Raw genomic sequence first — 67,129 nt, forward strand, 5'->3', positions numbered from 1 at the left:
AACCTGAAATTCCTCTTCTTCAGTTTGAGCTGACGAAGGCTGATGAAGCTAACAGGCTGCTGCTGTTTTCAGCTTCATGTTAATTTCCTTTGGTCCAAGTTTCTGGATAGCAGGGAATCATTCAGCGTCAGAAACCACAGAATCAAGATCACAAGGTTAAATGCAGAGGTGGAATTTCCTTAACAAAAATATTGTCAAACAATTCCGCTTACTAAAATGACTCAAAAAAAAGTGAAAAATGTCTGTAAATAAGGCAAATCTAATAATCCACTCTCAGAACCATCTCTGGGGCGGTTCCCCTCTCATCACTGGGGTGGGACCCTCAAGGCTCCGTCTCAGTCCCTTTAGTCAGGGAACATAACTGAACCATAATCCACTGAGATGATCTGTTCTAAGCTGGACTGACTCCACACACCCCGCCTCGCCTCGCCTCCAGGCTTTTACTCTCCTGCTCTGTTTTAAAACATTCGGTTATGAAAAGGAACAAATACCAACTTTTCACCTGGAGGAACTGATTTAAGCTCCACAATCAGACCTTAGAACCACTGTAGAACCTTTGAGGGAACATCTACACTGTTTGTACCTCGATGAAGGAGAAGCGTTCCTTTATTTCTGACAGTGAAGCTTACAACAGTCTCAAAACTTTAAGCTTGTCTGACCATTGTCTGCGGTGCATTCATTCAGGTCTGAGATGTTGGTTTGACGCAGCTCATTTAACCCGATCTCTGTTGTGTTTCCTCTCTGTCTTGCAGGACAAGCACGCTGAGGAGGTGAGGAAAAATAAGGAGCAGATGGAGCTGGACTGGCAGTAGAGTGTGGTGCAGGACAGAGCTTGTGTTGTCATTTTATTACATGGAGAACATGCCGCAAATTCAGGCCCTCCGGGTCTCTGTTCCGATGTAAAAATGGCACACGGTGTCTGTGGAAGAGGAAGTGTGGTTCTGCAGCGTTGGCTTCACCGCCCTCCACAGTGACCTACACTAAAAAACTGCTGGGGCTCCACTTTGACGTTTTCAGGCTCCAGAAAGACCCCAGAAATAATGGATTATTGTGATAACGAGCAAACAGCCCCGTTTTTATTTACCAGTCAAACAAGCCCATTCATTACCCAGAATAGTTTAGACGCCCCCTAAACGCCACCCGTAGCTCGTAGCCCTGAGCAGCTTTGCATGTTTTGACGGAGAGGCAAACGAAGCTGGACTGGACTTGATGTGACGTGTATTTGTGATTTGTGAAGACTGGCCCTAGATGTTTGTGTACCCCTGTTTTGTGTACTGATCTGATGGGTGCTGTGAGCTTTTGTGTATCTGTGCTTTTGTTTTTGCCACCCGGCTGCTTCAGAGGATGTACAGTGTACGCTGTGTATAACTTTAAAGGACCCCTTCAGCCTTTTTCAACCCAATCCCTGCCCGTATTACTTGAAAAGAGGAGAAAACCTGTCGGATCAATACGCACCTATGATAGAAAAGTCAGTGGGCAGTAATTTTGTGAATTAACATTTGAAACATGTGAATATGCTTCACTTGCATCTGCTTAAAACGGCAGGTGTCAGTCCTGCTTTAGCCGCACAGATGTGATGCGACAGATTTCATTTCTTATCAAAGCGGTTTGGTGCAATTTCCCAACACTGGGGCAGCACTGGTAAAAAGTAGTTCCGGTTACTTTCCCTTTTGTACCAAGCTGTTAAAAATTCCTCCCTCTGGGAAACTAATCCCACTTCTAAAAGGACCCTTTACTGATTCACAGCTTACTTTACAAACAGCTTTGGCTGAAGAATTAGTTAAAGAGTTTAGACTCTATTCAACAACTGCCCATTGACTTCCATTCATTCCTAAGCAAATTCTGAGTCGACACATTTTCTTTCCCAAAATTAGGAAAACATTTTTAAAGCTTATGGTTTGTGGGAATCGACCATACGCTACACTGTTTAAAAGATACGGTCCCTGAAGAACTATAAAGCGTTCTTTGCATGGCGAAGTGGTTCTTCAGATGGAGAACGTGTTGAATGAGATCCTATATAGCACCAAAACAGGAATGTCACACTTGGAACAATAGAAGATTCTGTATAGAAGCGAATACAGCACGTTCTCCCTGGATCTGAAGGAACATTTCACCATGCAAAGAAACATTAAAGAACGCAGGTGGTTCTTTGAGTGTTCATGGTTCTATATAGGGCCATTATCTTTACTAAAGAACCCTTGAAGAGCCATCTTCTTTACTCTAAGAGTGTACAGACACAGCTGATAGAGATTCTGTTGAAAAAAATTGCTGAAAGTTTTCCTTTAAATGGACATATTCCCGACATGTGATGGTGATTTTAATGCTTGCATGCTGCAATTATAACCGATAAAGTGTGTGAAAATCCGTTCAGCTGTGTGGACGTGTGCTTTCTGTTCCTGCCAGTGATCTCAGTGTAATCTCTGACCTCTCTTATGTTCCAGGTGCCATGAGGTGCTCTCCACAAACATGCTGAAAATTTGGGAGACCATTCATCCAAAGGGACTGACTGTAGAGCTGAGAGCTTATTAGCTTCGATCACATGAGATTACGATACAGAAACGACACCGTGACGTTGTGCTATCATTGTGAATGGCTGTCGTCCAGCCAGACGGAAAGGGAGACTGACTGGTCAGTCTGTTGCAGAAGCATCATTGACTTTTAATCAGAGGAGCCAACAGTGCCAAATCTGAGCGTGTTTGGGCCTGTATGAGTGCGTACGAGTGTCTTGTGGACTCTCCCATGTGATGTGCGTATCACCCATAAGTGCAGCCGACGTGTTCTCACTGCTCTCGAGGATTTATTTTGTTAAAAAAGCGGAACCTCAAAAAAGAAAAAGAAAAAAAAAGCCTTCTTGTTGCTGTAAATACAGTCAATCGCCTTCATGATCAGCTGGTATCTGATTTCACTGCTGTACAGAAATTGTAATATATTTTAGATGCAATGGGCATTAAAGGACTGCTGTGTGGGACGGCCTTTCTCTCTGTGATTCAACCCAAATTAGCCAGAAAGTGCAAAAGATTCACTGCCTTTTTGTTCACCCAGCGTCGGGGAACCTTTTACAGCTTCTTTGAGTTCAAGACCCTTAAAGCTTGAATTATAAAAAGGCCTAAAATATGTCTGTTTCCGTTTTAGAGTGTACCACAATCTCAGTTCACTTGACGATTCTTAAGGGGGCAATTCCATTGAATTTGTACAAATTTCTACATAATTCTGTAGTTCAGATGCAAGCAACGTCATTCTGAGCAATTTTAACTTCATCGTTATTTGTAAATATACACTCATTCCACATTTGATGCCTGCAACATGTTCTAAAACAGCTGTGACAGGAGCATGTTTGTAATTAATAATCATTTGGTTACTGCAGATACAAACCGATTCATTGCGTTCAGTGTCACTGGAGCTTTCACAGATATGGAGGTTAACCACTAAAATCAACCCCCCTTCCCCAAGCCATTTAACATTTGCTGGATTTTGAACTTTACACTGGTAACAATCAGGATGAGTCATCATTTCCATAAACAATTTGATAGGTTGATTGTTTAGACCACAATATGGGTTTCCACTGAACATCAGTCTATTTCAGATGAATTCGAGCCCAGAGAAGTTGGCAGCGTTTCTCAGCGTTGTTGATCTTTGACTTCCTCTGTGCACAGGCCAGTCTTAACCTGCATTTCTAGATGCACAAATGCGTTAAAGTATTCTCAAGCCGATGTGGTATATAATCACAGAAACATGCTGGTCTTTAGTGTACTGCTGTCTTGAAGAGCCGAAGAGTAGAAGAGGAGCTGAAGATCACATGGCGTTCATCTGTGGTTTTTGACCTTTTCCTTTTTTTGCAGATTTCCTGATCATTTTGATGATATTATGCACTGTCGAGGGTAAAATACCTAAAATCCTCAATCACTCACCGAGAAACATTATTATTTAACCGCTTATGCATTTCTGGCAAAGTGGTCTTGACTCAGCCTTTCCTGGATGCCCCTTTTATACCTTTATATGACTGCATCACCTGTTTAAGTTGCTTTTGAACTTAAACAGCCTTAAATGGCCCCTTGTGAACTATTTTGTAACGTGTTGCAGGCATCAGTTTCAGAAAGAGCCTATTTTCACAAAAAAACCATTGAAGTTGATAAGATAACTTGTCTTTGTGCTGCTTTATTAAAATGCAGGTCAAAGTTGATGTATGAAATCACTGCTTTCTATTTCTAGCACTTTTACCTTCTGTCCCAATATTTTGGAACTGGGTTCATACATCATGTGGAGGTTCTTTGGAAAGGTTCTCACACATCTCAGGCGTGGCAATGTTTCTTTAACCCCTTAAAACCTCAGGCTTACATACTAAGCCTTATCATTTAGTAACTACAGGGACTTCAGTGCAAACTGGCTGTGCTGTTCTCAGGCGTGTAATAAAACTTTGGCCTTTTAGGAGCTAAAGAACTGTCCTTTGACAGGTTCTTTGGGGCACCGTTCCAGAGAACCTTTCTTTTCAAGAGTGAGGCTGGTTTCACTCTTTTCAATCTTTTTAGCCGTTTTGAAACAAACTCAAAGAAATATTTCCACAGTTAGAATGCCTCCAGTTCTCTCATTTATTAGATTAAGTTAATTAATTTAACAGATTATTTACAAATAATCGGTACTAGTTTGCTCAATAAATAACATCTTAAGAAATATAGAAAACCCCCTTAGAAAACAACAAGAAATATACTGAAAATATACAATATATCACATTCCATTTTGCAATATACCGGCAGACAATAGGTCTTTACAGGCTGCAGTTCAAAGGGTTAATTAATAAATAGCACTCTCATAAACAAGGCACTTATGATGAGAGGAATAAATAACAGTCAATAGTAAAAATCCACAGATGGAGAAGAAGCTGGATTTTGAGCAGAAGTTCAGCCCACACTTCTCAGACCTGCTGGACGTATGGCCGGACGCAAGTGCAGCCCACAGAGATGGTCTTATAAGCCAGTTTTAACTGGTAGCTTTTCTCGTCAGCTTTGACCTTCTTGAGCACCAGGATTTGCCTCATTATGGGTTTGGATTCCACGTCCAGGATCTCCTCTCCCTTCGTGTTCAGACATCCGGTCAGCAGACACTTGGCGGTCGAGATGACCTCGGGGATGTAGTCGCTATCTCTGACAAGTCTGTCGAGAGAGAAGGAGGAATATTATAGGAACAGTGAGGTCACTGAGGTCAATTATGATCCAAAAAGGATCACGGCTTCCTGATCATTCTGTGATTAAAGGGTGGAATTACAACAATCTGGAGGAGCTTTAATTGGGGAATGTGACAATCAATTATAATCAATTAGATTCACATTCCATAAAGTCTTTATTTTGGAAAAAGAAAGTGCTAAAATGAATAGTAGTTCATGAATACTTAATAGTAATTGGTGAAAAGTTTATAGTGGCTAATGAATACTTAATAGTAGTTAAGAAATACTAAGTAATACTAAGTAATTCCATAGTAGGTAGCAAATAATTTATAGTGGATACTGAATAGATAGAGACCGAGATCATTCATAGTGGCTAATGAATATTTAACAGTAGTTAGTGGAAAATTAATTGTAGATACTAAATAATTTGTTGTATTTTCTGAATTTGTTCTATTTGTTCTAACAGTTACTGAATTATTCACAGTGGTAACTCAATAATATGAAAAAGATAATAGGAGGAATATTACAGGAACAGTGATGTCACTGAGTCTAAGTCTTTATTTTGGAAAACAAAAGTGCTAAAATAACTTCCACACATAAAAACCAGGACACAGTGCAGTACTTATGTACACTCTTAAAAAAGATGGTTCTTCAAGGGTTCTGTATAGAACCATCAACACTTGCATACTTAAATGGTTCTCTGCGTGGTGAAACTGTTCCTCAGATTGATCATAAATGTGTTATATATGGTTCTACACGGCTCCCAAAAGGGTTTTAAATTGTCACTACAAACTTAAAAACGATGGTTCTTCAAGGGTTAAAGAAAATGGTTCCATGAGCACTCAAAGAACCATTTGCATGAATAAAGGGTTCTGTGCATTGTGAAAGGGTTGGTCACATTGATTTGATGGAGAATGTGCCATACGTGGTTCTATATAGAACCAAAAAGGTTCGTCTATTGTTACGACTTCAAGCTTGTCACAGTAAAAGAACTCATTTCGGTGCTATGCAGAACCCTTTTCAAACAGGTTCTAAACAGAACCATATAGAACACATTCTCCATCGATCTGAGGAACAATTTAACCGGGCAGAGAATCATCTCAGCATGCAGATGGTTCTTTGAGTGTTCATGGGTCTATACACAACCATTGTCTTGACTAAAGAATGCTTATAGAACCATCTTTTTAAAGAGAGTACTCAAGTAAAAAATAGAAATACTCTAAAATATTACTTGAGTAAAAGTAAATAAAAGTAAAGTAAATATTTGTGAAAAGGACTTAAATATGGGACGTAGAACGTGCTGTGAGTTACTATAGATCTTATCTAATGTTATTCTACTAATGACTCATGATACTTCAGTACATTCATAAGCCAGTACTTTTGTATTTGGCTTAAGTAATTTTATCAAGAGTACTGTTTTTAACTTGTTTATCTTACTGTCTATACTCCACAGGCACCTCTATATTTATAGCTTTGTTGATGTGCTGAATCATTTCCTAAAAGAAGCGAAATCAGCTCTTTGTGATGTCACAGATATGAGCCCCTGCGCTTTACGGGTCAGAGACGGTGAACAAGAGTCACAGTTTCAGTTGCTGGTTGTGACATCCGGTGAAAATGATATGAAATCCACACACATCCTACACACAGCTACACACAGCTACACACAGCTACACACAGCTACATGCCAGAGTGCACCGACCTAAAAACAACAGCATCCTAACGTTAGCAGTTCTCTTTAGAACATACGCAGAAGAAGTGTTGGTTAGTTAAAGAATAAGCCATAGGTTACTGAAAATATCACAGGGCATAGTGAATAATTCATAGTAGTTAATGAATACTTAATGGTATTTAGTAAATAATGCATAGTGCCTAAAGAATACTTAATAGTAATTAAGGATTACTTAATGGTATTTAGTAAATAATGCATAGTGCCTAAAGAATACTTAATAGTAATTAAGGATTACTTAATGGTATTTAGTGAATAATGCATAGTGCCTAAAGAATACTTAATAGTAATTAAGGATTACTTAATGGTATTTAGTGAATAATGCATAGTGCCTAAAGAATACTTAATAGTAATTAAGGATTACTTAATGGTATTTAGTGAATAATGCATAGTGCCTAAAGAATACTTAATAGTAATTAAGGATTACTTAATGGTATTTAGTGAATAATGCATAGTGCCTAAAGAATACTTAATAGTAATTAAGGATTACTTAACGGTATTTAGTGAATAATGCATAGTGCCTAAAGAATACTTAATAGTAATTAAGGATTACTTAACGGTATTTAGTGAATAATGCATAGTGCCTAAAGAATACTTAATAGTAATTAAGGATTACTTAACAGTATTTAGTGAATAATGCATAGTAGCTAAAGAATACTTAATAGTAGTTAATGAATACTCCATGGTAGCTAGTGAATAGCTCATAGTGGTGACCCAATAATATATATAATACTGAATAAATTCTTAGAAGATACTAAATAATTCCATAATAGTACAAATAATTTGTAGCAGATACTGAATAAATAATAGTAGAGACTGAGATCATTCATAGTGGCTAATGAATACTTCATAGTATTTTGTGGGCAATTCACAGTACATACGGAATATTTTTTAATCATTCAGTTCAAATCATTTTTAGAAGATGCTGAATAGTTCATCGCGATTACTGGATAATAAGCCTGTGTTTTGATGTATTTTAATATATGTGCTTCATCGATGAAGATTATTGTTATTTTATAAATGTTGTGATTCCAATGTGGCCTGGTGAGGATGCTGAGTGGTGCTGATGCTGCTTACGTGTATTCCCATGGAGAGATGGAGTCGTTGTTGATTGGCCGGATGGAGCTGGCTGAGTCCTTGTCCAGATTATCCAGAGTCAGGAAGTATGAGCGTGACTTGTGGTCACTCTGTTTGGGATGGTTCTGCACTATGGAAGCCCCCCGGACCCCTAACACAGCCATACTGATCACGCAGACCACCTGCACAAACACAGACGTATAGTTAGACAGGTAAACAGACAGGTAGACAGACAGGCAGACAGACAGGCAGACAGATTGCATATTTATTTCCCACTAGAACTGTTCTTTAAAGAACCATTAGTTTAAATGTTTAAAGAAATACTGGAAGGTTCTAAAAACGAAAGGTTTTATGCCGTATAAAGGTTTTACCTAGAACATTCATAGAATGATGTAACAGACTTTTCTTAGAACATCCCTAGAACAGTGTAACCGCTCTATACCAAATGAAGATGTTTTCTAGAAAATTCTTAGAACAAGGCAACTTTTGTAGCCCTACTACAGGTTTTATCTAGAACACTCCTAGAATGATTCCTAGCTGTAACATAAAACTTTTATAAAACAATGCAAAGGTTCTATACCTACTACAGATTTTTTATAACATATCTAGAACACTAATTTTTTACATAGCAATGAATCTATTTCTGAAACATTTCTAGTAGTGTGCAAAGGTTCTCTACATATTAATGTTTTGTTCCTAGAACATTCCTAGTGCACAGTTCTCTACTGATAAAGGTTTTTGCCTAGAACCTTCTGCTTTATTTATGAGAGCAAATTCGTGGCATGTAGATCACAGAATGTGCACGCAATGAAGAAATGTAGTTACACATAAACATCAGCACAAACACTAAATAAAACGCTCTGCTTGCGGTTCTCCTGCAGCGTGATCATGGTCAGAGGTTCTCACCGTGAGAAGTGTGATGTTCAGAACAGACTTCATGGTTTCTCAGCTGCACTCGTCTGTCTCTCGATGCTCTTCTTTCGTCTCTCACCTTTCACTCTCTCTCTCTGCTGTACCTGGAGAGTGTTTTATACCTGCGCCGGGCGGCTGCGGCGGGGGTGCACTTCCTCTGACGAAAAACGCAGCCTTTGATGTATCAATCAAAAAAACCACACTCGTCATATCGATGAATGTGCAGAATCAGCTGATTACCATGCATTCTACAGTTCCACTGTGGTTCCACGCTGATGCTACTACTGCATTCGCTCTGCATCATGATACGAATACAAAGTACTGCTGGCTGAAAACTGAGTGCACTGGCCTGAATGTACTCAGTAATGTAATGTACTTCATATCAATACTTCAAAAAGCAACATATTCAGCATATATCACAGATTTATCAGTCTACTCAGGCTTTAGCAGAGCTCAGTAACACTGAGATTAATAACCGATCACATTGATTTATCAGTCTACTCAGACTTTAGCAGAGCTCAGTAACACTGAGATTAATAACTGATCACATTGATTTATCAGTCTACTCAGGCTTTAGCAGAGCTCAGTAACGCTGAGATTAATAACTGATCACATTGATTTATCAGTCTACTCAGACTTTAGCAGAGCTCAGTAACGCTGAGATTAATAACTGATCACATTGATTTATCAGTCTACTCAGGCTTTAGCAGAGCTCAGTAACGCTGAGATTAATAACTGATCACATTGATTTATCAGTCTACTCAGGCTTTAGCAGAGCTCAGTAACACTGAGATTAATAACCGATCACATTGATTTATCAGTCTACTCAGGCTTTAGCAGAGCTCAGTAACGCTGAGATTAATAACCGATCACATTGATTTATCAGTCTACTCAGGCTTTAGCAGAGCTCAGTAACGCTGAGATTAATAACTGATCACATTGATTTATCAGTCTACTCAGGCTTTAGCAGAGCTCAGTAACACTGAGATTAATAACTGATCACATTGATTTATCAGTCTACTCAGGCTTTAGCAGAGCTCAGTAACGCTGAGATTAATAACCGATCACATTGATTTATCAGTCTACTCAGACTTTAGCAGAGCTCAGTAACGCTGAGATTAATAACCGATCACATTGATTTATCAGTCTACTCAGACTTTAGCAGAGCTCAGTAACGCTGAGATTAATAACCGATCACATTGATTTATCAGTCTACTCAGGCTTTAGCAGAGCTCAGTAACGCTGAGATTAATAACCGATCACATTGATTTATCAGTCTACTCAGGCTTTAGCAGAGCTCAGTAACGCTGAGATTAATAACCGATCACATTGATTTATCAGTCTACTCAGGCTTTAGCAGAGCTCAGTAACGCTGAGATTAATAACCGATCACATTGATTTATCAGTCTACTCAGGCTTTAGCAGAGCTCAGTAACACTGAGATTAATAACCGATCACATTGATTTATCAGTCTACTCAGGCTTTAGCAGAGCTCAGTAACGCTGAGATTAATAACCGATCACATTGATTTATCAGTCTACTCAGGCTTTAGCAGAGCTCAGTAACGCTGAGATTAATAACCGATCACATTGATTTATCAGTCTACTCAGGCTTTAGCAGAGCTCAGTAACGCTGAGATTAATAACTGATCACATTGATTTATCAATCTACTCAGGTTTTAGCAGAGCTCAGTAACGCTGAGATTAATAACCGATCACATTGATTTATCAGTCTACTCAGGCTTTAGCAGAGCTCAGTAACACTGAGATTAATAACTGATCACATTGATTTATCAGTCTACTCAGACTTTAGCAGAGCTCAGTAACGCTGAGATTAATAACTGATCACATTGATTTATCAGTCTACTCAGGCTTTAGCAGAGCTCAGTAACGCTGAGATTAATAACTGATCACATTGATTTATCAGTCTACTCAGGCTTTAGCAGAGCTCAGTAACGCTGAGATTAATAACTGATCACATTGATTTATCAGTCTACTCAGGCTTTAGCAGAGCTCAGTAACGCTGAGATTAATAACCGATCACATTGATTTATCAGTCTACTCAGGCTTTAGCAGAGCTCAGTAACACTGAGATTAATAACTGATCACATTGATTTATCAGTCTACTCAGGCTTTAGCAGAGCTCAGTAACACTGAGATTAATAACCGATCACATTGATTTATCAGTCTACTCAGGCTCAGTTGACAAACAAATATTAATGGTATTTACCGTTACTAAATATAACTTGAACTGAATACTTGTACTTGATTTTTCATTCGGAATACATTTTCCCAATAGTCCTATTCCATTACTTCCCTATTTCGTGAATGCACACAGATCTGAACTAAAATAATAGTAATGAAATAAAGTAATGGTATAAATTTGCTTAGGCAATAACAGAACAGAAGATTAGACAGAAAATTATCCTGTAAAGTAACTTTAGATTCTTTAAGGAATTTCAGCAAGAATGACGGAGCTAAATCCATTAGATCTCCTTTACAGATCATTCACTGAATTCAAGGTGAAAAAGTAATAAAAAGTAATAAAAGACTAAAACCTTTTTCCTCTGAGTGACTCTAAACCTTAAGTATGATTTTATTTTTTTTATTAAAACTGATGACTGAACGTTCCATTTCATCTCTACCAAAACAATCATAACTCTACTAAACTTTACCGCCTGTTTCAGTCGTGACTGTTTCAGAGCTCAGAATCTCAGCAGCTCATGACCACAAATCTCAGCTCTGACCAGCTGTTCACACAGAAAATCACCATATTTTACAGTAAAACACTAAAAAGAGCTGAACTGCAGAAAATATGGCGATTCTTAATGTTCCTCACTGACTTTCAGACTTTGGGACACATTTACTCCAGAACACTGGGATCTACCTGCTCACCATGTGGCCATGAGGGACAGGGATGCAGCCCCCCTGCCTGCTCTGAAACACAGGGGCGTGGCTAAAACAAGGCTCCGCCTATTGACTGAACCTCTGTGTGTTCCGGTAAAGACACAAAAACATGGGTCAAAAAAAGTTTTTTATTTAAAGATTAAACTCAAGATAAATCTTTCAACTTCACTTCCAAAGAAATCATTTTAACATAGTGTTTTTATTTTTATGTCTACAATAAAACACACTTTTTAGTCTGGGAGCACTAACTGAACTAATTCAGTCGGATGGTTTGTATACCTTATAATGGAGAATATTGTTGCTGTTGGAACAAAACCTCGTATGTCCATTTTTGACCTTTTTTAGTTTTTGATATAATTTGAAAATGCTTGTTGTTTTTTACATCTTCTGTAAATTTCATGATGAATGGGCCAAAAGAAACGGCCCAAAATGACTTGGAAAGACGTCCGGTTCCATTGACTTCCATTAAAAGTAAAACAGGTATTTTCCTTCTCCTGTATAGCGACATACTTATATATATATATATATATATATATATATATATATATATATATATATATATATATATAAACTGAGTACCATGGAAAAATATGCCCTCTTCTACGTTGTTGAAAAGCTCTCTTTGTTTCTATTTGTCTGCATCCGTAGTGCGTAAAGCCTGTTCTTCCATCAGTAAACCTAAACTAGGATTATCTTCCAAAACAACAGCTGAAATACAGTTTATTAAATCTGAATAATGAATAAATGAACGCAGCATCGGTGTAATAACTGCGGCATGCAGTACCAAGGTACCGCTTTTGGTTCTCTAAAGATCCTTTTAATGAACTTTATTTGGAGAACCACAGCATTGCTGTCTGGACTAACTTTCTAGCCAATGTCTGGCCACAAACCAAACAAAAGCTCTTAACGTCCCGTGGAATCATCGGCGCTGTCGGCTGTCTGCTGAGGCTCGCTGGGTAACTTGTGAATGTTTAATTGCTTCATGCTCATAAAAACTGCTCTAAGCTGGTTTATGCTGGTCTTCTGCTGGTGACCAGGCATGCTGGTCCTATGGAGGACGTATATTTAGAATATTAACAGAATATTTGTTCATTTTTTAGTTTAAACTGGGCTTAAAGGTAAATAAATTAGGTTTGGTCCTGAATCACGTGGTAAAAATGACTCACATGCTCACATGTACGAGCACAACAGTAGTAATCGTAAGAGATCTGTAGATTGATAAGCATCTGCGAATCACTCGTGAAAATCGTCCCACACTCGTCTTTCTGGTGCTCTTTGTCAGACGTTTCAGTTCAGGGGAGTTTCTGGCCGCAAACAGCCAAACGAGTGGATGAGCACTTTCGATCAGGCAAAGTATCTGTGCAGCTTTCAACGTCCCTTCACAGTCCAGACAAGAGTGGAGACATGTCCACACGTCTCTTCAGCGCTGTCTTCGGCGTTATCAGAGGAGAGACATCGGTTTTATTGGCCGACTTTCTAGATGAGGAAGTGTTTTCATTTTCCACATCAATAGAACTCGATCTTTATCACATTTGTCAACAAAACATTATTCCATAACGTTCCAGGTTTGGCATTTTAGCATGTTTAGCTTTATTGTTTACTCAGCTGAACCGATTATTGATGCAGCACATGATTATCCCAGATTATTGGATTAGCCACGCCCAGTCTTCAGCCAGTAGCTTCATTTATAACATGTTTATATAACATTGATATAACATTATATCGTGTTCTCTTTGTTTAAAACAGCTAAACAAACGTTACTGACTCAGATTTTTATGTCTTGTCCACATTGCAATTTAGAAGTTACCATATTGTAACATTAAGCTTAAAAAAATCAACATAAAACATAAAGTAAATGATACCAAACAGAATACAATAAACTATACAATACAATATGCAATGTAAAATAAACTGTACTACACAGCATTAAACTACACTATACAATATAAATGAACTATTCTATACAATACACAATACATAATACACAACAATGGACAATGTCCTATACAAGACAATATGCAAAAACTATGATATGCAACATACAATAATTATAATATGCAATATACAACACACAGTCTATTATACTATAATGAATAAATACTATATAATAAATCTCACTATGCAATATATATTAAACCACTGTATGAAATGTGCAACAAATATACAGTAAATCATACTATACAATAGACAATAAAACATTTATATAATATACAGTAAATCATACTATACAATAGACAATAAAACATTTATATAATATACAGTAAATCATACTATACAATAGACAATAAGACATTTATATAATATACAGTAAATCATACTATACAATAGACAATAAACCATATTATATAATATACAGTAAATAATACTATACAATAGACAATAAACCATATTATATAATATACAGTAAATCATATTATACAATAGACAATAAACCATATTATATAATATACAGTAAATCATACTATACAATAGACAATAAACCATATTATGTAATATACAGTAAATCATATTATACAATAGACAATAATCCATACTATATAATATATAATGAATTATACTATGCAATAGACAGTAAACTCTATTATACTTCATACAATAAATGATACAATGGAATATGGAATGTATTACACTATACATTATATTATCTCAGTATACATTATATTATCTTTGTTCTATGTTCACTAGTAAAACTGCATTTAATTCTTTTTATTTTGATTTTGTCCGACATGGAACTTCTCTCTCCTCCCATTCCATGATCAGGGAGAAATTAATCAGAACTCATAAATTATTCTGATTTCTTTGAGAACTATTGTAGCTTATATGATGAACTGCACTGCATTACATACAAGAAAATATTCAGCAAATACAGCAAATATGGCCTCATATTTCCATTGATAAGTTCATCTGTGTGGTTATTCGCTGACTGCCAGGTGTGATCCACAGCTCAGCTACCTGATGGTGGGCGTCATGACGTCCCCCCGAGCACAAGCGAGTGTGAGTGGAAGAGCTGCTTTCTGTCAGTGACGCTGACCTGGTTTGAGATCACTTGCAGAAAGTTTGTGTCATCAGAAGCGCTTCCACTTCCCCCCCAGCACAAAGCGGCTCGGTTTCTCCGGCGTGGAGGTTTCTCCCTCTGCCGTTCCATCATCAGGGTCACGCTAATCAGAATCCGCAGATATTCTGACTTTCTGGGTATTTTATAGAAAGGAGGGCAATAAATTATGGGCTGTAGGACATCAAGCGTCCTAGTTTCAGCCTTATACCCTTAATTTACATCGTCAGGCCACTTATTGGAGAATTATGATTGTATATATGATGAATGAAATCATATTATTTTCCATATCATAAAATATGCCATATACCTGCATTAAGACAACAAACAGGTCAACGCCTGCAGGACGGCTCATCACGAAAGCGGCAACTTTACAGCCAGTATTTGCATAACGACCGACTCCACAGGCCTTTATTTGAGACGTTCTCTGCTACGCGGCGTGAAGGCTGCAGTACAGGTGCTGTTAAACTGCTGTGGAAGTCATTCTGTAAACCATTCCACTCCTGCGGCCTCTGAATCATGATGATCACTTTTCTCTGAGGTGCTACAACTTTTTCCACTAACCTACTTTCAGAACTTCCAGGAATGTGTGATTCTGCGCTCGTCCCTGCGTCTCTGTCTGAGGGAGCGAGGAACCGGGGGCTTTCTGCGTGACCCACAAACCTGGAGAAGACCACAGAGAGCACGCCGCCCTCAGCCCGCCGTCAAACGTCAGCACTTCACAGGCAGTTTCGACACACCACTCCACCGGAGCACAAAGCCCAGGATGTTGGCTCATAAAGAAGACGTGATGTGTGGTGTGATGATGCCAACACGAGCTGACCAAGATCAGCAAGATTAAACGCTCTGTGATGCATCAGATTGAAAAACCACGATTTATGCACTTTATTCACTCTATTCAACTGTTTTAACGCCAAAATATGTTTGATATCGTTACACAGTGGCATCCAAACGTCTGAACATCTCAGATTGTTTTCATTTAAACCTGCAAATAAACAGCAGCAGGTTTTAGAATTGTGAAACATTTCAAACAAATGATAATTTTGAGGGAATATTTAAGATTCAGCCCACTATTCAAATAACTGACGCAAATGTGTGAATTGGACCATGTTACATTCTTAAGGTCTGAGTGTTTTTAATCTGATCTCTTCCAGTGGAGCTCCAGTTCAGACTCTCAGGTGGATTTGATCACCAAATATGATGTTGAAGTTTCAGATTCTACTGTACATTCAGCTTGAGCTGATGATGAACTTTCTATTAAATTAGAAAGGAATGAAAAATTAAAGGATTTTCACTACAGAAATAACTATCTCACAAATAAAGGTGCTAGACTGTCTCTGGGTCAGTTCCCCTCCTGTCTCTGGGGTGGGACCCTCAAGGCTCCATCTCAGTACCTTCAGTCAGGGAACATAACTGAACCATGATCCACTGAAATGATCTGTTCTAAGCTGGACTGACTCCACACCCCGCCTCGCCTTGCCTCCAGGCTTTTACTCTACTGCTCTGTTTTAAAACATTCGGTTATGAAAAGGAACAAATACCAACTTTTCACCTTTAGAACCTGATTTAAGCTCCACAATCAGACCTTAGAACCACTGCTGGAGCTTTGAGGGAACATCTACACTGTTTGTACCTGGATGAATGAAAATGTACCTGAACAGAACCTCCATTACTAACAGTGTAGTGCTCTCAGGCCAATGGACCCCACTGTGTATCATCGATGTTGCACAAAAACCTTGTTTGTCCACTTTTGTCCTTTTATTTATTAATTTTTTTGCACAGTTAAAAAACTCGTAGTATTAACATCATTTTAAAGTTTAATGTGCAATAAGTCAATAGAAATGGTGTAAAGTGGAAAACCTGAGGGGAAAAAAAACACTTTTATGTAGACCACCAATAGAACATTATATGTGTATTGTATTATATTTGAAACTATTAATAATAATAATAATAATAATAATAAGATAAGATAAGATAAGATAAGATAAGATAAGATAAGATAAGATAAGATAATCCTTTATTAGTCCCACAGCGGGGAAATTCACAATAAACTAATATTACAAACAACTTAGAGAGAAAAAAATACTGACCAGGCCTAATAAAGAAAGATTTTATAGAAAATGTTCTTCCTATCCTCTTCCTATCAGGACACACACACACACATATATATATATACATATTTGTATGTCCCTGCTGTTGGACGAAAACCTCGTATCTCCCTTTTGGCCATTTTTCAGGTTTTGACATCATCTGAAAACGCCTGTTGATCTTTATATTGTGTGTAAATTTCATGATGAATGGACGAAAAGAAACGACCCAAAATGACTTGGAAAAAATTCTGGTTCCATTGACTTCCATTAAAAGTAAAGTCGTTTTTTCCTTCTCCTGTAAAGTTCCCATTTTGGAGATACAAGGTTTTGTTCTGACAACAGTGATATATATATATATATATATATATATATGTTTAACTCAGCAAATAAATGGAAACTGTGCATTAAAATGAATTTATTTTCACTTAAATAAACATTTGCAGACCACATCTTCAGACTTAAATGTATTGTATTGTATACAGTTTATGCCCAACCACATGTTTGTGTTACGTGTTTGTTTCTATGATTATTTCGGGCCCAATCGTACGGACACCGTGGCTGTGTGAGAGGGTACTCAGAGGTTAGCAGCTCTAAGGTTGTGTGCCCACACCTCCACACACCGTGACATAAGCCTTCTTTCATGTTTTTCACCGTAATCTTCTGAAACGAGGGCAAAGAACTGCTGATTGTCTTCCGATGCTGCAGACGAGTGAAGCTCTGCAGCAGAGCAGTCAAAGTGAAAGACACAGGAGAAAAAAACCCCTCAGAGGATCCCAGCAGGTCACCACATCACACACTCGCTGCACGGTGCTCTCACCTCACACACTCAGCGCTGGGTGGCCATACATGGAAATATAAACCAGCTATTTGTTCATATGTGGAAATATAAACATCTATAAATTCATACACAGAAATCTAAACCATCTCTAAGCTGTACAAATGCATACAAATATAAACAAGCTATGAGTTCATTCATGGAAATACAAACAGTTTATAAATGCATACAAAAAATAATATTAATACGGTATAAAATATACATAAATCTATCAAATATAATCCATCTAGTCCATATATTTAAATATAAACTATCTAGAAGTTTGTACATAGAGATATAAGACATCTACAAGTTCATACATACAACCTCATTTCCAAAAAAGTTGGGACGCTGTGCAGAATGTAAATAAAAACGAAATGCAATGATGTGCAAATAAATTAAACCCCATATTTCATTGAAAACAGTACAAAGACAACATATCAAATGTTGAAACGGAGAAACTTTATAGTTTTTTGGAAAATATATGCCAGTTTTGAATTTGATGCCAGAAGCACGTTTTAAAGAAAAGGCTGGTAAAGTTGTTTAATGCTATAAACCACAGCTATTTAAATTAATTGTCAACAGATCAGTAACAGGACTGAGTCTTTCAGAAGTGAAGATGAGGAGGGGTCACCACTCTGAGAAAGACTGCACCATCAAATAGAGCATCACTGCATCCACAAACGCTGTTAAACTCTAAAACACAAAGAAGAACCCAAATATAAACAGGATCCAGAAACGCTGCCACCTTCTCTGGGCCTGAGCTCATTTAAAATGGACTGAGGGGAAGTGGAAAAGTGTCTGGCGGTCCGACGAATCAACATTTGAAATTCTTTAGGAAATCATGGACACTGTGTCCTCCGGGCTGAAGACCACTCAGCTTGTTATCAGTGCTCAGTTCTAAAGCCAGTATTCATGATGGTTTAGGGGGCATTAGTGCACATGGCCTGGGTGACCTGCTCATCTGTGAAGTGATATATATATATATATATAAGTGAATGATATAAACATGTTTTATCAACATCTGCTGCCGTCCAGACGACGTCTTTTTCAGGGAAGGCCTTGATTATTTCAGCAGGACGATGTAAAACCACATTCTGCATGTATTACAGCAGCACTGCTCCGTATTAAAAGAGTCCAGGTGCTAAACTGACCTGCCTTCAATATCAGGTTTAAATGTATCTGTGTACACATATGTACATACACATGTAGTAACAATCTATTTACTATTTACTTATTAATTGATGGGTTACTTCATTCTTTATAGTAACGCATTAGTTCATCGTTTATAGACATTTATTAATTTTATTATAACTTCATTCTTGATTTTCTACAACTTTCTTTGTGATTTCTGAATCTGCTCCACCTGTGTTCATCACTCTGGATGCGAACTAATTCATACTAATTACGTAACATTTATCCATTCATCTGCAACAGAATCGTTTTTTTCACTGTAAGTCGTGCAGATTAACAGTTAGCTGAGGCGTTTGGTGTGGGAGGAGAAAATAGGGCATTGTTTCTGCACAGTCACTGAAGTCCTGCTGCCCTCAAATCTATCAAGATCATCTCTAAACTGATCTACAGATAAGGCTTTGTACTCACGGCCAAGCGCCTACAGGAATGACCCAGCGTCAGCTCGCAAGGCTCTTCCAGACCACCGCTTCCCGCTCACAGGCACCTCTCTGAGCAAGCGAGTGGCTTCTCTGGTCGATGGGTAAACAGATAATTTACTTTCAGTTTTGATGCAGAATTAAACAGACGATGGTGCAAAACTCCACTGCACCAATTCTTACTGCTTATATTTGCATATTGTAATTATCTCCACCTTCATCACTGACAAAGGCGTGAAGCTTCACCCCAGCAGCTTTTATATGATAGCAACTTACTGTTAGTGTAATTTGTTTGTTTGTTTGTTTGTTTGTTTGTTTGTTTTCACCATACCTACAAATGTCCCTCATTTGTTCCTGCATGCAGTTTATTTCCAGTATGAGGGACGTGCCAAAACGTTATCATGCAACACTTTTCCTTATTATCTTCTGCTTATCTTAAATATCATAACATTTATCCACACCAAATGTCTTTAAGGTGCTTTCTCTGTATGATCAACTGCTGTGCAGAATGTGACGCACAAGCGGCTTCGACAACGGATGGATGTTTTTTATTTATTTTTATTTTATTTTATTTTATTTTATTTTAGCGCATATATAACATCTTACCTATTTTTACATTCATCCCTGTCACACTCATGCAGTTCATACTCCCAAATTTGGGAGACTTGCCAACACTTGAGTACATTACTATGCAAAGCAGTCTGTTTTATTATTTTTTCCTTCTTCTTTATAAATTTTAACGCTTATTTTGGCATTTCTTAAAAAATCTTTAATTCACGTGGGACACCAACCTTGCGCAACTGTGGTGTGGAAAGTTAATGCACTGGTTGGCATTGTTAGTACGTAGTTTACTCCCAGTAGCACTTATGATACTTACCTTGCACTATTTATTTACCTATTTAGTTACTAAGTTTAGCATGTAGTACATCTTTGAGTTTTCTTTTAGATATGAAGTTTATTCTAATTAGCATTAAGGATAAACAAACTGCATAATTAACAAACACTTGAATGGTTGCATAAAAAGATAAACGCTAAATATTTAAGTTCTAAATGACAAATGCACATTATCGAATCTGTTACTGCACTATAGAAACATTTACATATTAATATTTACATTTGCATATTTACGCAGGCTATGTAAATATGACAGGCTACAGACCTGTCAGTAAAGCGTAACGGCTGAACTCCAGCGTGTGAACCATGTGCACACAGAATGGCACTGAAAGAAGAGAGAGAAGAGAGTGAGTGGTGAAAGTGATAGTGTGACCAGGTGGAGGGTGGGCTCAGCACGGAGGGTGGGCTCAGCACGGAGGTGTGGGCTCAGCACGGAGGTGTGGGCTCAGCACGGAGGTGAACCAGAGTTGCACAGAGTTACATCACCCAGAATCACACACTGCACGAGCCATTAGTTGGTAATGCAATCGAAACTGTGCAGGAGGCCCTGCAGTTGCACAGATGAGCAACAGAAGCTGTGAAAAAATGATTTAATCTGCTTGATCTTACACTGAGATATCAACATGAAAGGTGAATATTTAAAATACTTTCTCATCTGACTGAACCCACAGAAATGGAATGAAACCTTCCATAAACTTGCACCACAGCGTTTTTACCTTCTCCTGTGAAGTTACTATTTCTGAGATATTTGGACATTAAATTTGTAAGGGTGCCAATAATTCTGGATAAATAGGTTTCAAAGTAACAAAGGGTGAACAGGGAAGGACTTCATGAAGAATTACTCATGGAGCACACAGAAGGGGTGTGTAGATATTTGCACTAGGTTTAATTTTCATTTTTAAAGGTTTAACATTTAATTTTCCATATTAGAAAGAAAGTGAATTAATACTTATTTTTAGAAAAAGCTGGAAAATGTCAGTGTAAAGGCAATCGAACAATTAATAATGATTATTTGAGGGGATCTTTAAGCAGCCAGTCTTTTTGAATGACAAGAATAACTAATGAAGGTGAAGAATGATGAATGAACTTTATTGTCATTGCACATTGTAATTAAATAAGATAAAATAACTTAAATACTACAAAAATTTACACTCAGCAAAACGTAAACAACATAGACGATTGCACAGGACCCATCAAACCTGAATTTTTCCAGCTGTAAATTGCACTGGCCCGTGGAAGTGAACGGTTAATTGTTCAGTAGGACATTGCAGCATAACCCGATCAGTCACATGCCTGTGATTAAGAGCTGTGGCCCTGTTGTAAAAACTGTCTTTTAGTCTGTTTGTCCTTGTTTTCATTTGTCTGTAACGTCTGCCAGATGGCATCAGTTCAAACACTCGATAGAACCCTGTCTGCCCTTCTGAGACAGCGGTTGCTGTAGAGCTCCTTAAAGGATGGTAGGGGATGTCCAATGATTGTTTGGGCGGTGTTGATGACCCTTTGTAAGTCCTTTATTTGTGTGCCGTGGTGCAACTGGAGCAGACTCTCCACGGAGCAGCGGTAGAAAACAGTCAGCAGTTCCTTCTTTGAGCCTCCTGAGGTTCCTTAGGAAGTGGAGACTTCCTCCTCCTGAAGTCTACAATGAGATCTTTAGTTTTGGAGGTGTTGGTGACTAAGTTGTTGTCTGAACACCAATCCACCAGCCTTCGGACCTCCTCCTGGTATGCTGTTTCTTCACCATCAGATATAAGTCCAGTTAGGGTGGTGTCATCGGCGAACTTAACTGTGACGTTGTCTGGATGGCTATTAACACAGTCTATACAGGGCATAGAGTAGTGGACTCAGCATGCAGTCCTGTGGAGATCTGGTGTTGAGTCTGAGAGCTGTGGAGAGATTTGGACCAACTCTAACTCTCTGTACGCGATCTGAGAGCAAGTCTCCAGTCCAGCAGCAGATGTTCTCTGAAAGACCAATGTCCAATAACTTAACTGTCAGTCTTTCTGGGAGTATGGTATTGAAAGCAGAGCCAAAGTCAACAAACAGCTAAAGGTCAACTAAATAAATAAATAAATAAATAACAGTGTGTTTTTTAGTTCTGTGTTCTTCATTTCTGCTTTCTTTAGATTGTTTTAAAAAGCAAACTCGTTGGTGATGTCATCATAAGGTATTTTTCTGCCAATGTCATAATTAGTAAATGCAAAAAAAAAAAAAAAAATATATATATATATATATATATATATATATATATATATATATATATATATATATATATGTGTGTGTGTGTGTGTGTGTGTGTGTGTGTGTGTGTGTGTGTGTGTGTGTAGTAAGAAACACTCCTTATTTTTATTGTTATTTTCATTACTGTTATTTTATTTGTGATTAAATCTATTGTAGGCAGGTCATACTGGCCTACAGTCACTGCACCAGCAGTAAAAATGACTTTGTGGTTTATCAGCTTGATCTTACATTAGAAATACCCCCCCCCCCCTGCAAAAGCCAAGGGTGCCAAGAATTATGGTCAAATCCGCTCCAGGACAACAGTAGTGAACAGTGAAAGGCGTGGAGATTTACACGCAGTTGCATCATCCAGACTCTCACACTGAGATAATCCAACTGAAACCAGCTCAAACGGCCCATACAGCCTCAGTACAGACGGGCGAGGACCGGCTCTGAAACAGGCCGTCTGCTCCAAACTGACTAAACCTGCTCTTTCAGCGACGTCACGCCACTCAGAGATTAAAATCCAGATAAGAAATCAAAGCATAAAGCTGCAAGTCCAACACAGTGAACAGAGAAAGACGCTGAAGAGCTACACACAGTTGCATCATCCAGAAATATGCATGCAACATAAGAGGCGAGTCACACAGGCCCAACAGCGCCCCCACAGGTACTACACCGTTACTGAACTTGACAGTAATTCAATTACATTACATAATGACTTATTCATTAACTTGATTTTAATATCACATATAACTATTATGTGAGATAAAACTACACAAAAGTTTAAAACACTCATCTACAGCGCTGTGTGAAGGTTTCAGGCATCTAAGTGAATGTTTAACCAGTTTCCCTCAGCAGTGAGTTTATCACAATGTACATTAGAATAAAGTCGTATTCATAATTCAGATAAACAGAAAAACAATAAACAGTAACAAGAATTTCTCGGGTCCATATTTTTCCTGGACACCTTCACAGCCGCCACAGAGACTCGTTAATACCTTCACAGCTGCCACAGAGACTCGTTAATATCATCAATTACATCATGAGCTCAATTTACTGAGCACTGATTGGTCAAACCAGGAGCTGCTTTATAACTACATATAATACTGGGCTTCCTCAAGGAGAGGCTTGGAGATGGTAAACACACACACCAACATCCAGAACATCACTGTTTATTATTTATTTATATATATATATATATATATATATATATATATATATATATATATAATCATTATTAATTAATATTCTATACATTTTGTTTATTCAAATATTAACACTTTTCTCAGCAAATAAACACAAACTACACAAATAAATAGATTTTGAAAATGTGTGTTGGGGGCCTCAGACTTTCCCACAGGACTGTACAATTGCTCTCAAAATCAGACCCAGAATAAGAATTAGAAGTGGAATCACAATCTGGACTGGAATGGGAATAGGAATAAGAACTGCAATCAGAATGAGATTCGGAATCTGAAACAGAATGGGACTCAGAATCAGAACAGAAATAAGAACCAGAATAGGACTCATAATTAGAGCTGGATTCAGAATTAGAATCAGAATGGGATTTTAAATTAGAATTGGAATCAGAAAGAGAATCAGAACTGGACTCAGAACAGGAATTAAAATAGGAGTCAGAACTGGAATAAGAATGAGATTTGGAATCAGAAACAGAACAGGAAACAGGATTGGACTCAGAAAACAAACTAGAATCCGATTTGGAATCAGAATGAGAATTCAAATTAGAATTGGAATCAGAACAGGAATTAAAATAGGAGTCAGAAGTGAAATCTGAATCAGAACTGGAATCAGAATTGGATTAAGAATGAGAACAGGAATTAGAATCAGAACAGCATAAGAATTGTAATCAGAATTAGAATGAAAAGGTTTTTCTTGCCAACCCCCCAAAAAATGATCGCTTTCAAGGAATTTACCTATAATATTTCACATTGAGAGAGACAACAACTGAATTCAGACAAGACAGGAGGGAGAAAACTAATAAAATGAAAACAAAAATCCTTTTTGTTACGCCGGGGAGCGATGGTGAGGCGGACGCAGACGCTGAGAGAATGGACATTTATTAGGGGCAAATCCATAATCAGGGTCAAGACCGTCCAGGGTCAAAGAGCCAACACGGATAGATCAGGGAACGGACATGACAACAAAGGAACACAGGCTAAACTCAAAAACAGAGAATAGGAAAAATAACAGAGGCCAGCAGAACAAACACCAAACAATACATACAAAGGCCAGCAGCCTAGCAGGGGAAACCACAGGGCTTAAATACAAGGAATAACGAGGGTTAACAAGACACAGGTGGTTACAATCAGGGGCAGGGTCTGGAAACAAGGGGGCAGGACCAGGAAGAAACAAAACAAGCAATCACATGGACAAGACCAAAACAAAACAAAAGCACATGGAGGACTAGGAGGGGCCAATCGGGACACTATGAGGGCAATTAATACTGTAGAGATACAGAGTATATAAAGACATACACGGCAATCAACTGCATGTTGCTGCTCTCGGAACAAAACCTCATATGTCCAATATAGTAACTTTACAGGAGAAGGAAAAACATACTTTATTTCTGATGTAAGTCAATGGAACCAGACTTTTTAAAGTTGTTCTGGAGCTGATTTTCTACCAAATGTGTACATATGGTGACATATGGTGGTGAATGATTTGAGCTGACATTAAAGAGTGAGTTTGAACACTTTTTCAAATTCTTTTAATAATTAAATGATTAAAATGTAAACAAAGTTATTCATTTACAGTGGTGGTGAAAGGAACCAGGGGTTGCTATGACTACAACACAGATATAGACATTTTATTTACCATCCAGATTCACAATCAGATTCACAATCAGGCTTTATTGGCCAGGTCTGCTGCGCATACAAGCAATTTGGTTTTGGTTACAGGAGCTCACAGAGCACAAGTAGGGAATAAGATAAAATAAATATAAAATAAAACAAAATAAAACCTGCATTCCTACCATCACTCACTCAAGACACACAGACAGTCATACCTGTAAACCTTACAATGTGCAGACTATGGGTCTAAAGTTAAAGTGCTGAGTGCGGCAGTTAAAGGGTGTAAAATGGCAAAGAAAGAGAACAATGAGGTGACAGATCAGTGGGGTAATATGGCAGGTAAGTGGGGTAACAGTCAGACAAGTGAAGTAACTAGGCAGATAAGTGGGATAACAGTCAGATAAGTGGGGTAACAGTCAGATAAATGAAGTAACAAGGCAGATAAGTGGGGTAACAGTCGGATAAGTGGGGTAACAGTCAGATAAGTGGAGTAATAAGGCAGATAAGTGGGGTAACAGTCAGATAAGTGGGATAACAGTTAGATAAGGCGAAGCTGTCAATTTACTGGTCAATCTACGTTCCGACTCTCACCTATGGTCACAAGCTTTGGGTAGTGACCGAAAGAACGAGATTGCGGATACAAGCGGCCGAAATGAGCTTTCTCCGCAGGGTCACCGGGCTCTCCCTTAGAGACAGGGTGAGAAGATTGGCGATTCGAGTAGAGCCGCTGCTCCTCCACGTTGAGAGAAGCCAGTTGAGGTGGTTCAGGCATCTGGTAAGGACGGCCTCTGGACGCCTTCCTAGGGAGGTGTTCCAGACACGTTGGAGGGATTATATATCTCGACTCTCTTGGGAACGCCTCGGTATCCCTCTGGAAGAGCTGGAGGAGGTTTTGTCTTCTCTGGTTTTTGGATTTTGTATTTGCCCTGAGACTGTCTTTCCATCTGACTCCTCTCTCATTAAACAGACTGTTGTTTTTAAGATCCGCGAGTGTCTTCTTGTGCTTGTGCATTATTACAGAACATCTCGCCACAACCAAGATGACGGATCTGAGAGAGCTCCACAGTACCATCAGCAATCAAGGTCAGTTGTTGGTGCAACATAATCAGCTGTTTCGCTGTCTGGGACGGTGGGAAAGCTTACTCATCAGCAGTTAGAACAACACAATCAGCTTCTGCATATTGCCTCTGAAATCAAATCCCTGTCCTCCCAGTTAGGTCAGTGGGTGCCTAAATCCTTGACCTCCTCGACTCCCGTAGTAAACCGCACAGTACCGGCACCAGCTCCTAACCCTGAGGACCATTTTCCGGTGAGCAAACCCAATAAATACAACAGGAGTCCTAATTTATGTAAGGGATTTTTGTTTCAGCGCTCATTTTTTTTTTTTTTTAACTCTCCAGTTAGTTCTGACAACCGGCGTAATGCCTTTCTGAATTCCAGACTTGCTGGTAAAGCTTTGGACTGGGCCACAGTGATCTGGCCTTCTATGGAACAGAGCACCTATGTAGATTTCTTACAGAGCTTTAGGGCTGTTTTTTGATCACCCTCATAATGGACATTCCCAAGGAGAACTATTATCCCACATTCGCCAGGGATCACATTCTGTAGCAGATTATTCCTTAGAATTTATAACTTTAGCAGCCGGTAGTGGCTGGAATGAGCCTGCACTTATTATGACTTTCTGTAACATCCTAAATTTAAAGGATTTCACTGAACTCGCCTGTAAGGAAGATGGACTGCCACTGGACGATCTCATTGCCCTCACCATTCGTTTGGATCAGCTAAAGCAGAGTTCCAAACACAAGGTACATCGTCTTGCTACATTTCATACCACACAATGGACCTGTCCATCACACAAACCATTGAAACCTGATGTCCCAATTGCTGAGCCTATGCAAGTGGACACCTCCGGTCAGTCCAAGGAGGAACGCTTACTCAGGCTGTATGGGGGTCTGTGCTTGTACTGCGGAGAAGCAGGTCATGTGCTGCGTGATGGTTGCCTCCGTCCGAACAGACCTCAGGCGCCACTCCCAGGAAATGTGGTGAGTGGTCAAAAACCTACCATGATTAGTAAATTCCTTCTGATTCCTGTTACCTTGTTCTGTCAGAAATCTTCTATTGTTTCAGCTTTAACTCGGGGGGCCCAAGGCAGATTCATCCAAGCTGGTCTGCTGAACCAGTTGGGGATTGAGACGGAACCACTGCCCACACCGTTACGCCTGTCGGCCGTGGGTGGGGGACCTATTGGACTAGGGAGCGTGACTCACAAAACACATGCTGTCAAATTGAACGTTAGTGCTCTCCATGTTGAGGACATTTGTTTTTTTGTACTTGAAACCACTGAATAGGCTCTATCCTGGCTGAGAACGCATGATCCCAATTTCTTGATAACCAAGTACCTCCCAAGTCTCGTGTTTATCCTCTCACTCAGGCAGAGGAGGTCGCCGTGAAGGAGTATGTGCAGGAAGCCCTAGACCAAGGATTCATTTGTCCCTCCACATCCCAGGCAGCTGCGGGATTCTTCTTTGTCCTTGCATTGGCTATAGAGGGTTGAACAAAATGACTAAAACCTATCCTTATCCCCTTCCTTTAGTGCCAGTCACTCTGAAGCAGTTGTGGGGGGCCAAGGTTTTTACTATGCTTCACCGAAGTAGTGCTTATAATTTGATTAAAGTTAAAAAGGGTGATGAATGGAAAACTGCTTTTCTCACCACTAGGGGCACTATGAGCATACATGATATTTTGGTTTACTTATCTGACCTCACCACACATGTCCAACAGGTTCGCCAAGTACTGGCACGTCTGCTGGAGAATCAGGTGTACGTGAAAGGTGAAAAATCTGATTTCCTCTGTCTGAAACTTCTTTCCTAGGTTATGTCATAAGCGGCGATGGTGTTCTCATGGATGATAATGGGGTGTCTGCAGTGGCTAACCGGCCTCTGCCCACTACAGTGAAGGAACTACAACGGTTTCTTGGGTTCGTTGCTGGTTGATGGTTGATGCTTCTCGTGTGGTGGTAGGGGCTGTCTTGCCTCAACATTATGGTGAACCTGCTAAACTGTATCCTGTTGCTTTTTTTCCCATAAGACTTCACCAGCTGAACAGAACTATGGTATAGGAGACTGAGTTGTTGGCCATGAAGTTGGCGTTTGAAGAATGGCGGCACTGGCTGGAAGGTGCTCAGCAGCCGTTTCTGGTCTTAACTGACCGTTAGAACCTTGAGTATCTACAACCCAGCACTGACCCAGAGACAGTGTCGTACCTTTTTTCTGAGAGTGTGTACCCAGTTTTAGAGTCGCTAACGGAAAATAAATGCCACCTTCATGCCATCTGTAGCAGAAAGGTGTATAAACGTGATCTAAATCTGACCCGATCGCTCTATCAGCTCAGTTTCTTTAGAGATTAGCGTGTGATATAAAGAACCACACCTGCTTTACTGTCTAAAGCATTTATCAGTCGACTGTGGGAAGGTTCAGTGAGCGGATGCTGTGGGTCATTTCCTCTGTTCTGTGTAGAGACAAGAGGCCACACAGATTTAGCGATGCCACATATACTACCCACCCCACCCCCCCACCACCCTAAAAATGGATCGGGCCTACTTGGTTTTTTAGCCACATTGTAAACATCACACAGATTTAAAGAGAAGTTCCATCATTTCTGATCTTATTTCAGCAGCTTTCGCCTCCTTTTCTCAGTAATGGAAAGAAGCGTAATCGGAGACTGAGCCAAATTCCCCATTCCTATCAACTGATCTGATAAAGTAATCCAGGTCAGAGACAGTCACGTTATCTCCAGCCAATCAAATCAATGTGCTCAATTCAACTCCAACTCGTACATAAATAGAGCAAGAAGTGAGCAGCTTTAGACAGTTTAGGACCTCGACCGAGACGCTGATACGATGTTTCACAGCTCCAGACGAACGGTGAGCGTTTCAACTCCATATCTAATGAGAAGATATAGAGCTAGCTCATTTGCATAAGAGAACTAACGCACAGCCAGAGCAAAATAAAGCCATTCGCATAAAATATAAATTGCAGTTTTCTCAGCAGTTGCTATAATCTACGAAGTCAATGATCTCCTAATTGATCTTTAATTGATCTATTAAGCAGTCATTAGGTAATTAATACAAACGTATGTGGTGTATGATGTATGTATTGCTGTAAGGAGGTTTCTCTGTCTAAGAATGGTCAGATTATATTGACCGTAATCAAATCTTTTGACTTGAAAATGAATGGATGTTAATATTTACATTGATATTTTAAGCTTTTCACGTTTAATCCTGCAGGTTGTTTTCTGTGTTGGACTCCTGATGTTGAGTCTCACTGACGTTAAAGCCACACAGAAGAAAATCTGCGATGTTGGGCTGAAAATCCCAGATTTCCATGGGGCCGAGGCAGAGATGCTGGGGGGGAACGGCAACATCAACAACCGCTCACTTTCCGCATGGAACTGGATGTGAGTTACTGAACACAGAACATCTGGAATAAGATAAAAAAAAGACCCGAAAAATCAAGATGAAAGATATATTTGTCGCTGCTGTTGTAACAAAACCACACATCTCCAAAACGGTAACTTTACAGGAGGAGGAAAACACATACTGTATTTTTAATGTAAGTCAATGGAACCAGATGTCTTCCCAAGTAATTTTAGGCCATTTATTTTGATCCATTCATCATGAAATTTACACAAAATGTAAAGACCACAAGGCATTTTCAGACTGTGCCAAAAACTGAAAAACAACCAAAATGGAGATACGAGGTTTTGTTCCAATAACAGCGATATATTAATGTTTCCCTTCCTCTCTGAAAATGTTTCGGGCTTGAAAGAGTGAGTGTTATCGGAGACTGAGGATGCTGCTCAGATAATGATGCTTAATAATATCAATACTGTAGCCTCTTTACCTCATTTACATTTTCAATAATGTCTTTAGTTGATTGGCTGTAATTAGTGACCCTGTTTAGTCAAAGTGGTGCTGCTGACTTTCAAGTCATTTGAGGTGAAGCTGCCAAACAAAGTGAAAGCAGTCTGAGTATGTAGGTCACGTCAGGTCAACGATATGAGGATCCTGTAAATAGTGACACAGCGACCGCTGAAGGTGTCGTGATACTCATGTTTTCAGGTTTTATAAGATTCGATATTTTTTTTTTAATTGATATCTTTTGTTATCAACGTCGTGACTTTTCAGAGCTGTTATTCTATTCCACACAGGCTAGTTTGGCTCAGATAAACAGAACCGTTTCAGCCTAAAATAAAAGCCAAAAATAACAACCAATCGAAGTTTGTCGCATAAAGTCGGTAGCATAAGCCCCACCCACTTTACTCTGATAGGACGCAGAAGCCCCCCGTGCCTTGCGCTGACTGGAAGGCTATACCAGATTAGTAACTAGTAAATATGACTAAACTCTGTTTGGGCGCTCGTTCGCAGATACTCTCACCACACAGAGAAAGAAGGCATGTCCTGCTTTTCCTTTGCTGTATTTAAAAAATTCAAAGATTTAATAGAAGCACATCGTTTGTTTTTGGGCCGTTCTACAGAAACGTCTGTAACACTGGTGTTACTGATCGTCATCAGACACGTTTTTAATGATCAATGCGTTTTACAGAACATCAAACCACACGCTGTCCATCAGGGAACCTCCACTAAAATATGGAATTTAATCCATTGGCGTTCCTATTTTTTCAAAATGACCTCAGAATAAAGTCGGTCACACCAGTGACGTCAGCTAGAAGCTTCATATGAGATCATGAGCTGAATGAGAAGATCTCTGAGAACTGAGAGACTCAGTGGACTCACCATGAGCTTTTCTCCATAGATCCTCAGACAACAGGTCAAAGGAGGTCGAGTGACGTCATCGGTGTGACTTTTATTTTAAAATAAGAGATTTTAGTTATGCAGTAACACCAGTGACCCGACTCCTGGGGGACTTTCATTGCATATTTTATAATATTTATTTGGCTTTTGTTTGGGTTGTTATTTAATGTATATATTCTGTAGTCATGTGTAGATTATTGCAGTTAAAACATGTTTTTATTGAAAATTTGTCCTCAGCCTTCACACACGACGAGCTCCTGTGTGGTGCTTGGAGTTCTATATGATTGATCTAAAACCTGATGTTGCTAAATTGAGGCTCAAGAAGGTGAAATTGTCAAAATAACTTTGTTTTATTTTTAGAAATATACATTTGCCGTGTAGATATGAAAAGTTGTGTATGTCACCTGAACTCGTGTATCATCTAGTTTAACTCAGTTTATCAGTTGTAAATAGGACTTTGTTGGCCGTCTAAGTTGACCACTTAAGTCTGTTAGGATGAAGCCCCGCCCCCTCCCACCTGCTTTACTCTGATAGGCTGCAACCAAGCATCTAGATTTCGCATCAAGCATCAGTCCGGTCTGTCATATAGTTTTAAGTTATATACACTTATTTTTATTTTTAGATGCTGTATTGAAACCACTGTATCCTTAAGTCGCACTAGACCACGAGACATTTGCCGTCTGTGAAACGGGTGAAAGGCGTGACCGAGACTGTTTCAGGAGATCAGCGATGAATAAAATCCTCAAGCTAGTGCGACGAACCAGCCAGCTGAGTCGCTCACCATAAACAGAAACCACACGGAAGTGCACTCTCCACAGCGTGAGCCGCACACTGAGTTATAGCAGTAAAGTGTGGATCACGGCCGTGTTTGGCGGCACTGCAGTGAACCGTGTGCAGCTGCGGTGAGCCAAGCAGCTAACACAGCAGTTAGCAAGTCGTGACTTGTCTGAAACAACAAAAAAGCCCAACAGTGGAGATGATGATACAGTCCGACCGCTTGTCCTACAGTTTGTCTTTTGTGTGTTTATTTGTCGTTGGTGGGGAATAAAATGTCTAAAGATTCTTTAGACTCTGGTTGAATCAGGGATTCTTCTAGTTTGGAGCCTTTCAGAGGTCAAACCAGTAGGACTGTTGGTGGAAGATGAAACTTTTCACGTCAAAGTTCACTCAACATGGAATTTCACACACAGAATTCAACGTCTGTGACTTGAAGTCACAGATTGTGGAGAATTTGATTGAAGTGAGTGTAAATGTGGTGTAGGTTAGCTGGCGAATGCTGCTGTGGCCTGGCCTTCAGTGAACACTGTACAATGCATTGGTTGAATCACGGTATATGTTCTGATCCCTGCAGTCCGGACACCAGCCCCCACCGGATCCCGGGGGTCATCTTCGAGGCTCAGTGTGAAACGCATTACTGCACCGACCCCAACAACAACCTGCAGACGGAGCTGAACTCGGTGCCCATCTACCACTACATTCTGGTGCTGCACCAGGACAAACAGGACAGGAAGTGCTTCACGGCGTCCTATCAGAAAGTCACCGTGGGCTGCACGTGTGTCAGAGCCCAGTCGTCGTGAGACATCGTCACCAGCATGACGGGAATGTTCACAATGTCTTTTCAATATATAATAAAACTTATTTAATACTGATCAAAGTTGTTCTGCAGCTGATTTCCTACCAAACGTGTGCATAAAGCGATTTGCGCGGACATTAAAGAGGGAGTTTGAACTTTAATAACTAAATGATTCAAATGTGAACAGAGTTGCTCGTTTACAGTGGTGGTGATAGGAACCAGGGGTCGCTATGACTACAACACAGGTCAACTGAGTTCATCATTTTCTGGTTCAGCTTCAGGCACCAGAAAGCGACTGCTGCACCATTTAAAGCGGTCACTCGAGTGAGAAGCCGACTTCAGCGCCGTCCTCCTCCCTGCGCTTCGGGGGTTTATTGGACTTTTCTGTGTATTAATATTAGAAGTGATTCGCTCGTTGATGGATTTGCTGACGTGTGTGTTTCTCGGTCTTTAACGTCCGGAGAGGACTGAATACTTTCCCGCAGAGCCCCACTAGTGACATCCTGTACAAATAAAAATAACGCGTGACCACGCCTTATTAACACGTGGGAACGAGATCCTAATGTGTGGCCACGACTTAGTAAGACATGGGAACGAGATCACAGCTTACTAAGTCGCGGCCATCCATTAGGATCTTGTTTCCACACTGAGGTGTCTTTACACTCATCCTGTATTTGTTATGTAGTTATATTGATGTCTTTATCCCTGTTGTCAGGCTCTCTTTTCCTCTGTTAATGCGTGTGTGCTCTGTTGAGGGCCTCTCTCGCCCCCTCCCTCAAGAGAGGGAGCTAATGTATAGAATAAGCATGCCAGTGTTATGAGAACAGTGTTTGCCGGGGTACCTGACTGCGTTAGAATACGCTTTTCCAGATCTTTCCTTATGGGAACGTATGGATGCGTGTGCGTTTCTGCGGCCATTCACCATAAATAAAGCAGAGGCAGCTTTTACAAGCTGGGGACCCCACATTCGGCCTCCGGGACTCTCTCAGGGCTTTAACACTGTCTTATTCATTTGAAATAAAGTAGTTCATGTTTAAATCCAGATAGTGTCTACAGAGCTTCCGTCTCCCCACCTACACAACTGAGGATGAACAACACCACCTTACTGAGTCGTGGCCACGACTTAATCATCTCATTCCCAGCCTGGCTCCGTACTTTCCTGCTGGTCCTGCTGGACGGCTAATTATCACCATCAGTCAGGAGATGGGTGGGGTGGTGTAGTGTAGTGGGTAACTCCTCTACCTTCTACGCTGGGTTTCAATCCCCCACCTGGGTAACCACCCTGCACTATATTAATAAGAGTCCTTGGGCAAGACTCCTAACACCACCTTCGCCTACTTGTGTAAAATGATCAAACTGTAAGTCGCTCTGGATAAGAGCGTCAGCCAAATGCTGTAAATGTAAATGGGTGGAGTAGTAAGAGGTGGAGTAGTAAGAGGTGGAGTAGTAAGGAAGCTGTGGCTGATTTAATCCTGAGACTCTTCGCCTCTCAGGGCCAGTGAATCTGTTCATAAGCGGGTCTTGACGCGGTGGGCCCGGTGTCCAGTCTCGGATATCTATGCGTACTTTGTTGAAGTGCACTACATAGGGAGTAGGGAGCTGTTTCAGACTCGGACGCGGCCTCTGTGTGCTCGGCTGTTTGCTGGCGGGACCGCGCTCAGCGCCCCCTGCTGTTCAGGACGAGCAGCAGCGCCGATCATACATTCGGCTCTTAGCGCTCGGCTGGTCAACAGCTTCCGCAAACTACGGGTTTCTCGCTCGTACGGACGCCCAGTCTGCGGATTACCGGGCTCGCGGGTGGCAGCAGGTGGTGTTTAATCTCATTGCCGAGTCTATGTTTGTTGCTTAGCCGCCGGCAGCTGCGCTCTGTGGCTGCTTTGAGTTAGCTTAGCCGGCTAACGGCGCTAAAACAGTTGTTTTCTGCTAAACGTCGTTTCGTTATTCTTGTTTTCTCCGCGGCCCGTCGCTCCTCCCAGCTCAGCGAGTCGAGTCATTACCTGTTTATTAATATCTCGCTCAGTTAATCTCTGTCGAGTTAAGCTCGCGGCGCTAGCAGCTCCGAGAACTCGTGTGTCGTTATCACGACCAGCTAGCTGCTAACAAACTGATAGAACTTAAAGGGGAACTCCACCGAACTTTCAAAACATCTGCGTGACTAAGAGGTTCAGACGTAAACCGAGCGGTTCTGAGCGGTTCTGTGTGAAACGCTCTGTTCTAGATAAACTGACCGAGTCAGAACCGTTCCCAGTGGTGTTGATGGGAACCAGACGTCCCTCTAAAAGCTCCTACAGAAAGTTCCTACATGAACTGGTCCTGAATTCACTGCCTGATGACTGAGACGCTGTTTTATGAGAGTTTAGAGAACTTCAACTCCATTCATGGTGGAGGGAGACATGCAGGGCGCTGTGCGGCAAAATAGTCCCCAAAGAAAACTCATTATTCCAGATTTCCCACTGTTTTCCATCATCAACATTCCATATAAGCTCAGAAGACTCGTGTAGGTTCTCTGGTGGTTCTGGATGGTAAATAAAGTGTCTATATCTGTGTTGTAGTCATGGCGACGCCTGGTTCCCATCACCACCACTGTAAATGAAACATTTGTTTACGTTTTAATTAGTTAATTGCTGCAGAACAGTGGAGTGAAATGTTGAAACTCCCGATTTGATGTCCATAAGAATTTTATTACGCGCATTTTGTAGAAAACCTGCCCTGGACCAGCGGATCACGCGGCAAGCTTCTTTAAGTTCTCGGTTTCCGTTGTTTATTGTCAGCGTGCCGTATAACGCAGCTCACTAACGGCGGGACTGTTCTTCCTCCAGGGTGCGTGTTGACGGTGCAGCTGCAGTGGTGGGTTCTACTGTAGAGACTGTAAATGGGGAACAGCGCTCTAAAAGCTCATTTAGAGACTTCTCAGAAAACTGGGGTCTTCCAGCTGACTGGAAAAGGCCTGCAGGAGGTAAACAATGTCTCTCACGCTGAGCTCATGCTGATGTGAACTGTGGTCAACCTGGTTTTCTCTCTCTCCTGCTTCCAGTTCCCGGAAGAGCTACAGAGGCTTACTGGAAACCTGCGGACAGTCGACCTGTCCAGCAACAAAATAGAGGTGCTGCCGGCGTTCATAGGAAGCTTCCAGCAGCTGAAAAGCCTCACCATAAACAGTAACAAGCTAAGTATGTGGATCCGGTCTAGACGGCGTTCGGAGGGCATCGCTCCGGAGAGGGATTTGAGCCACAGTGAAAAGCAGGAACACGTGAAATCCAGCTTGTGTCGCATGAGCTCACCTCTGAGAAATCGGGCAGGAGGAAAGCCGTGAAACGCCGAATCCGTGTCAGAATTGAATACAGCTCACTGTAAAACCAAGGCTGGCTGTGCTGCTCTCCGCCTCGCCGCAGTAAACGGGTTTTCCTCGTTGAGATTCGTCAGAGCGGCGAGGCGCAGAGCTCACCCGGCCTCACTGTTCCACGCAACGCTGCTTTCACTGTTTGCCTCATTTAAAGGCAACTAAAACAGTGAAATCTAAATCCAGACAAAAACAAGGGATAAAATGAAGCCAGTGAAATAAGTGCAGACCTCCTGCTCAGACGTTCCGCCAGAGTTGAAAACAAAATCCACGTTTGCAATTTCATTTTTCACATGAGCACGAGCCGTTTCACTTCAGTTCAACTCAATTCACTTTACTTCAATTTACTTCAACTCAGTTCAACTCAATTCACTTTACTTCAATTCACTTTACTTCACTTTACTTCAATTCACTTTACTTCAATTCACTTCAATTCACTTTACTTCAATTCACTTTACTTCAATTCACTTTACTTCACTTTACTTCAATTCACTTTACTTCAATTCACTTCAATTCACTTTACTTCAATTCACTTTACTTCACTTTACTTCAGTTCACTTCAACTCAATTCACTTCAATTCACTTTACTTCAATTCACTTTACTTCAATTCACTTCAATTCACTTTACTTCACTTCAATTCACTTTACTTCAATTCACTTTACTTCACTTTACTTCAATTCACTTTACTTCACTTCAATTCACTTCAATTCACTTCAGTTCACTTCAACTCAATTCACTTCAGTTCACTTCAGTTCACTTCAGTTCACTTCAATTCACTTCAACTCACTTCAGTTCACTTCAACTCAATTCACTTCAGTTCACTTCAATTCACTTCAATTCACTTCAGTTCACTTCAACTCAATTCACTTCAGTTCACTTCAGTTCACTTCAGTTCACTTCAGTTCACTTCAGTTCACTTCAACTCACTTCAGTTCACTTCAACTCAATTCACTTCAACTCACTTCAATTCACTTTACTTCAACTCAATTCACTTCAACTCACTTCAGTTCACTTTACTTCAATTCACTTTACTTCAATTCACTTTACTTCAATTCAATTCACTTCAATTCAATTCAATTCAGCTTTGTCATTATACAGTACAGGGTAGTACAGTATAACGAAACACTATGGGGCGACTTTTCCAGAGCAGTGATAAAAGATGTACAGTAAACAGTCCAAAGACAAAAGACAGACAAAAAAAAGTTATTTTTAGTTTGGTCACGAAGTTTTTCGTCTTTTTCTCGTTTCGTTTTAGTCGTTATTCTGATTTTCACGGTCAGATCTAAAGTGAAAAAGCTAACAGAGAAGAGAAAATTGAGCTTTGCTTTGGCTTTTCTTCACGAAGTGCGCAATAAAGTCGCTTAATAAATAAGATCAATATAAGGAAAAATAAAATACAGTCAATGAAATAAATAAGATGTAAAACAGCAGCTTGGCTTTCCAGTCTGGCACCGATTCCTCTCCGTACGTTGCTGTCCGAAGCCGTGTGGTGTTATTTGTGCTCATCATGATTTCGTGTCTCTCTTCCTCACTACAATACCCAGCATGCACTACTCAGATACCTCACACACCCATAGAGCTGAACAGTTGGTCAAAAGAACCACAAATCCAGAAATAAGACCATAAACAGTGACATCACGAATATATACAGACAACGCAGGGAACATGTGACTGCCCGCATGTTTGGATTGGAGGGAAAGCGGTTGGTTAAAATGATTTGCAGTGCATTCTGGGATCAGTGGTTCATCCCTGCCCTAAAGACGATGAGCACACCGTCCTGCACCTTCTGTAATGGTTGAACCTCTCGATTTCACGAAAAGTAGCTTTACAGGAGAAGACGAAACATTTTAATGTAAAACTGATTTTTTATATAAATGTAATTTATGATTATATTATTTATACTGTAATTTAATATTACACTTGTGGGTGTGTTTTGGTTTCTCCATCTGGATTTATTTGCCCAAGTCGTAAGGCAAATTATTCACCGGGTGATTTTTAGCATTAACTTTTGTCCCCCGTCCCAACTTTTTTGGAACATGTTGTTGCCATGAAGTTCAAAACAGGCATATATTAAAAAAACAAACAAACAATAAAATGTCTCTGTTTCAACATTTGATATGTCGTCTTTGTACGATTTTCAGTTACATTTTACATTATTGAATATGAATATGGGTTAATGCCTTTTACATTAGAATAATTCCTTATTTGTTTGAATGGATTAATAAATTAGGCGTTTTTGTGACTTGTGTTTTACAGCTAATCTGCCGAATGACATCGGGAAACTGAAGAAGCTGGAAACTCTTATGTTGAATGGAAACCTGCTCCAGCAGCTGCCTGCCTCCGTGGGCCAGCTTAAAGCCCTGCGCACCCTCAGCCTCTCCGGGAACCAGTTCAGGGAGTTTCCCACCGGCCTCGGCTCTCTCCGCCACCTGGATGTCCTGGACCTGTCCAAGAACGGAATTCAGGCCGTGCCGGCAGAGGTGGCTGAACTGCAGGCGATCGAAATCAACCTCAACCAGAATCAGGTTATTTTGGACAGTCGGCTTTATTCAGCTTAAAATGTTTGTGTATGTCAATCTACAGCCTGTAAACAGTGCAGGGAAATTATCTGCTGTTATTTTTACTGAAATAGGTCATTTTCATACATGTGGTCGTACATCAGATGATTGGAGTAGCGCTGCAATAATTAGTAGACAAAGTTATTTATAGTATTGATTATGGAAGGAAGCTTATAGATACATTTAAAAAGCTCTATAATGTTCATATGATCCACACAGTCGCTCTGACAGACTGTAATACACTACAGGAAGCGTAGGGGGCGATACGGCTTCTACTGTTTCATTTAAAAAGCTCTATAATGTTCATATGATCCACACAGTCGCTCTGACAGACTGTAATACACTACAGGAAGCGTAGGGGGCGATACGGCTTCTACTGTTTCATTTAAAAAGCTCTATAATGTTCATATGATCCACACAGTCGCTCTGACAGACTGTAATACACTACAGGAAGCGTAGGGGGCGATACGGCTTCTACTGTTTCATTTAAAAAGCTCTATAATGTTCATATGATCCACACAGTCGCTCTGACAGACTGTAATACACTACAGGAAGCGTAGGGGGCGATACGGCTTCTACTGTTTCATTTAAAAAGCTCTATAATGTTCATATGATCCACACAGTCGCTCTGACAGACTGTAATACACTACAGGAAGCGTAGGGGGCGATACGGCTTCTACTGTTTCATTTAAAAAGCTCTATAATGTTCATATGATCCACACAGTCGCTCTGACAGACTGTAATACACTACAGGAAGCGTAGGTGGCGATACGGCTTCTACTGTTTCATTTAAAAAGCTCTATAATGTTCATATGATCCACACAGTCGCTCTGACAGACTGTAATACACTACAGGAAGCGTAGGGGGCGATACGGCTTCTACTGTTTCATTTAAAAAGCTCTATAATGTTCATATGATCCACACAGTCGCTCTGACAGACTGTAATACACTACAGGAAGCGTAGGGGGCGATACGGCTTCTACTGTTTCATTTAAAAAGCTCTATAATGTTCATATGATCCACACAGTCGCTCTGACAGACTGTAATACACTACAGGAAGCGTAGGGGGCGATACGGCTTCTACTGTTTCATTTAAAAAGCTCTATAATGTTCATATGATCCACACAGTCGCTCTGACAGACTGTAATACACTACAGGAAGCGTAGGGGGCGATACGGCTTCTACTGTTTCATTTAAAAAGCTCTATAATGTTCATATGATCCACACAGTCGCTCTGACAGACTGTAATACACTACAGGAAGCGTAGGGGGCGATACGGCTTCTACTGTTTCATTTAAAAAGCTCTATAATGTTCATATGATCCACACGGTCGCTCTGACAGACTGTAATACACTACAGGAAGCGTAGGGGGCGATACGGCTTCTACTGTTTCATTTAAAAAGCTCTATAATGTTCATATGATCCACACAGTCGCTCTGACAGACTGTAATACACTACAGGAAGCGTAGGGGGCGATACGGCTTCTACTGTTTCATTTAAAAAGCTCTATAATGTTCATATGATCCACACGGTCGCTCTGACAGACTGTAATACACTACAGGAAGCGTAGGGGGCGATACGGCTTCTACTGTTTCATTTAAAAAGCTCTATAATGTTCATATGATCCACACAGTCGCTCTGACAGACTGTAATACACTACAGGAAGCGTAGGGGGCGATACGGCTTCTACTGTTTCATTTAAAAAGCTCTATAATGTTCATATGATCCACACAGTCGCTCTCAATAATGATTGATTATGTATAAATATAGAATTTTAGACTGTAGAACTTTCAGTAGCCCATCATTTATATCTTTGTCACGTTATCAGTATTTGTTCATATACTTCGAACCGGGTTCCTGCATGGAGTCTGTGTAACGCGGTATTGGGTCATTTACTTTGTTTACACAGTGATGCCTGGTTCCACCTATCAGTGCTATATTCCATGCTTCTAATATTTCAGTGGGTTTATGTAGAATTCAGCTGATGCGCCTATACACCGGTCAGGCATAACACTCTGACCACCTCTTTGTTTCTACGCACACTGTCCACTCTATCAGCTCCACTGACCGTATAGCTGCACTCTGTAGTTCTACAGTTACAGACTGTAGTCCATCTGTTTCTCTGATACTCTGTTACCCTGTTCTTCAGTGGTCAGGACCCCCATGGACCCTCACAGAGCAGGTACTGTTTGGGTGGTGGATCATTCTCAGCACTGCAGTAACACTGACGTGGTGGTGGTGTGTTAGTGTGTGTTGTGCTGGTATGAGTGGATCAGACACAGCAGTGCTGCTGGAGATTTTAAACACCTCAGTGTCGCTGCTGGACTGAGAACAGTCCACCAACCAAAAATATCCAGCCAGCAGCGTCCTGTGGGCAGCGTCCTGTCGGCAGCGTCCTCTGGGCGGTGTCCTGTGACCACTGGTGAAGGACTAGAGGATGACCAGCACAAACTGTGCAGCAGCAGATGAGCTGTCGTCTCTGACTTTACATCTACAAGGTGGACCGACAAGGTAGGAGTGTCTAATAGAGTGGACAGTGAGTGGACACAGCGTTTAAAAACTCCAGCAGCACTGCTGTGTCTGATCCACTCGCACCAGCAGTGCTGAGAATGACCCACCACACAAACAGTCCCTGCTCTGTGAGGGTCCATGGGGGTCCTGACCACTGAAGAACAGGGTAACAGAGTATCAGAGAAACAGATGGACTACAGTCTGTAACTGTAGAACTACAGAATGCAGCTATACGGTCAGTGGAGCTGATGAAGTGGACAGTGAGTGTAGAAATGAGGGGGTGGTCATGATGTTACGCCTGATCGGTGTATCACCGCACACTGAGTTTTATAATTGATATTTTGATGGATCACATCTTTGATTTTAGTCTCGCTGGTTATAAATGAATTACTGACTAATGACGGACGGTTTTCCGTTTAACGGAATTTGCCAAAATTTGCATCTGTACACGCAGTCCTAGTTTCGAGAGTGTGAAGGCAGTTAGGCGTCCTTCACACAGACCCGGTTTCAGTATCACAAGGCCATCCGGTAGATGTAGTGAGTTCAGCAGACCTTGTGTCTCTGGGTGTTTTGATTGTGTTGCACATGTCCGGGTCACTTTGTGCTGTTTGCTGTGTTTGTGGTTCAGATTTCAGCTCTGTCCCCAGAAGTGTCGCGCAGTCCCAGACTGAAGGTGCTGAGGCTGGAAGAGAACTGCCTGGAACTTCACTCCATCCCCACCTCCATCCTCACCAACTCCAGCGTCTCCCTGCTCTCTCTGGAGGGCAACCTGTTCGAGGTGAAGAAGCTGAGGGACCTAGACGGATACGATAAGGTGAGAGAGGGTGGAAGTGTTGAAGTGCACCAGTTTTTCTGGCGCCAGATGTCGTTTCTGTGTCAGACTGTGAGCGCAGGCCTTATCTTTACTCACGTGTTAACGACCGACCTAGTTTTGTGTTTATCACGTTTCTTTGCAAGCAGGCGATGATCTAATCTCAGCAAGATGCTGTTTTGGTGTCTCTGCAGTGGCTGAATGAACTTTCTAGAACTTTGTAGTCCTGAAGTGTAAAGTAAGCTTTGCATCAGGGCTGCAGTGACAACTCAGCAAAGTTGATTAATCATCGGTGATGTTGTTAATGGAGGGAAAAGTCAGCATGACGTGTTCATATATATTCAGACTGTAATACACTACAGGAAGCGTAGGGGGCGGTACGGCTTCTACTGTTTCATTTAAAAAGCTCTATAATGTTCATATGATCCACACAGTCGCTCTGACAGACTGTAATACACTACAGGAAGCGTAGGGGGCGGTACGGCTTCTACTGTTTCATTTAAAAAGCTCTATAATGTTCATATGATCCACACAGTCGCTCTGACAGACTGTAATACACTACAGGAAGCATAGGGGGCGATACGGCTTCTACTGCTTCATTTAAAAAGCTCTATAATGTTCATATGATCCACACAGTCGCTCTGACAGACTGTAATACACTACAGGAAGCGTAGGGGGCGATACGGCTTCTACTGTTTCATTTAAAAAGCTCTATAATGTTCATATGATCCACACAGTCGCTCTGACAGACTGTAATACACTACAGGAAGCGTAGGGGGCGATACGGCTTCTACTGTTTCATTTAAAAAGCTCTATAATGTTCATATGATCCACACAGTCGCTCTGACAGACTGTAATACACTACAGGAAGCGTAGGGGGCGATACGGCTTCTACTGTTTCATTTAAAAAGCTCTATGATGTTCATATGATCCACACAGTCGCTCTGACAGACTGTAATACACTACAGGAAGCGTAGGGGGCAATACGGCTTCTACTGTTTCATTTAAAAAGCTCTATAATGTTCCTATGATCCACACAGTCGCTCTGACAGACTGTAATACACTACAGGAAGCGTAGGGGGCGATACGGCTTCTACTGTTTCATTTAAAAAGCTCTATAATGTTCATATGATCCACACAGTCGCTCTGACAGACTGTAATACACTACAGGAAGCGTAGGGGGCGATACGGCTTCTACTGTTTCATTTAAAAAGCTCTATAATGTTCATATGATCCACACAGTCGCTCTGACAGACTGTAATACACTACAGGAAGCGTAGGGGGCGATACGGCTTCTACTGTTTCATTTAAAAAGCTCTATAATGTTCATATGATCCACACAGTCGCTCTGACAGACTGTAATACACTACAGGAAGCGTAGGGGGCGATACGGCTTCTACTGTTTCATTTAAAAAGCTCTATAATGTTCATATGATCCACACAGTCGCTCTGACAGACTGTAATACACTACAGGAAGCGTAGGGGGCGATACGGCTTCTACTGTTTCATTTAAAAAGCTCTATAATGTTCATATGATCCACACAGTCGCTCTGACAGACTGTAATACACTACAGGAAGCGTAGGGGGCGATACGGCTTCTACTGTTTCATTTAAAAAGCTCTATAATGTTCATATGATCCACACAGTCGCTCTGACAGACTGTAATACACTACAGGAAGCGTAGGGGGCGATACGGCTTCTACTGTTTCATTTAAAAAGCTCTATAATGTTCATATGATCCACACTGTCGCTCTGACAGACTGTAATACACTACAGGAAGCGTAGGGGGCGATACGGCTTCTACTGTTTCATTTAAAAAGCTCTATAATGTTCATATGATCCACACAGTCGCTCTGACAGACTGTAATACACTACAGGAAGCGTAGGGGGCGATACGGCTTCTACTGTTTCATTTAAAAAGCTCTATAATGTTCATATGATCCACACAGTCGCTCTGACAGACTGTAATACACTACAGGAAGCGTAGGGGGCGATACGGCTTCTACTGTTTCATTTAAAAAGCTCTATAATGTTCATATGATCCACACAGTCGCTCTGACAGACTGTAATACACTACAGGAAGCGTAGGGGGCGATACGGCTTCTACTGTTTCATTTAAAAAGCTCTATAATGTTCATATGATCCACACAGTCGCTCTGACAGACTGTAATACACTACAGGAAGCGTAGGGGGCGATACGGCTTCTACTGTTTCATTTAAAAAGCTCTATAATGTTCATATGATCCACACAGTCGCTCTGACAGACTGTAATACACTACAGGAAGCGTAGGGGGCAATATAGCTTCCATCGTTTGACTGCACTTTTTTTTGAAGGACCAGAACTTTGAGTGGTGTTAAACAGTATCAGTTAATGAATTATTTAGTCGTTTACTCAGAGATAAATCGATTATAGACATAATAATTAGCTGCTTCCCTACTTTGTATGAAGTGTGGTGCTTGTGGGTGTGGTAGATGTGGAGCTCTGGAGAAACGAGCAGAAACCAAACATCCAGTTTTAATCTCAGAGAGCTGAGCGCCTGACGTGGACAGCGCAGTGATGGGATTTCGGGACGTGAGCGGGATAAAGAGGAGGAAGCTGAGGATTAGTGTAATTCCGTGTACTCCTCAAGCCAGAACGCTGCTCTCACATAAGCAGTTAAAAATAACCGAGCCTCTTCATTCGTCCCGCTCCTCATAACACTCGGCTGGTACGTCCAAGCCTTTCTGGAGCATTGCTGGGCCCAGTCCCATTTCTCACTTTCACCCCTACCCCTTGTTTTGGAGTGTTGCCCCTTGTTCCTGAGTTACAGGGCAGTGGTTGAGATCTTCCCTCTGAAACGAGACCCTCAAATAAAAGAGCATTTCATTTTGGCGCTTCAGGTGTCAGAACTGCTGGACTATTTAAGGTGGAACGGGAAAGTTATCAAGCTAATACACTGAAACAACATTAAACTGAGATAAAACAGGGATTATCATATTTATTAACAGGGTAAATTCCCACATTTGTGGGTTTCTCTGGTCTCTTGTTCTCCGTCTCGCCGGTTTCTCTGTTTTTCTCATATCTCTGTGTTTGGAGTCTCTGAAAAACCTCCGTTTGGAGGGTCATGTAGCCCCAACACTGCACCCCACCCCTCTACCTCAATAGGAATCAGGACCCCCCACACCCAGACGAGAACGGGGAAAACAGAGGGCTGAGGGTTAAGCGGTAGGGGTGAGGGGTGAAATGGGACGGGGCCTAAATGTTGTTATTAACGAACTTCTGTGTCCATTCTCTGTTTGTTTACAGCGTGCACGTCTCATCACGCAAACGCTTTGAAAGAAGACTCGGTGCCTTTTTCAGGTTATCTAGCATCAGAAAATTTAGATTCGATTTTTTAGTTGAGATCATGATGAAAACATGGATCTTCAAGGGTTCTTCAGTAAAGACAGTGGTTATAGAACCTTAAACACATCTACATGCTTAAATGGTTCTCCGCATGATGATCGATGGAGAATGTGTTGCAGGTGGTTCTGCGAAGAACATCTTTGGAAAAGGTTCTGTGTAGCACCAGAAAGGGTTCTGCTGTTGTGTATGATGTCCAGCTTGTAACCATAGAAGAAGGTTCCTTTCAGTGTTCATGGTTCATCTTTTTTGGACATGAAATCAATTTTTAGCAGAAAATATATTTCTGAATTCTGTGAATATGAAACCAGTTAAAGTGAAGTGTGTTTTTAGTATAATATAATATTTTGGCAGTTCAGTAACAGTTCACAGCGGTTTTGTTATGCGGGGATTAAAGTTTTTCATGGTTGCATGAAGTAAATAAGTTTTTTGGTGTCTATAATTTCATATATCATGTCGTGTAGTTCTGATGCCTTCATTATTAATCTAAAATGTACAAATGAGTAGAAAATGTGTGTAAAACTCAGCATAACGTGGTGTTTGGCTGCTCCTGTGTGATGACTGTGGGGGTGATTTGTATGTTGAATCCTATTTTTTCTTTTTTCCGTCTTTTGCTTTAATGTCTTTGTCTTCTTTTCTGCAGTACATGGAGCGCTTCACGGCAACCAAGAAGAAGTTCGCTTGACGGAGGGAGCGCTGCCCCCTGGTGTCGGCTGCCTGAATCAGGCCCCACTGTTAGAGCGTTCGGGGCTCTGTGTGTGTCTGCCTGCGCAGGCTGGGTGAGGAGTGCAGCGCGGAGGAGAGAACTGCTTTAATGCATGCTAAACCCACAGAGCTGAGTCTCCCGCTGTACGGAGCGTACAGCCAACCTCGGCTACCGTGCAGGGAACACCTGAGTGACGGCACACGCCTTTCCTTTTCCCATTCATAAACGTCTTATAACCACCGAGAGCTGCTCGCATTTACACCAGCTAATAGGCGCCTGTGTATCTGTACGGAGTAGAATTCAGAATAAAGCTACTAACCTATTTACACTGATTACAGGAGGAGTTCAGCGAAAAACTGACCCCTTACTACACATGTAGTCCATCAGCAGAGGAGCGTTTAGTGTTCGGAGTCCGAGTCGGGCTCCCTCGGTGTCCGAGTCGGGCTCCCTCGGTGTCCGAGTCGGGCTCCTTCGGTGTCCGAGTCGGGCTCCCTCGGTGTCCGAGTCGGGCTCCCTCGGTGTCCGAGTCGGGCCCCTTCGGTGTCCGAGTCGGGCCCCTTCGGTGTCCGAGTCGGGCTCCCTCGGTGTCCGAGTCGGGCTCCCTCGGTGTCCGAGTCGGGCTCCTTCGGTGTCCGAGTCGGGCTCCTTCGGTGTCCGAGTCGGGCTCCCTCGGTGTCCGAGTCGGGCTCCTTCGGTGTCCGAGTCGGGCCCCTTCGTGTGTCCGAGTCGGGCCCCTTCGGTGTCCGAGTCGGGCCCCTTCGGTGTCCGAGTCGGGCCCCTTCGGTGTCCGAGTCGGGCTCCCTCGGTGTCCGAGTCGGGCTCCCTCGGTGTCCGAGTCGGGCTCCCTCGGTGTCCGAGTCAGGCTCCCTCGGTTAAGCGATGGAGCTCTGAGGTCAGTACTGCTAACAAACACTAGAAGTCAATAGTCACCCAAATAATTTGCGTTAACTTGCTTCCAGGTCTTCATTAAGGTGGTGCATACATGTAGATGTGGTATAGGACACAGCAGACACGGGCAATATGGCAGAAACGTTACATCACAGCATGTTAAGAGGTTTTTATGATATACGACGTCACAACATGCACAGACAGTATCCATGATAATCCCAGAGATGGGGCTCAGTGATTTGGGGAAAATATCTAATTGCAGTTTTTTTTTCAGACTAATAATGCAACAGCGATTTAAACTGATTTATTATTATTATTATTATTATAAATTTCAGGTTCAGACCTGTTGTTTTTTGCCACTTTTTCTGGCTTGAGGCTTCACTCCTGAGTGTAAAGTGAATCCCGAAGCCCAGTGAGACGAGTGAGGCCAAACAGCTACTCTTCTGGCGAAGCTGGTGGATTATTCTCAGTGGAAACACGACGGGCTGCGAAACCGCAGTCCACACCAACCTCATCCATTTATAATCCCCATCACATTCATCATTATTATTTAACATACCTGATGAAACCAGTCTGATCATTTTCACTGCCTGATTCTCAGGATTTCAGTGTCGGCACAAAAAAAAAGGATATTTTCATTTTAAAAGCTGATTTTAGTTTTTCCTGTGAGCCGCTATGCTTTGTATTTATAAACAGGAAAAGGCTGAGAACTCCTGCTCTAAACTACATCTTCATCTTCACCTTCACCTTCACCTCTTCAGCTCCTTGGGACCACCAGTGGGTCCAAACCGCTCTCGGTCATGTTCTTCATAACGTTCATACTCCATAAGCTCCATTCAGAAGCTGGGCGTCGTGTGAGGCTGTAGCTCTTCTCTCCAGTCTAATAGACGGTGACGTCATTTTAAACCCTTATAATAAAAGAAGCTGAACTCAGTTTGTTTTTCTACTGAAAGTCGACCCGTTTTTCCCCAAATCTGGGCTCTAAACTATAAACAGACGGCGTCTCTTCAGTGATCTGCTCTGGAAACATCACTTTTAGAGAACAACACAAAGAGCGGCGGAGATTTTTGGCTCTCAGCAGTGAATGAAGCGTGTAGTGAAATGTGGAGATCAGAAAACACACGTTCTGTTCATCTGAGGAGCTTTTATAAAATAAATAAAATGTACATTTATTTCATGCAGTTACTGAATAATTAGACTTACGATCTGGTCCTGAAAATTCAGACGGACAGACCAAAATGCACCCTGGAGAATGCGCGGTAGACCTGGATGCAGTTTGATGCTGAGAGATGCTTCAGGGATGTATTTAAAGATTGGGGTGACTATTGACTTCTAGTGTTTGTTAGCCTCATAGCTTCAGCGCTGAATGACATAAACAAACACTTCTTTGCTGATTAAAGACATCTGGGGTGGTTTGATTCATCACTGAACTGTTTTCTAAAATGTCTTATTTAACCTTTGAATATATCTGAATATATATAGGTCGAACTGTCCGTAGGGGTTGGTATGCGGATCTCTTCCAGCTCCAGTAGTGATGAATCTTTAGTTTTGTGTGAGACGCGTTGCCGTTAAGCGTTAAACACGAGTATTTTCCTTTCTTTACTCTTTTACACGTTGGTTTAAAGAGGCAGTGTTAAGTGAAGGACACGAAAATGCTGGAATCCGTTTTTATTAATACCTTTAAAGCGACAGTTTGGAGAAATCTAATTTAGTTTATACGGTGAATCAAACAGTCACAAGCCACGCAGTCAAGGCTGTTGGAGACGCTGAACATAAATGTCCATCGCTTGTTCGCCTCGTCGCTCCAGTACAAAGACTAAAGCTTCAGACACCAAACATGTTGTGACTGATCAGCTACATTTGTGGTGAAAACTAGGCTTGGGTGGTTGGTCAGTGTAGTGGGTAACACCTCTACCTTCTACCCTGTAGACTGGGGTTCAGTGCCCCGCCTGGGTAACCACCCTACACTATACCAATACGAGTCCTTGGGCAAGACTCCCAACACCGCCTTGGCCCCCCTGTGTAAAATGATCAAACAGTAAGTCGCTCTGGATCAGAGCGTCAGCCAAATGCTGGAAATGTAAACTAGGCGACTTTGATTTTCCACCAAACTATCGCTTTAAAGGGTCCAGGTGGGGCTCGTCCAGTAGGAATGCTTCTTGGCTCTTATCCTATTGGACGGCCTTTTGGCTCAAGCGATCTGGCTGAGAAGCCCTGATTTGTTAAATCTCCCTGGATTTGTACAGTAACGTCATTAAAGGGGAACAAAAAAAAACAATTATTCAGTGTGTGAGATGTAAACAGTGGTGGTGATGGGAACCAGGCGTCGCCATGACTACAACACAGATATAGACACTTTATTTACCACCACTGGGAACGGTTCTGACTCGGTTAATCTAGAACACAGTGTTTCACACTAAACCACACCGAACCACTCAGAACCGCTCTGATTACATCTTACCTGCTTTAATTATGCAGGATTGGTGGCGTCACTGAACCTCCGGCGTTTTGAAAGAACATTTCCGTTTTTTTCGTCTCTTCTGCTGCGTCTGTGTCGAGGGCGGTTCCTCCACCTTTCCTTGTTCGGAGTTTCAGCAGCTTCCACTGAAAGGGAGTTTTGGTCCGTCTGGTTTTCTCTGTTCTGAGTTCAGGGAAACGTGTTTAAGTTGCTGTTCTGTGATGATGAACCACACGAGAGATCCAGCAGAGAAAGTTTGGGTTCAGATCAGGAAGTTGCCGCTTTTTAGACACTTCACCGCTTTTAATGTTTATTTTTCATTTAATGTGTTGGATTTTTCTTTTTCAGAGGGGAGACTTTGTTTTAGGATCTCAGATGAATGTCAATGAGTTTTAAGATGAATATTTATTTTTGTAATACTGTAACAGTGCGTCTGTACTGAAATGGCGAAGTGTTGGACTTCGGAGAGGTGATGCGCCTACAGGACGCTTTTCCAGACTTTGGGAAGTCCAGAAGGGTTTGTTGCAATGTGTTTAGTTGAGTATCTGAATTAATTCTATGCAGATTTGGTGCCAGTTAAGCAGAAGCTGATGTCAGACATGAAGGCTGTTAGTGTGGCTGTTATGTATTAGTTTGATTTTAACATTGTTAATTGTAGCCTTTAAAGGGGAACTCCACCCAATTCTTTCAAAATTCCCCATAACTCAGTGTTTCAGGTGTAATCAGAGAGATTCCGAGCGGTTTGGTGTGAAAGGTTCAGACGTCTTTACAGTGGTGGTGATGGGAACCAGGCGTCGCCATGACTACAACACAGATAGACACTTTATTTACCATCCAGAACCACCAGAGAACCTACACGAGTCTTCTGAGCTTATATGGAATGTTGATGATGGAAAATAGTGGAAAATCTGGAATAATGAGTTTTCTTTGGGGACTATTTTGCCGCACAGCGCCCTGCATGTCTCCCTCCACCATGAATGGAGTTGAAGTTCTCTAAACTCTCATAAAACAGCGTCTCAGTCATCAGGCAGTGAATTCAGAACCAGTTCATGTAGGAACTTTCTGTAGGAGCTTTTAGAGGGACGTCTGGTTCCCATCACCACCAGTGGGAACGGTTCTGACCGTTTATCTAGAACAGAGAGTTTCACACCAAACCGCTCGGTTTACATCTTACCTGCTTTAATTAGGCAGAAATTTTGAAAATCTGTTGGAGTTCCCCTTTAAATCACTGGAGACCAGCATGAAGTGTCAATATGTATCATTAAAATCATGATGTCAAAGTTCTCCTGTAGAACTTCTTCAGTTCCAGCCGTCTAACAAATAAAACCTCGAGCACCACCAGGAGTGCCCGAGCTGTTCAGACGGAGAAGCGGTCGTGTCAGTGTGGGGGTGTTTACAGCACACCCGCGCCAAATGATGGTTCTGCGAGGGTTCTTTAGTCAGAGCCGCAGTCCTTTTTAGAAACGAGTTCAGTATAGAACCCTTTCCTGATTTAAGTGGTTCTTCATGTGGTGAAATGATTCTTCAGTCTGATGGAGAAAAGGTTGTGTGTGGTTCTGTATAGCACCAAAAAGGGTTCCGCTACTGTTATATGCCTTTATCAAAGAACCCTTGAAGAACCCTCTTGGTGTTTAAGCCCCACCCGTAACTTCTGCACAGGCCTCTTTATGTCCAGTGTGTTAAACCGTAACGCGTAACTCAGGAATTCAACATGGAATTTGACCAGGGGGCACAAAGTTTTGCACAGTACCTGTTATTAATTAATTTTGTGAATATTTATTAAACAGATTAAAGATCCGATTCCGTCATTTAGACCAAAGTTTAATTAAAAATGCCCAGTCACTCATCTGTAACTCTGATTGGTCTGACTGGTTAGAGGCTCATTTGCATATCTCATATCATGAGAACAGCTGAGCGATCTATCAGGTGCCCACCTGAAACAGTGAAACTCATGCGTCTATTAAATCAGATAAGAACGTGAATCATTGCAGATTATCAGTTATTTCCTCAGATGTCATTTTATTCATGTGATCAGCACAGAAACCCAGACCCCCCATTCCCGTTACTTGGTCAGAGAAAGGAAACCGGATCCATATAAAACACCAGCGCTTAATGAAAAGCTACAAACTGCACCTCCAAGTGACAGCGGAGCAGAAGGGGGCGCTGTCGACCCAGTTAGAGTGAATGCAGGGTGGTGGAGTCAGGGCGGTTCAGTGGTGGTGATGGGAATGTTATGGAGGATGGGAATGTTATGGCCTTATTAACGCGTGGAACGAGATCGCGGCTTAACAAGTCGTGGCCACGCATTATTTTTATTTAGACCGGATGTCCGCAGCGTGTGTGAACGCCGCTGCAGGCGGAGGAGCAAAACCGCTGGGAATGGCAACCTGGTTTACCCCCGCAGCCGGTTCTGTTGGCCCGGTCGTCCTGAAACCGACTCCGTGTAAACAGCCGCGTTTCTCTACCAGGTGAAACTCAATAAACCCGGAGATTCGAGGTTCCGACGGGCTCGTTCTGAGCGGGGGGCACTCACAGCACACAGGAATAATGAGGAATGTAGAAAATAGGAGGAAAACGACTCCCTGAAACAGCATCTGCCCTTTACTCCACCAGTAACACCACCAGTAAACGCCCTTACACCACCAGTAACCCCTCACAGACAGACCCCCCCTCCAGACAGACAGACAGAGCCCCTCTCAGACAGACATACCCCCCCTCCTCTCAGACAGACAGACAGAGCCCCTCTCAGACAGACAGACAGACAAACAGACAGACAGACAGACAGAGCCCCTCTCAGACAGACAGACAGAGCCCCTCTCACATCCACAGTGTGAAGCCGGGCACTGAGAGAACGGCAATGTGGGCGCTTCCCTTCGTCCCTTCGTCCCTTCGTCCTGCAGCGGTAATGAAGCCCCTCAGGCGTGTTTGATGGTGTATTTTCCTTTCTGGAGCTGCGAGATGTACAGCTTGGACTTGCTGCCGTCCACGCGCTTGAACCAGACCTCATCGTGGTTGATGGTGGTTATCACGGCACTGAAGAGAGACAGGAACAACAATAATCAGCCAAATATGAAACGTTAGCTAATATTACACGCCCCCCAAGCCCCCCCCCCCCCCCCCCTGTGATGATGTAATTCGCTGGTTTTGATCTCACGCCCACTTCGTCCACCCCTGAAGACTCCAGGTTGCAGTACCTTGTGGGAAACTCGTCCTTCTTGTCTATGCAGATGTTCTGCCCGCGGCCGAACCACTCGCCGTCGTAGAACAGCCGTCCGTCCTCCGAGCGAGCGCTGTGCTGGTGTTTCTCACTCTTGGAAGGAGGAACTGCAACAGAAGGAGTGAGTTTTACTGAGTCGGGGGAATAAACACACGACCTGGAGGAGTCGATTCAGCAGGGATTTACAGTCAACACAAAATCCCAAGCATGATCCGTTTATTCCCGCCAAACTCGGAAAAACACCACATATTACACTAAATTACCATATTTAATTATAGGAATTAGAATGTATATAAGCATCATTTGACTAATTATATCAATTATAATATTTAATATAACCATTTATGTCACTAAGTTTTCCTGAGAAATCCAGCTGCCCTTGGGTTTAAAACGGACCAGCGCACCCGTTTCACCGCTTTACTACTGGCTACATGGATCTTAAGGTCCAATAAAAGATAAGAACTTTAAAGAAGAAGGAAATCGTCACGATCACTTTGGAGAAACTTCTGCGGTGCATAAATAAAAAAAGAATTTAAAATAAAAATAATATATAAAATTTTATGATCAATATTATTTATATATATATATATATAAACATATAATGCACCAAAGAAGTAGCCAGAGTGTGTTTATATATTATACCGCAGCCACATGTATAATGACAAACATGAATTATTGTTTAATAATTAATAAACATATTGTTTAAATATAATATTTATTTTTATAAATATAAATTTATTTATAAATGTATTTAACAGTTTAAATAAATAGTTTAATAAATAGAATTTAAATTCCTTTGTTATTATTGTCTGTAAGTCTCATCACACTGAACCTCAGTGGGTGAACTGAGTCTTCCTGAGGTGAACCGTCTGCTGAATAAGATCAATCACACATTCAAACATCATCGCTGAGATGCGGAGAGCAGATGCTGCCCCAGATGTTTTGTCTCTGACACAGCTGTGATCTTACCGTCCGTTTTGACTCGGTGAGGTCCTAAGGTGGCCATGGCCTACAGAACAATCAACAGGACACCGTGTGAAAACGTGCTCAAACCCGAGAGACGGAGAAATCTCAACACCACCAACGCTCCCACAGCTTACTGACCTTTCTGATGGCTGTCCAGTCCTCCAGAATGTCCAGGTCCTGCAGCATGTAGACAATATATGGACGTTTAGGTGTTAAGAAACATCATCAGATCCACACTTAAGGTGCGGTGTGAGCGATTTAGGAGACTCTGAGCAGAACGAAATCCCCTGTAACTACGACTGGATTCACTGGATCTGCACAGCCAGCGGCTCCTCCTCCAACAGAGGCCCGCGTGTTTCTACAGCGGCCCAGAACCGACAAACCAAACGCTGCCTCTAGAGGGCGCCTGTGCGCTTTTCGCTGAAGCAGCTGCTTGAATTTGGTGGCGCTGTACAGGGGCGTTAACAATACTCATACGCTTCAATATCGCAATATTATGTTTTGTGATACTGTATCGATTTGGTACGGAGCCCCGCGGGTGACATCCTGTACTAATAAAAATAACGCGTGGCCACGACTTATTAAAGCGTGGGAACGAGATCCTAATGCATGGCCACGACCGAGTAAGCCTCGATCTCGTTCCCACACCTTACTAAGTCATGGCCACGCATTGGGATCTCGTTCCCACGCGTTAATAAGGCATGGCCACGGATTATTTTTATTAGTACAGGATGTCACCAGCCGGGCTCCGCACTGCTGATTGTGAATTTATAGTTGACCTGCAGACTTTACTTTACTGTGCTGCATTTAATCCCCTGAGCACTAGATGGCAGCACTTTAACCCGTCTTCAGTCATTACGCTATTCCGCTCCGACGTAAACGAGCAGTGTAAGGGCTTTTTATGCTATGACAGTTTTTCTAAAATTAGTTTTTTTTAAATTGTAATAATCATCTTACTTACAGTACCACAACATACACCTCCTTCTACAGTCGGTCAGGACCCCCATGGACCCTCACAGAGCAGGTACTACTTGGGTGGTGGATCATTCTCAGCACTGCTGTCTCTGCCATCCCTGTCGTTATCGTCTCTGACTTTACATCCAACAAGGTAGGAGTGTCTAATAGAGTGGACAGTGAGTGGACACAGTGTTTAAAAACTCCAGCAGCACTGCTGTGTCTGATCCACTCACACCAGCACAACACACACTAACACACCACCACCATGTCAGTGTTACTGCAGTGGTGAGAATGACCCACCACCCAAACAGTACCTGCTCTGTGAGGGTCCATGGGGGTCCTGACCACTGAAGAACAGGGTAACAGAGTATCAGAGAAACAGATGGACTACAGTCTGTAACTGTAGATCTACAGAGAGCAGCTATACGGTCAGTGGAGCTGATAAAGTGGACAGTGAGCGTAGAAACAGGGAGGTGGTCAGACTGGTATGCCTGGTCAGTATCTCTCAGTCATTGAATCGAAACTCCTGTATCACCCGGTTCTACTACGTGCTTGGAAAGGGAGGGGTGAGGGAGCAGGGAGCAGGATTCAGCTGGGTGCAGTCTGTAACCTCACCACTAGAGGCCACTAAATCTTACACACTTCAGCCTGAAGAACACGTGAAACGGTTGTTTGAGGGACAGTTTGAAGGATATCGGACACGACGATGGGCTTTTTCTTTTTGTCTGGACTGAAGGGATCCTTCTTCTTGTTTTTTCTTGACTGTAGTTCATCATTCCACAATTCTGTAGAGAAAAAATCCAGATTACCAGGATATTTAAAACCACAAACACTTCAATGTTGAATACCACAGAAATAATGTCCTACTACTCAAGTGTACGTGACGGTGCGTCGCTGGGCAAATCCCATGTTTTTGATTTTCAGACGGTAAATAAGTTACACATCTTCTACAGAGAAACACTTCTGCACATTTTAATACACAATTACTGTTTATTTGCTGAATTTAACATATTTGAAAAAAATCCATGACATAAAATGTGGCCTGTGCAGAAGATATAGCACCTCTTATATTTGAGGTTTTATTGTTTTCCTGTTACTTTAAAGCAAATAAAGGGAAGCTGTTCTCTAGTCATATTTACATAATGTCATATTTAAATTTCTTCTCTGTAGTTTCACTTAGAACATTTGACCAGGGAAGTCTAAACTTCATTAATTAATTAATTAAGTGACCCTTATTAGTCCTAATTTCACCTCTGCATTTAACCCACCCGTGATGTGAAACACCACATACACACTAGTGAGCGCACACACACACACACACACACACACACACACACACACACTAGGGGGCAGTGAGCACACTTGCCCGGAGCAGTGGGCAGCCCTATCCGCAGCGCCCGGGGAGCAGTCGAGGGTTAGGTCAGTCGTGTGCTGTCGGCTCTGGGGATCGAACCGGTGATCTTCCGGTCACGAGGTTGGTTCCCTGACCTCCAGCCCACGACCGCCCCCGCAATTTATATGTTGCTTTAGCAATATAATAACAGTTCTGGTACCTGAGGTGATGTCTATGCTGTGCCGGTCTTCCTCCAGACGTCTGATCTTCTCCTCCAGTTCGGTCTGGACCGTATCGAACAGCAGCAGCTTCTCACTCTGGAGAACAGGTAACAGTGTAGATGCTTCAACACGCTGAAACGTTTTCATTTGAACTTCAATACGAGCCTAAAACTTCCCCTAAGCTCACCTCCCAGTGCTGGAAGGCAGCCTGAGTTTCACAGTCGTATTTATGCTTCACAGACTCCAAGCAAAGCTCCCTGTAGATGCCTGAGCAGTAAAAAACAAACACAAACAAACACCCAGTTAAAAACATCAGAACCAGGCGCACGCGCACACGCACGCACACACACACGCGCGCACGCACACGCGCACACACACACACACACACGCACACGCGCACACACACGCGCGCACACACGCACACGCACACACGCACGCACACACACGCGCACACACACACGCGCGCACGCGCACGCACACACACACGCACGCACGCACACACGCGCACACACGCACCCACGCGCACACACACGCGCACACACACACGCGCACCCACGCACGCACCCACGCACGCACGCACACACACGCATGCACGCACACACACACACGCATGCACGCACACACACACGCGCACACACGCACACACACGCACGCACACGCGCACACACACGCACGCACACGCGCACACGCGCACGCGCGCACACACACGCATGCACGCACACACACACACACGCATGCATGCACGCACACACACACACGCACACACACATGCATGCGTACACAATATGTAAATGTACATGTAAATCAAAATGCAATGATGTGCAAATCATTTAAACCCTATATTTAATTGAAAATACTACAAACACAACACGTCATAGTGAAACTGAGAAATTAGATTTTTACATTTTTTACATTTATGCCCTTTTTGAATTTGATGCCAACAACACACTCCAAAAAAGTTAGGACAGGGCAAAAAAGGCTGGTAAAGTTATGTAATGCTTAAATATAAATATAAATATATATATATGTGTATATGATTGGCAACAGGTCAGTAACATGACTGGGTATATAAGATTATCTCAGAGTCTTTCAGAAGCAATGATGAGGAGTGTAAACAGAGGTAAACAGGCCTCTGTCCCAACTTGGGATGTGCTGCTGACATCAAATTCAAAATGAGCAACAAAATCCCTTTAAAAATAAGTTTTACACGATTTACTCGTCGCTGCACTTTGTTTTATTTACATTCTGCGCAGCGTCCCAACTTTCCTGGAAACCAAAGACAAAAAACCTCAGAGACAAGAAACCAATACCACCGTAAAGCAGGGAGGACAGGCGTCCAGAGCCGGTTTAAAGCTCGAGACCCCGACTCTGAGGCGGCCGACGACTCACGAAGACAGAGAGGAGATAAACGCTCCGGCAGGGGACGGGCAACGAGACCACATCTCATCGCCATGGCCGTAAACTGCCAGCGTACTTTCTGAGCATGCTGTGGATGTTGAGCTTAATTAGTCAATTAGTTTAATTAGACTAATTCGTTATTAGTGCAGTGCAGCTGTTAAAACTCAACAGAAATCACTGCAGTCGTCAGTTTGGGCTGAAAAAGACGTTGTTTTTGTATCGAAACTGCAGTTTGAATTACATCCTACACGATTTAACAGCGTCCCAGGCTGTGAGTGGCGACGCTCACGGGGGCTCGGACCCCGATTTCTTCTGTACAGCTGCTCTCGACACCACCTGCGCTATATAAATAAACTGTGCTTGCTTAATTTACAGAAAATAACTGCACTTAAATCGCAATTAGATGGAAAAATTTCTTCTAATTAAGCCATTTTGTCGTATTAATTATAATAATAATAATAATAATAATAATAAATTATCATATTTTATACAAACGGCACTGCGAGTTCGGTTTTGTTCCAACGTATTTAATCTCAGAAAAGGTAAATACTGTGATGCAGATCTCCATCTCTCTTAGTTTAGGCTGGTGGAGAAGGTGCCATGAGTAACGTTCACACCGACCACTGTTTGACTGTAATTTGACGCCTCTGTCCAGCAAACAATCACAATTTGGTTCTTCCTCTAGCCGGACCCACCGGACCCACCGGACCCGCCTGCCGACGACCAAACGAATAAATGAAGACCCTCTGGCTCGTTTGAGGAGTTCGGGCTCACCAGCGACTTTAGTTCTGATCTGCATGTTTTCCTGAAGGTTTGCAAGAGGTTCCAAATACTCAGGAGCTTTTCCCGACATCACCTCTTGAAGTTTGGCATCAACTTGGTTTAATCGCTCCTTATACAGCCTGGAAAACACAGCAGAGCCGTTTATTCAGCACAGCGTGGAAATTAAGGCCCAGTCCCATCTCTTCTTTTACCCCTACTCCTCGTTTTCCAGGGTCACCCCAATTCCTTGGAACTACTGAAAACGGGACCCTCTAATTATTTTAATTTATTACAGCGAATACTCACTGATCTTTCAGATCCGTGAACTGCTTCTCCAGGTTAGTCATCTCATCCAGGCACTCCATCCTCCTCCTCTCGCAGTCTTCATCGTCCATCTCTGAATGGACACAAACACGGAAAGCAGTGAAACACGACGGATGTTTTTGAAAGAGGAAGTGAGGAAAACTCCTTTTTTCCATGGTATGGGCCCTTTAATAGACTGACACAGAAACGTGGGGCTTTAATCCAGCGTTCCTTTACGGAGCCCCTGAGGCGAGATGGTAATTATTTTTCACAAAGTGTGGCCACAAATTAATATACTGAGGCTACAAGTCGAGATTCTCATAGCTCATAACCTCAATATAGTAATTTGTGGCCTCAATATAGTGGCTCACGGCCTCAATCTATTATCTTGAAGCCTCAAAATGTTCATTTTTGCCCTCTAGATCATAAACTGCGACATCAATGTAGCAACTTGTGGCCTCACTATAATAAACTGTGATCACTATTGTAAACCGTGGCCCCAATATAGTAATTTGTGGCCTCAATATAGTCATTTTTGCCCTCAATATCGTACATTGCAGCATAAATACAGTAACTTGTGGCATCGATATATCAATTTGTGGCCACGCCTTATTAAATATAGCCAGCGATTCAGCGCTCAGCGGTGAGTGGTGTGGTTTTGGGGGTCTGAACTGGGAGCGTCCCCCCACCTGAACTCTCTCCATCCTCGGACACAGACGAGCTCTCCGTGTCCTCCTCGTCCGAGCTGCTGCCCTCCTGCTCCGGGTAGTCCACGTCCATGTCTTCGTGGTTGCTCTCCTTCTTCTCCTTTGTGTGCACCGGCATTTCTGCGCCTTCACCCGCCCGCAGAACGCGTTTGTCGGGTTCCCCCCTCTCAGATCCCCGCGCGTTCCTGTTTACTCGGAGCTCCTCGGCGGACACGAGCAGAAGCGCGCGGGCTCTTTGTGTTCAGAGCTCAGTAAACCAGCCGCTTCCCCGCCGGAGAAACGCGGTTCCAGCGCCGGGCGGCCGTCATGCTCAGTTAGGCGCCACGCAGCGCCGCCGGAGTGATAAGAGCAGAAATCTCCGCGCTTTTAGCGAATCACCCGCTCATTCCTGCCTCGGCGCTCCGCTCCAGCGCTCCGCCAGCGTCCGCCTGCCGCGCTCCGGCGCCCAGCGTGGTCGCGTGCGTGCCTCTGGGATTTGTAGTTTTTAACCTCCGCATGCGTCCTTCCGCCTGCGCGATGTCTGCTCGCAGAAAACTACATTTCCCAGCTGTTTCTTTAGCAACGGACGTCGTGTTTACAGTCGTTTTCACTAGGCTCAAGCGATCGATCGAGGAGCGAAGGATTGTCGCGGCGGGCCGGTTCGGGCCTCGGATTCGGTTTATTATCGAGGTTAAAGCGGATCAGGTGAAAAAACCGCATGCGGCTTTATTACCGATCCGGTTTTACCGAGTAAGAAGCGAACTGAGTCGGTAATAAGTAGAATCTGGTTTGTTCTTGTGAAACATGAATAATGGTGTTAAAGCGGAGTCGGAAGCGGTTTCTTTCTCGGCGTGTGAACCGGGAAAAGTTCACTTACTCGGAAAAATTCATCCTGAATTAAAAGTTAATAAAGTTTAAAAGGACAGATCCTGTTGAGTTTCATCACTTCAAACTTCAAAGGCTTAAACCACAAGTACGGAGCCCTGATGACGGCAAGCTGTATAAACAAAAATAATGTGTGGCCACGCCTTATTAACATGTGGGAATGAGATGGTTAAGTCATGGCCATGACTCAGTAAAGCTTAGGAATGAGATCCTAATGTGTGGCCATGTCTTAGTAAGGTGTGGGAATGAGATGACTAAGTCATGGCCACGACTCAGTAAAGCTTAGGAATGAGATCCTAATGTGTGGCCATGTCTTAGTAAGGTGTGGGAATGAGATGACCAAGTCATGGCCACGACTCAGTAAAGCTTGGGAACGAGATCTTTATGTGTGGCCATGTCTTAGTAAGGCGTGGGAATGAGATGACTAAGTCGTGGCCACGACTCAGTAAAGCTTGAGAATGAGATCATAATACGTGGCCATGATTTAGTGAACCATGATCTTGTTCCCACGTATTACTAAGTTATGGCCACAAGTTAATCATCTCATTCCCACACCTTAGTAAGTCGTGCACAATATGTCATAATCAGGGCTCTGTACACAAGACATGACCCACGGGCAGATCGATTGGCTCGGCCTTAATTCGGCTCTAAGAGAGAAACACATTCATTAATTTTCAGTTTAAATAACGACGCTTCACTTTTTTACACGGAGGCACTGAATTTATAGCAGGTCATGATCTAGCAGTCGGATTTATTACATTGATTCACATGAAAGTTACGTTTTTAGTGTATATTGTCACCACTGGAGGACAGTAACTGAGTATCTGAGTAACTGAGTATCTGAGTAACTGAGTAACTGAGTAACTGAGTATCTGAGTAACTGAGTAACTGAGTAAATGTAATGAGTTTCTGTACTTTAGTATTTTTGGTGTATCTGTACTGAAGTTTCTCCGTTCTGGACTTTCTCCTTTCACTCCACTACATTTCAGAGTCTAATATCCGACTTTCTCCTCCTACATTTTGAGAAATCTGTCGTTCCTTTTGGTTTCCGTGTGTATAAAAACGTAACATGTCAAAACAAAAGAAGCGCAAAGCCAGAGCACCAATCAGGGCCCAGCGGTCACTTTGTTTAGAGCTGGTTTTGACCTGTTGGTCATACCGACCCAGTGCAGCACGCGGTTCAACGTCAGCGCAGCAGCGTAAAACTTTGGGAGAGTCTGTTCAACATAAATGATGAACTAACCTAACTTTGTGTAAATAGAGCTCAATATAGAAATATGTCCACATATGCAGTCGAGACTGACGCGGCTTTTTTCTGAATTTCTACAAACACCAGTTCATTTTATAGTAAATGAGTTTGGGCTGGTTTATGTTTATGAACAGACGCCTACAGATCAACATAGTAAAGGAGCTCATCTGTGATCCTGAGTTTAAAGCCAGTTTTTATTCAACTTAAACTTGGAACTAAGTTGTAAATAAATCTGAAACTGAAACTTTGCTTGTGTGTAAAAAGTGATTTCAGAGCCACTCGGTTCTCCCTGATGGAAACTGTTTACCTTCAGTGTTTTGTGCTTCTGATCATTTTAATAGACGTCAGCGTCACTAATTAATGACGTTCTATTAAAAGACTGGTTTACCAAGAGAGACGCTGGAGGACTTTCACCTGAAATGAGTTCATGAAGCCAGTCTGGTTATAAAAATGATAACAGGACATCAGAGCCAGAATTCCTCTTTTAGTACTTTTACTTTATACTTAAGTACATTTGAAGGGAAATACTTTAGTACTTTTACTCCAGTGGAGGTCTAAAGGGACGCTGGTTTGTGTACTTCGTCCAGCTCTGATTATTAGTAGTATTCCTATTATTATTGTTATTGTTTTTGTTGTTGTCTATTATTGTGCATCATTTAAGGTGGAACGGGAAATTATTGAACTAGACGTGGGCAAATTAAAGAACAGTGCCGGGGTGGGGTGCATCATTTAAGGTGGAACGGGAAATTATTGAACTAGACGTGGGCAAATTAAAGAACAGTGCCGGGGTGGGGTGCATCATTTAAGGTGGAACGGGAAATTATTGAACAGTGCCGGGGAGGGGTGCATCATTTAAGGTGGAACGGGAAATTATTGAACAGTGCCGGGGAGGGGTGCATCATTTAAGGTGGAACGGGAAAATATTGAACTAGACGTGGGCAAATTAAAAAACAGTGCCGGGGAGGGGGGGTGCATCATTTAAGGTGGAACGGGAAATTCCCCATCATGATTTTTCTATGACGGTGACCCCTTCTCCCGTTGATCACAGTAATCATTTGACGTTTTGTTAAAAGCGAGAACAAAATCTTTGGGCTGTTCGGGGTGTTTGGACTCTCACCCAGAGGAGGGCGGTGTGTGCGTGCTCGATTGCTCTGGTGTCGATTAAGTTGTTTTTCATGTAGCCCCGCCATGTTTTCGGGGTTTTATTCTGTGCAGAGGAGAGAGAGAGAGGAGCAACACCTCCGCTCACACCTCGCACCTCCACCCGCACCTCCTGCAGGAGGGCGCTCCGCTCCGCTCCGCTCCTCTCTCTCCTCGCCTTGACTCGGCTTTACCCAGCCGGGCTGGGCGCTGACTGCGCTCCCATATCGACCTAATCTCTCTCTCTCTCTCCGCGGTTCTCCTGGTTCTCCTCTCTGCGGGATGTTCTCCAAAAAGCCCCACGGAGATGTGCGCAAATCCACGCAGAAGGTGTTGGATCCTAAGAAGGACGTGCTGACCCGCCTGAAGCACCTGCGCATCGTGATCGGTGAGCCGCTGAAGGCCTGGACGCGCTCCGCGCTCCGCGCTCCGGCCGATTAGCGCCTCAACTTCGCTCGTCGGTCCTAATTTTCCGTTCCACCTTAAACGGTGCGGCGCTTGCGTTCCGCAGGCCCGTAGAGTTGCACCATTTAAGGCGACGTTTAAGATGGAACGGAAGAATTCGAAGAGGTTAGCGAAGGTAAAGACAGTGCTGGGCAGGGTTGTACTGTTAAGCGTCATTTAAGGTGGAACTGAGAAATCCGAGCAAGAAGTTTGCGAATTCTAAGCAACAGTGCTGGGTAGGTGTGTACCCTTTAAGGTGGAACGGGAACAATCAAACAAGAAGTTGGCAAATGAAAAACAAGTGCTGGGAAGGCGTGCCCCACTTAAGGTGGAACGGGAACATTCAAACAAGAAGTTGGCGAACGGGAAGTGTTGAGCGGGAGTGTACCATTGAAGGTTACTGTTTAAGGTGGAACGGAGAAATGTGAACAAGGGGTTGGCGAATGGAAAAAATAGTGCTGGGTAGGGGCGTATCATTTAAGGTGGAATGGCAAAATTCCAACAAGAGGTTGGTGAATGAAGTGTTGGGCAGGGCTGGTACCAGTGAAGGTTCTGTTTAAGGTGGAATGGAGAAATGTGAAAAATACGTCAAATGAAAAAACGACAGTGCTGGGTAGCTGTATACCATTTAAGGTGGAACGGGAAATTAGCACATGGAAAAATCAAGTTATGTTTGTCTGCGTACTTTGTTACCCCCCTTTACCCTGTTCTTCAGTGGTCAGGACCCCCATGGACCCTCACAGAGCAGGTACTGTTTGGGTGGTGGGTCATTCTCAGCACTGCAGTAACACTGACGTGGTGGTGGTGTGTTAGTGTGTGTTGTGCTGGTCTGAGTGGATCAGACACAGCAGTGCTGCTGGAGTTTTTAAACACCTCAGTGTCGCTGCTGGACTGAGAATAGTCCACCAACCAAAAACATCCAGCCAACAGCGTCCTGTGGGCAGCATCCACTCGCACCAGCACAACACACACTAACACACCACCACCACGTCAGTGTTACTGCAGTGCTGAGAATGACCCACCACCCAAACAGTACCTGCTCTGTGAGGGTCCATGGGGGTCCTGACCACTGAAGAACAGGGTAACAGAGTATCAGAGAAACAGATGGACTACAGTCTGTAACTGTAGAACTACAGAGAGCAGCTATACGGTCAGTGGAGCTGATGAAGTGGACAGTGAGCGGAGAAACAAGGAGGTGGTCATAATGTGACATCTGACCGGCGTGTGTCGACGCATCGGGGACGTCTGATCGGAATCTTTGTGAATGTTTAGTGTTTCAGTTTCTCTCTGCAGGTTAAACGTATCAGGAGACCAGCTGGAGTGACTATAAACACTAATCAGTCCATTCGTCTCCAGATTATCGGTGTCCATCTTAAATCTCTCTCTTTGCCGTTTCGTAGCTACTAGCTGGGCGAGGCTGTTGTCTGTGTTGCTATGGTGACCAGCCGTCTGCGCTGATCTTCAGGGTTAAAGGGTGAATCAGCAGTTCTACATTAACTCCAGCGTTTAAGACCATTTACTGTTAAACTGAGTTGAAGGATCAGCAGAGCTTTATTTTACTGTAGAGGAGGATTATTTTATTATTACCTGCTGATCTGATTCAGCTGTGGAGCCGCGTGTTACTGACCGCTGGGTTAGTTAGATGTTGGTCAAGGTTTGATTGATGTCAGTATTGCGCAGCTCTAGATGACAGTAAAAAGAAGGAGGTCTTGTCCTAATTTGCGTAATTATCAGAGAGTGAAATGAGTGCCGTCCACTCCGCGGTCTCAGCCTTGCTGCAGAGCCAGTGCTGTACTGCTGTGTGGGGTCAGTTTGCTCAGTGTCTGCTGGTGGGAGAGTTGAAGGAGCAGTGAAGGAAGTGCTGAGGAGGCCTGTGCTGTGGCGGAGGAGAGCAGGGCGGAACGTCGGAGAGGGACAGGAATAAACTTCCTCTGGGAGCCGTCCGGGAAGTCTGAGAAGGAGAAAGGATTCCTGCCGGTTTCGTTCAGAACCCCTACAGGCTTCCCGACGGACTTCATAACATTGTACTGAAAGGGAAATTCCACCAATTTTTATATTTCAGTGTAATTCAGTGTTGGAGTCATTGAAATTGTTTAGTGTGGAGAGAATATAGACGTTTTATTTACCATCCAGAACCACCAGAGAACACACACGAGTCTTCTGAGCTTATATGGAATGTTGATGATGGAAAACAGTGGAAAATCTGGAATAATGAGTTTTCTTTGGGGACTATTTTGCCGCACAGCGCCCTGCATGTCTCCCTCCACCATGAATGGAGTTGAAGTTCTCTAAACTCTCATAAAACAGCGTCTCAGTCATCAGGCAGTGAATTCAGAACCAGCTCATGTAGGAACTTTCTGTAGGAGCTTTTAGAGGGACGTCTGGTTCCCATCACCACCACTGGGAGAGGTTCACACCGAACCGCTCAGAACCGCTCTGATTACATCTTAACCGCTTTAAGCCTCTCTCTCTCTCTGAGCGGCTGCAGTCCAGTCACATTAAGCCATTTCCTGTGCTGCGATCTGGGCGGGTCTCCGGCTTCCTGTTGCTGTTGTAGTGAAGGAGCTGGGTGTCTGGGTCAGTATAAGGAGCTCAGTCCCTCAGAGCCTCTGAGAGGTTCTGGTTTTCCTGTTCGGTGATGTTTTCCTGATAAAGTACAGCAGCTGCGCTCTGCAGACTGGGCGACGGCGTAAAGCCCCAGTGGTCATCAGAGCTCTGTGAGATGGTCAGAACTGCTGTTATAGTAATCTGGCTGCGCTGTGGTAAACTGGCTTTGATGAACCGGTGATTGGGCTGAAATCCCCGCCTGCCTTATTGCCTCCAGCATGCTTTACTTCGTTGGTTTACCTTGATTGATCCGAACATCCGCAGAGACTCATCTGGAGCTGTGATTGGTCAGAATAATCACAGCACACAGTGAACAGCGCTGTGATTCGTTAGGGACGGTAATGATTAACAAGATACCTAATGCGTTTCTAATAGTTTAGCTGATAGAGGGACAGACAGATAAATAGACGGATAGGTGGACAGACAGACGGACAGATAGATGGATAGACGAATAGATAGACAGATGGATAAATAGACTCATAGGTGGTCTGATAGGTGGTCAGACAGACGGATAGGTGGACAGATAGATAAATAGGCAGATACGTAAACAAACATAGTTGGATAGATGGATAGATAAACAGATAGATGGACAGACGGATGGACGGAGAGATGGACAGGCAGGCGTTTTGAAAACAACAGTAGTAGAAATTGAGCGACGCTGTATAGATATAATAAACTCACTCACTCACTCACTCACTCACTCACTCAGTCTCACACTCACTCACTCACTCACTCAGTCTCACACTCACTCACTCAGCCTCACACTCACTCACTCACTCAGTCTCTCACTCAGTCTCTCACTCAGTCTCTCACTCACTCACTCACTCAGTCTCTCACTCACTCAGTCTCACACTCACTCACTCACTCACTCACTCAGTCTCACACTCACTCACTCAGTCTCACACTCACTCAGTCTCACACTCACTCACTCACTCACTCAGTCTCTCACTCACTCACTCAGTCTCACACTCACTCACTCACTCACTCAGTCTCACACTCACTCACTCACTCACTCAGTCTCACACTCACTCACTCACTCACTCAGTCTCACACTCACTCACTCAGTCTCACACTCACTCACTCACTCACTCACTCACTCAGTCTCTCACTCAGTCTCTCACTCACTCACTCACTCAGTCTCTCACTCACTCAGTCTCTCACTCACTCAGTCTCACACTCACTCACTCAGTCTCACACTCACTCACTCACTCACTCACTCACTCACTCAGTCTCACACTCACTCACTCACTCACTCAGTCTCACACTCACTCACTCAGCCTCACACTCACTCACTCACTCAGTCTCTCACTCAGTCTCTCACTCAGTCTCTCACTCACTCACTCACTCACTCAGTCTCTCACTCACTCAGTCTCTCACTCACTCACTCACTCACTCAGTCTCTCACTCACTCAGTCTCACACTCACTCACTCACTCACTCACTCAGTCTCACACTCACTCACTCAGTCTCACACTCACTCAGTCTCACACTCACTCACTCACTCACTCAGTCTCTCACTCACTCACTCAGTCTCACACTCACTCACTCACTCACTCAGTCTCACACTCACTCACTCACTCACTCAGTCTCTCACTCACTCACTCAGTCTCACACTCACTCACTCACTCACTCAGTCTCTCACTCACTCACTCA

At 42.5% G+C, this 67,129-nt stretch overlaps 6 protein-coding genes across 12 annotated transcripts in view; 4 read left to right on the top strand and 2 right to left on the bottom strand.

Annotated features, from left to right (window-relative positions):
- Nucleotides 1–2,968, top strand: part of stmn4l (stathmin-like 4, like) — a 9,996-nt gene extending 7,028 nt beyond the window's left edge. Inside the window, exons 6-7 of one of the 2 annotated variants that reach the window (XM_017686417.2) lie at nucleotides 753–770; nucleotides 2,442–2,968. In XM_017686417.2, coding sequence (XP_017541906.1) covers nucleotides 753–770; nucleotides 2,442–2,450 — 27 coding nt within the window. In that variant the 3' untranslated portion in view covers nucleotides 2,451–2,968. Of the gene's footprint in view, nucleotides 1–752; nucleotides 2,369–2,441 lie in introns of those variants that run through there. The other variant, XM_017686416.2, reaches the window with a different exon arrangement.
- A 1,941-nt stretch (nucleotides 2,969–4,909) lies between these two features.
- il17a/f1 (interleukin 17a/f1) lies at nucleotides 4,910–8,953 on the bottom strand. The gene is made up of 3 exons (XM_017686412.1): nucleotides 8,868–8,953; nucleotides 7,962–8,143; nucleotides 4,910–5,147 (listed from the first exon to the last, which is right to left on the bottom strand). Exons 1-3 carry the CDS (start codon nucleotides 8,898–8,900, stop codon nucleotides 4,910–4,912), a joined length of 453 nt encoding a protein of 150 aa, XP_017541901.1. The 5' UTR covers nucleotides 8,901–8,953.
- A 20,196-nt stretch (nucleotides 8,954–29,149) lies between these two features.
- il17a/f2 (interleukin 17a/f2) lies at nucleotides 29,150–32,678 on the top strand. Its single transcript, XM_017686411.2, has 3 exons — nucleotides 29,150–29,191; nucleotides 29,555–29,724; nucleotides 32,433–32,678. Exons 1-3 carry the CDS (start codon nucleotides 29,168–29,170, stop codon nucleotides 32,656–32,658), a joined length of 420 nt encoding a protein of 139 aa, XP_017541900.2. The 5' UTR covers nucleotides 29,150–29,167; the 3' UTR covers nucleotides 32,659–32,678.
- A 1,644-nt stretch (nucleotides 32,679–34,322) lies between these two features.
- lrrc57 (leucine rich repeat containing 57) lies at nucleotides 34,323–47,468 on the top strand. The gene is made up of 6 exons (XM_017686410.2): nucleotides 34,323–34,461; nucleotides 35,474–35,610; nucleotides 35,689–35,824; nucleotides 38,252–38,520; nucleotides 41,693–41,878; nucleotides 45,901–47,468. Exons 2-6 carry the CDS (start codon nucleotides 35,527–35,529, stop codon nucleotides 45,940–45,942), a joined length of 717 nt encoding a protein of 238 aa, XP_017541899.1. The 5' UTR covers nucleotides 34,323–34,461; nucleotides 35,474–35,526; the 3' UTR covers nucleotides 45,943–47,468.
- Nucleotides 47,469–51,301: 3,833 nt separating this feature from the next.
- Nucleotides 51,302–59,618, bottom strand: brms1la (BRMS1 like transcriptional repressor a). The gene is made up of 10 exons (XM_017686414.2): nucleotides 59,156–59,618; nucleotides 58,470–58,560; nucleotides 58,176–58,303; nucleotides 56,191–56,270; nucleotides 56,003–56,099; nucleotides 55,145–55,234; nucleotides 53,631–53,695; nucleotides 53,496–53,535; nucleotides 52,504–52,633; nucleotides 51,302–52,342 (listed from the first exon to the last, which is right to left on the bottom strand). Exons 1-10 carry the CDS (start codon nucleotides 59,289–59,291, stop codon nucleotides 52,225–52,227), a joined length of 975 nt encoding a protein of 324 aa, XP_017541903.1. The 5' UTR covers nucleotides 59,292–59,618; the 3' UTR covers nucleotides 51,302–52,224.
- Nucleotides 59,619–62,473: 2,855 nt separating this feature from the next.
- Nucleotides 62,474–67,129, top strand: part of ralgapa1 (Ral GTPase activating protein catalytic subunit alpha 1) — a 203,763-nt gene continuing 199,107 nt past the window's right edge. For all 6 annotated transcript variants that reach the window (XM_037541859.1, XM_037541862.1, XM_037541863.1 and 3 more), the window contains exon 1: nucleotides 62,474–62,814. In XM_037541859.1, the coding sequence (XP_037397756.1) occupies nucleotides 62,709–62,814 (106 nt within the window). In that variant the 5' untranslated portion in view covers nucleotides 62,474–62,708. The remainder of the gene's footprint in view (nucleotides 62,815–67,129) is intronic.

This window comes from Pygocentrus nattereri, chromosome 10 (assembly GCF_015220715.1).
Source record: "Pygocentrus nattereri isolate fPygNat1 chromosome 10, fPygNat1.pri, whole genome shotgun sequence".
Lineage (NCBI taxonomy): Eukaryota > Metazoa > Chordata > Actinopteri > Characiformes > Serrasalmidae > Pygocentrus > Pygocentrus nattereri.

Coding starts and splice junctions, on each gene's coding strand:
- il17a/f1 (XM_017686412.1), bottom strand. CDS start 8,900: ATGAAGTCTGTTCTGAACATCACACTTCTCACG. Junction 8,144..8,867: donor TGAACATCACACTTCTCACG/GTGAGAACCTCT, acceptor GTGTTTGTGCAG/GTGGTCTGCGTGATCAGTAT. Junction 5,148..7,961: donor ATCTCTCCATGGGAATACAC/GTAAGCAGCATC, acceptor CTCTCTCGACAG/ACTTGTCAGAGATAGCGACT.
- il17a/f2 (XM_017686411.2), top strand. CDS start 29,168: ATGTTTCACAGCTCCAGACGAACG. Junction 29,192..29,554: donor TTCACAGCTCCAGACGAACG/GTGAGCGTTTCA, acceptor TTAATCCTGCAG/GTTGTTTTCTGTGTTGGACT. Junction 29,725..32,432: donor CTTTCCGCATGGAACTGGAT/GTGAGTTACTGA, acceptor TGATCCCTGCAG/TCCGGACACCAGCCCCCACC.
- lrrc57 (XM_017686410.2), top strand. CDS start 35,527: ATGGGGAACAGCGCTCTAAAAGCTCATTTAGAGACTTCTCAGAAAACT. Junction 35,611..35,688: donor CTGGAAAAGGCCTGCAGGAG/GTAAACAATGTC, acceptor TCCTGCTTCCAG/TTCCCGGAAGAGCTACAGAG. Junction 35,825..38,251: donor CATAAACAGTAACAAGCTAA/GTATGTGGATCC, acceptor TGTGTTTTACAG/CTAATCTGCCGAATGACATC.
- brms1la (XM_017686414.2), bottom strand. CDS start 59,291: ATGCCGGTGCACACAAAGGAGAAGAAGGAGAGCAACCACGAAGACATG. Junction 58,561..59,155: donor CGAGGATGGAGAGAGTTCAG/GTGGGGGGACGC, acceptor GTGTCCATTCAG/AGATGGACGATGAAGACTGC. Junction 56,271..58,175: donor GATCAGAACTAAAGTCGCTG/GTGAGCCCGAAC, acceptor TTTACTGCTCAG/GCATCTACAGGGAGCTTTGC.